Here is a 72,089-nt window from a genome sequence, read left to right as displayed (position 1 = left end):
ATGTTCATATATAAAAACATATCATGGTGACATTAGCTTGATTGAAGCAGACAGTAGAGAGAACATAGTTCTAGTACTTTGACATTTGTCTCACCTACTAAAAGCCCATCATTACATTTCTGGGCTTGAGAAGTACTACTAGAAAATCATACTGTATTATTTGAATTACTATGAACAGATATAGGTTCATATATATATATTTAAATAGTGAAAATGAGGAGAACATTAGGTGTGAACAGGTTAAATTACCTTGCTAGTAGATGATCATTGTATATACCAGGGAGACAACTTCTACTCTTAATTTTCTCAGTCATTTTAATTAAGATAGGATCTTCAATTATGTTGTCACATATCTGTCAACGTGTTTTGTTTCTTCCATCTCCACTTATGTGGCCATCATTCAAATACTGTCATTTCTCACTTTATAATAATTTTCTAACTGATAGCTACATGTTCAACCTAGTATCTTTGAAAATTCTTCTCCATACGAGCAGTTCTGAACTAAAGTGTAAGGATACCCTTGTATCAGTGCAAAGTAAGGAGATAGAAGTATTGTTACTGACTTATTTTAAATCAGAATGGTCCAAATATTATGCTGTAGTTCATGCTACAGGTCTCCTTAACATTCTTTAATGTTCTGTAATCTTTTACATGATAAAATCCAAGCATCTTATCATGGTCCATTAGTCAAAGTAAGCTAAGCTCTCTTGTGTTAACAAATTAACCCCAACTCTCAGGGGATCAACCAAATAAGATATTCATTTTTCACTCATAGAAATTCAACATGGGTCAATACTCTCCTCCATCTGCAACTACACTATATGAAAGTTTGGTATCCTCTAAGATTGCTCTAGAATAGGAATAAAGGGCATGAGAAAAACACTTGTCCTTAACTGCCCAGCCCAAAAGTGACTACTTATGTTGTCTTTTTGTGAAATATATGTCAATGAAAAGATTCAAACTCTATAAAATATTTTATGAGGTTTACTCTGAGCCAAATACGAGTAACCAGTGGCCATGACATAGCTCCAGGAGCTCTTGAGAATATGTTCCTAAGGTTATCTCCCTTTGATTAACTAAAATCAATGGATTTGGTACTTTAATTACATCTGTGATGTCTTTTCCCAGTAGCACCTAAAGTTTGGTTGACTAACTGGGGGAAGATATGTGTATGATATAAAATGGCTGATGGATTCCTTCAGCCATTCAACTCTTCGAAGAATCTCTCATTTGCCACACTAACTGGAAACACCCTAGAAAGGGAATTTCATGGGTTTTAGTTCAGCCTAGACAAGTTGACATGTTACAAAACAATAAAGTAAACAAAATCCATTAATGCTGTGTACACTGGAATAAAACTTCTCAGTATCATCACTGATACCATCCCAGTTAGAATGAAGCACTCATTCTTTCAGCAAAGAGTTTTATGTTTATAAAGTCACTGCAAACACTTAATTAGTAAATACTGAACTTTGCTAAGGAAAACACAGAATTAGGTTTCTGTTAGCCTCTGGTCTCAACATTTTTATCAACCGAAATATAGGTTCATTTGCAATGTTGTTGTAAAGCAATCCAGATTCACTAATGTTGAAAATCTGCTCTTAAACATAACCCTTTTTCTCTATAACATTTAGCAGGTATTTAAGAATACTTCTGCAGTCTCTTGATCTACAGAACCTGTCCATCTGAAAGTTTGGCATTGTTCATGCCATATCACTGTTTAAAATGTGAGAGCTAGCTGATACTAGGCAAAAAATATTTAACATTTCCTTGACTCTGTGTAATGTGACTGTAAATTTCTTTGGCCGTCAGCCTTACAGCAATACTGTCCAGTACACTTTAAAAAAAATTTGTTACCATCTCTTGAACCTACAAATTTTGTGACTTTTCTATCTTTTTCATATATTTAGCACCCTTTGTGGCCATGAAAAAAGGCTATGCACTTCACCTATGCCAAAGATCCACATTATTGAATGAGAGACTTAGAGTGACAGTGGTCTAAATATTGTCTATTGATGATAATGCACAAGAATATCCATGCAGGAAAATTTGTTAAACTCCATTGGAAGCACTCCGTAGAAGTATTTCCAGTGAGTGGGAGGCTCTCACAACCTCCACCTTCAAACTGAGAGGTGGTGTGCATATTCTGCATGGATTTTAGGTGGGAATAGATAATATCGAACCATAAACATTTATGTGAAGGGCAATAGGAGATAAAGTTGTATACTCCTATATGAATTCAAAACCACAGGATTAAAAAATATTAGCCCATGACGTATTTCTTTCTCAATATTTTTAAGAGGTTTTTAAAATACTAAATTTAAACAATGAAGTTCACCATAGTATTTGTGCAATAAGAGGAATTAAGAAATAGATACGAGTAACTCCCACCTACATCAACGTAAACATGAGAGAAAGTAGAAAGTGGTTGAACTTAAAACCCAGGGACCAGGGATATTTTAAAAACTGAATTTACTCAGATCTTTTCACTGACCCAATTGTCTGTAGAGTTTTTGCCCTCTACACACACATACAAATTACTTCCAGAAAAAAATACACAAAACAAAACTGTGGAAGCTGAAGAAAATTGTTTTCTAATCTTTCTTGGCAAAAAAGGAAAAATACATGACTGATATTCTATACAAGCACAGGAAAATCAAGTGCATTTTAAGCTATTAAATAAAAATATGGTTATATTTGCATGTGTAAGTACACATTTCTAAGTTTTTATTTAGAGTGAATATAACACTTTGTAAATAGAGTTGGTACTAACAGAAAACATAAATAAAATTTATGTTATAGTAATTGCTTTTCCAAGTTGTTTCAGAGTAGCACACATCCTTTTTAAGAAATCGCAATTTGGATTTATTTTGAATATATTTTTTTCAATTATGAGGATGTTGCCTGCAAGTGGAATGTAAATGTAGGACTTATTCCTGTAGAAACAGTTCAAGGTGTCCAAGGTAGGTTTTGAGCAGCTGAAAACAATAACAATAGTAGGCTAACAAAAAAAAAAAAAAAAAAAAAAAAGGAAGAGAAGTATGTCTTCTCAAAAATTGTGAGTAGGTACAATTTCAGAAATGCAGTAAGGTCAAAATGTCCTCTAAGTATCTCTGCCACTAATATTTGCCATCATATCTGGAATTACTATTATTAAAGTCATTATTTGTAGCTAAAGTATTGTTTTCAGGTAGTTTAGTTTAAAAATACATAGTTGTAGACATAGTGGTTCTAGTAGTAACAACAACAGCAATAATAATAAGATGGTGGTGATCTACCACGTTTATGCTAGACAACCTGGAAGACATTGCTGCCGTGGCTCATGGTGCTTTTCCAGCACTCTTTCCATCAACAGCATTCTTGGAGGTGATCTACAATGCTTCTTTCTTCCAACCTACCACATCTCTTTTCCACATCATCACTCTTATTAATGACTTTGCTTCTTACTTCAGCAAGAAAATAGGAGCATTTAGAAGAAAACATCAACATGCTTCAACTCATGCATTTTTCCACTTTGTTTTATCTATGCAATTCACTGTCTCAACTGTGCTGTTCCCATAGATAGAATAAGCTTGATCTTATTTAAGGTCAACCTGTCCACCAGAGCACTACTTCCTATGCTAGCCCCTGTAAAGGCCGTCCCTCCCTTCTCTCCTAATCAATTTTTCCTTCTCTACTGAATTGCTCTCCTCAGCTGACACTCATACTGTTATTTGTCCTTTTTAAAAACATTATAATTTTTAATTTCACAATGCCTTCAAGCTACTGCCCTGTTATTCCTGCTCCTTTCCTTTCTATAGCAAGAGTTGATGTTCCACTTTCTGCCTTCTCATGGCCTCTTGAACCCATTTCAATCTGACTTTCATCCCTACTACTACAACAAAACTGCTGAGTTGAGATCACCAATTTACTTTGGAAGCCAGCCCAGTGGCTCACACCTGTAATCCCAGCACTTTGGGAGGCCAAGCTGGGTGGATCATGATGTCAAGAGATTGAGACCATCCTGGCCAACATGGTGAAACCCCATCTCTACTAAAAATACAAAAATTAGAGAAAATTAGCTGCTCATGGTGACACAGGTCTGTAATCCCAGCTATTCAGGAGGCTGAGGCAGGATAATCAATTGAACTCGGGAAGCAGAGGTTTCAGAGAACTGAGGGGATAAGGCCACTGCACTCCAACCTGGCGACAGAGCGAGACTCTATCTCAGGAAAAAAAAAAAAAAGAAAATGTAATGAATACTGATTATGTCCAGTGGGTTAATCCAGTGATCATGTAGTCTTTATTCTGTTTTAACTAGCAATAACATTTGATACAACTGATTACTCTCTCCTCCCTAAAATACGTTATTCATTTTACTTTCAGGACAGCTTATACTCCATTTCAATGCTTCCTCGCTGCCTACTTCTCTGTTTCCTTTGTTGCTTCCTTCTAATGGCAAAAATTGCTAATCATTTAAAATTTCCCATTTAGAAAAAAAAAGTGCAACTCACTGCCAGCACTCATTTAATTTTACATAAACATGCTCTTTGAGGAGGAAGCAAATCTGACTGATTTTCAATGTGAAAATACAAAAAAAAAAAATTGGTATTGGAGTTATTTCTAACCAGAGCTTGTCTCTAATTCTAATGTAATGTAAATGTATATGATGATCAGTATTTAAAATTTTTGTGTGTGTGGTAAACTTTCAAAGCAAGGAAGAACACAAACAGGAACATCACAACATTTTGACAAAAATATCACATTTCTCTCTGGATCTTGTTGCCATCCTTGTTGTTGTGCAAGCAGCAAACTTTGGAATGACCAGTTGGATTCTGTTTCCCTGATGTTGGTGGTATGCTCTTGCGGAAATGTCTTTCAGGCAAGTGAAGAGGTGTGGCATCAGCAGAGCACAGACAACCTGGAAGACATTGCTGCCGTGGCTTATGGTGCTTTTCCAGCACTCTTTCCATCAATAGCAGTCTGAAGTTTACATGACTAATCATGTGCTCAGGATTGTCCTTCTTGAATAGGAGGTAGGAGTTCAGCATTGTAATGTTTAGAAGGTGGTGAAATAATTTCTTCTGCAAAACTTATGCCTTTTGTGCTTAGGTGCATAAGAAGTGAGCATCTGCTTAGCCGAGTCCACTGCTCCCAGATTCTCTTTATCATCCACAATGAGACACGGCTCCTTAGTTTTGTTTCCATTTCTGTTGTCTACTTCAATCACAGTATTATTGTGGAATGATGACAGCATTGTCACCTCCTTCTTGTCACACCATTTCATCTCAGGGTAAATACTGAAACCACCAGCACCACCAGTGAGTATCCTTGCGCCAAATGGGAAATAGGTTAAGTGCTCCAGAATTCAGTCTTCATTATTTATCATTTTTTTCCTCTTCTCTCTCATGCTATCCCATTTAGTCTCATGACTTCACTTCTTAATATGACATTGCCCTATGGGGGTTGAAGCATTACATATCATTAGTTATCTGAATTAAATTATTATTTTCCTCCAGTCTCAAGCCTACTCTTCTGAGTCTTTCATGTCTCAGTAAATATGTGCTCATTTCTTCCAGTTCTAAATCCTTACACCCATCTTTCTCTCCCATGCAACATACCTCAGCAATTCCTCTTAGTTCCACTGTCATCACATATCCAGAATGTGACTACTTCTCATCACAAACTTTTGCTACCCTAATCCAAGCAACAATCATTTTTCATCTGGTTATCGCAGTTGTTTCTTGTTTCTGCTTGTACCCCACATACGTCTACTCCCTATAATATATTGCCCACCTAAGTAGTCAGAATAATCTTTTACAAATAAAATACAGTGTAATTCACTCCTCTCTTGAAAGACTCCAATATCTTTCTATTCCACTTAGATTAAAAGGACAAAGTCCAAGACATCCTAATTTTGTGTAAATGCTTATCAGCTTATCTTTTCCTACTCTCTCCTTACATCATCCACACTGACTTCTTCTTTACTCATTGAACAAATTAGGTCCACAAGTTTCAACTTGGAACAGTTTTATCACTGTGAATGAAAAACTTGCTCTCTAAATACTCAGTTTGTCATATGGTTTGGCTGTGTCCCCATCAAAATCTCACCTTGAATTGTAATAATCCCCATGTGTCAAGGGCAGGTCCAGGTGAAGATAATCGAAACATGGGGACCGTTTCTCCCACACTGTTCTCATAATAGTGAATAAGTCTCATGAGATGTTACGGTTTCACAACTGGGAGATCCCCTGCACAAGCTCTTTTGCCTCCTGCCGTATAAGATGTCACTTTTCTCTTCTTCTTCTGCCATTATTGTGAGGCCTCCCCAGTCATGTGGAACAATGAGTCCATTAAACCTCTTTCCTTTATAAATTACCCAGTCTCAGGTACTCCTTTATTAGCAGCATGAGGACAGACTAATATAGTTAGCTTACATATTATTCCATTTCACACTGCTATAAAGAGTTCCCTGAGATTGGTTAATTTATAAAGAAAAGAGGTTTAATTTACTCACAGTTCTACATGGCTGAGAAGGCCTCAGGAAACTTATAATCATGGCAGTTGGCAAAGTGGAAGCAAGTCATATCTTACATGGTGGCAGTAGAGAGAAAGAATGAAGTGTGAAGCGCCATACATGTTTAAACATCAGCTCTCATGAGAACTTGCTATCATGAGAACGGCAAGGGTGAAAACTGCCTCCATAATACAATCACCTGCCACAGAACTCCTCCCCTGATGTGGGGATTACAATTCAACATGAGATTTGGGTGGGGACACAGAGCCAAGACATAGCATTCTGCCCCTGACCTCTCCCAGAGCCCATGTTCTTTTCACATTTCAAAACCAGTCATGTCTTCCCAGCCATCCCCCAAAGTCTTAATTCATTCCAGCATTAACTCAAAAATCAACAGTCCAAAGTCTCGTCAGAGATAAGGTAAATCCCTTCTGACTAAGAACCTATAAAATTAAAAAAAAAAACAAGTTAGTTACTTCCACGATACAATGAGGTACAGGCATTGGGTAAATCCTCCCATTCCCAAATGAAGAAATTAACCAAAACAGAGGTGCTACAGGCTCCATGCAAGTTCAAAACACACCAGGGCAGTCATTAAATCTTACACCTCCAAAATAAAGCTCCTTTGACTCCATGTCTCACATCCAGAGCCCACTTATGTAAGAGGTAAGCTCCCAAGGCCATGGACAGCTCTGTCGTTGTGGCTCTGCAGGGTACAACCTCTGTGGCTTCTTTCATGGGTCAGTGTTGAGTGCCTGTGCCTTTTCCAGGTGCATGGTGCAAGCTGTTGGTGGATCTACCATTCTGTGGTATAGAAGATAGATGGTGGCCCTCTTCTCACAACTTCACTAGGCAGTGCCACAATGGGGACTCTGTGTGGGAGCTGCAACTCCCCATTTCGCCTTTGAATAGCCCTAGCAGAGATTCTCCACAAGGGCTCCACCTTTGCAGCAGACTTCTGCCTAGACATCAGTTATTTCCATACATCCTCTGAAATCTCAGTTAAGATTCCCAAACCTCAGTTCTTGCCTCTGTGCACCTGCAGTCCTAAGACCATGTGGTAGCTGTCAAGGCTTGGGGCTTGCAACCTCTGAAGCTATGACCTGAGATGTACCTTGGTCCCTTTTAGGCACAGCTGGAACTGGAGTGGCTGGGATGCAGGATGCCATGTCAGGTGGCTGTACAGAACACTGGGGCTCTGGGATTGACCCAGGAAACTATTTTTCTCTCCTAGGATTCCAGGCCTGTAACAGGAGGGGCTGCCATGAAGATCTCTGAAATGCTCTGGAGACATTTTCCCCGTTGTCTTGGCTATTAACATTTGGTTCTTTGTTACTTATGTAAATTTCTGCAGCCAGCTTGAGTTTCTCCCAGGAAAATTTTTTTTTTCTTTCATATCACATGTTCAGCTTCAAATTTCTATCATCTGTTTCCCTTTTAAATATAAGTTCCAATTTCAGATCATCCTTTTCTTCACTCATATGAACATACACTTTTAGAAACAGCCAGGTTACATCTTTAATGTTTTGTTGCCTAGGAATTTTTTTTCTGCCAAATACCCTAAATAATCTCTCTCAAGTTCAAAGATCCACAGATCTCTAGGATGGGGGCAAAATGCCACCAGTCTCTTGCTAAAGCATAGCAAGAGTGATTTTTACTCCAGTTCCAAATAACTTCCTCATCTTCATGTGAGACCACCTCAGCTTGAACTTCTCTGTTCATGTTGCATTTTGGTTAAAAGCATTCAACAAGACCCCAGGAAGTTTCAAAATTTCCCATATCTTTCTGTGTTCTTCTGAGTCCTCCAAACTCTTCCAACATCTGCCCATTTCCCAGTTCCAAAATTGCTTCCACATTTTCAGGTATATTCACAGCAGTGCCCCAAAAAATGTTTGAGTTCATTTTCACACGCTATAAATAACTACCTGATACTGAGTAATTTATAAAGAAAAGAGGCTTAATTGACCTACAGCTCTGCATGTCTGAGGAAGCATCAGGAAATTTATAATCATGGTAAGTCAAAAGGGAAGCAAGGCACATCTTATGTGGTGACAGAAGAGAGAGAGTAAAGGGAGAAATGTCACACACATTTAAACCATCAGATCTTGTGAGAATGTACTATCATGAAAACAGCAAGGGGAAATCCACCTCCATGATCTAATCACTTCACACCAGGCTCCTCCCTTGACACATGGGGATTACAATTCCACATGAGATTTGAGTGGGGACAGAGAGCCGAACAATAATAACTTGTTACCTCATTTGTGTTTTATCTTTTTCTAAATGTTACTTCAGTAACATTAGTTACTTCAGCCACCCTATTTAGAATTGCACCCATACATACGTGCATACACCCCTACCTTTCTTTCCTACTATTTTTTTTCTAGAGTACTTTTAACTTGCTTACATAATATTTATTTTATTATAGCTCTCTTTTTTTTGTCTTTTGCCCCTCCTCAGTAGAGCATAGATTTTATGAAGAAAGTAGTTTTATCTATTTCTGTTTATTGTTTTATCTTCAGGACATTGAATAAGAGGAGTAAGGCATTTGCCAGCACATGATAAATACTTTCTAAATGATGATGATAATTATGATAATGATAGTTACATCTATGTGCATTGCCCTGTTTCCAGAGTATTACAGCGTTGTGCAGTCCTCCCAAATATCTCATGTTAGATATTGTTATTTTTATTGACAATATCAATGAGCTTAAGTAACTTGCCAAATGTTAACAGCCAATATTTATGATGCCAAATTTTGAACTCAAAATGGTGAACCCAAATTTTACATTATAGAGACTATATTAATCTATTAGCATTCATTTTTATAGTGAAATTTGCTAATTTATAAAAGCTGTCACTGTGAAAAGTGGAGTATTTTACTTGATTCATTGGGATCTAAGAAATAAGTTCCTGAATAGGTCAAATAATAGAAATCTCAAGGATAGATATTTTTAATTTTGGCTATAATAACAGGGAGAGCCATGGAAGCCAGGTTGAATTACAGATTTAGTAGATGTGTTCCTCGTGACAGAGAAGCAACAAAGGCTTGCATTATGAAGATGTTATTTGTTAAGAGCCTACCTTGGATCAGGTTATAATGAAAGACATTTAAATTCTCTTTTGTTTATAATGTATCAACATATTAAGTTATACCTTTTATTTTATATGACTTTTTGTGAAAAATTCAGTTAAATAATCCTTTTGATATTTCACAGTGTATTAAATACTTGAGTAAAGTTGGATTGCCTTGCTTTTCACATAAAGTCTAACAAGGCACTCCAATCTAATATTTTATCAACTTGGAATAGTTATAGGGAGTGTTGATCTGCTTACACCAAAAACTGCTTGCACATTTTTCATCATATCTGTAATATTCAAGAGTTTTTTACTGTTGTTTTTCCTCCAGTGTTAGCAGTCCATACTGTGTACATTTTTATTGGTAGCTAACTGCTCAAGAAGTAACTCAAAGTAATAAGAATTTATTCAAGATGAAAATAGCATAGTATTTTATTTAATTACATAGCAAGTTAGGTCCTCATTATGACTGACAATAATATGTTTTTATTTTCCAGAATGCCTCCAACTATTCTTACTCAGGAGGAAGTTTTAAAGTTGAAACTGGAACATAAATAAGATCCATCAGTTTAGAAGACTTTTCTGAAACTGAAAAATAGTTCTTTTACTACAAGATTTTCATGGAACCCCAACGTTCTAATTTTTTTAAGGAGCAACTTAATCTACATGCAGATGCACACACGAATTATTTCTCCTGTGCATGACGCCATTGTTTCTCTGGTCTACCTAAAAAAATTTAGTCTTGTCCTTGGAAGAAATAGAGACATGTTGATAAACCTGATCAGGTCACTTTTCTACTTGTAATTGAAGAAGGCATAAGTAAATGAAATTATATTTCATGATGCAAGTAAATAAAACTATAATATTTAGTGTTAATTTGGAAAAATTCATATTTTAAATGTCCATACTATTCAAAGTGATCTACAAAGTCAACGTAATCTCTGTCATAATTCCTATGATATTTTTCTTAGAAGTTGAGAAAACATGCTTAAAATTAGCATGTAAGCATAAAAGATTCTGAATAGTAGAAGCAATCTTGAGCATAAAGAAAAAAGCCAGAGGCATTAAACCACCTGAGTTTAAAATACATTACAAATTCAAAATAATCAAAACAGCATGCTACTAGAATAAAAAACAGATACATCAACCAATGGAACAGAATAGAGAACACAGAAATAAATTCACACATTTATTATCAATTGATTTTCAACAAGATGCCAATACCACATAATGGAGAAAGGACAGTCTTATAAAATGGTATTGGAAAAACCATATATCTACATACAAGATAATGAAATTAGATGTTTATTTCATACCACATACAAAAATAAACTCAAAATGGATTAAAGACTTAAAAACTTAATACCTACAACTGTAAAACTACTAAAAGAAAACAATACTTCATAACATTGTTTTATGTAATAACGTTTTGGATGAAACCCCCAAGCAGGCAAAAATAGACAAATGAGATTGCATCAGAGTAAAAACATTCTGCAAAGCAAAGGGAACGATCAATAGAGTAAAGAAACAACATATGAAATAGGAAAAAAAATTCACAAACCACCTTTCTGACAAAGAGTTAATATCTAAAATATATAAGGAACTCAAAGAACTCAATAGTAAGAAAATAAACAACCCGATTACAAATGAACAAAGAACCTGACAGATATTTCTCCAAAGAAGACATACAATGGCCAATAGATATATGAACAAGTGTTTAATATCCCTCATTGTCAGGAAAACACAAATTCAAACAACAAAGAGATATCACCACACACATTAGAATGGTTATTATCAAAAAGATGAAAAATAAGTGTTGGTGAGAATGTGGAGACATAAGAACATTTGCACTCTTGTTGGGAATGTAAATTAATATAGGCATTATACAAAACAGTATGATTGATCTCAAAAAAGTTAAAAAATAGAACTACTATATGATTGAGCAATCCCACTGGAAAGTATATATCCAATGGAAGTGAAAATATTATGTAGAAGAGATGTTTTCACTCTTACATTTATTTCAGCATTATTCACAATAGCTGAAATATGGAATTAACCTAAATGTCCATCAGGAGGTAAATTGATAAAGAAAAATGTGGTATAAAAATATCCAACAACTCTATAAATTCAATAATGTCCTCAGCATTTTGTACTGACCCAAAGCTAGTGGCTTTTATCTCCTCTCTTGTTTTATATGTTTACACTTTTCCATGAGCATGAGCTATAACAACTGGATATAATTCCCTCATATTACTTTGTTTCTTGCTGCTTCTAACCCTGTCTTTGTTGTGTGACAACTATCCCTTCTTAAAGATTGAACTCTAACATCCTACCTATTAGCACTGATTCTCTGATATCTCTAGCTCCCCAGTTAAATATACCTCTTCCTCTATTCACCTGGATTCCTGATTAGCCATGCTTCCAGCTTCTGTAAATTTCATAGTGGACATGACTTGCTATGGACAACTTAATAATATGCTTGAGGCATATTACTTGGCTTTCTGCCTCCCTCATCACCAACCCAACTCTTCAAGAAGAACCTTTCTCCTGGAGGAGACTTTTCAACTACACACCAATACATTTACATGTAACATACAAAGATATTCTACTTCCACCTATACTTTCTAAAGGTTACATTTATGATGGAATATATGACTCAAAAAGAAATTATTTTTAAAAATCACTTTATTAAGGTATAATTAACATACAAAACCTTGTATGTCTTGGACTCTTAGCGCTGTTATAACAAAATATCTTAAACAGGGTAGCTTATAATCAACAGAAATTTATTCCTTAGATTTCTAGACTCTGGGAAGCCCAAGATCAAGGCGCTGGTACATTTGCTGTCTGGTGAAGGTTGCTTTCTGGTTCATGTGTGCTACCTGCTCTCTGTGTGCTGATGTGATGGAAGGGGCAGAACAGCTCTCTGAGGCCTCTTTCATAAGGGCACTAATCCCATTGATGGGGATTCCACCCTTATGTCCCAATTACCTCTTAAAGGCCTCACTTCCAAGTGTCATTACATTGAAGATTTGGTTTTAACATATAAATTTGGGGCAGGGGGAGAAACACAAATATTCAGACCACAGCACTGTACATATTTAAGGTATAGAATTTAACATGTTTGAATATATACAACTGTGAATGTATACAACTGTGAAACCATCACTTTGATGTGTGTCATAAATGTATTCATCTCCATAAAATATCTTCTTTCAAAAGATATTAATAGGGTAATTCATACATAAGCAAATCTAGTTTGTTACAAAAGAATGCCTTAGAACATTTCTACAGTGATGCATTGCTTGACAATGAGGATATGTTCTGAGAAATGTGTCATTAGGCAATTTTGTTCTTGTACACACATCATAGAGTGTACTTATACAAACCCAGATGGTATAGCCTGCCACACACCTGGGCTATATGATATAGCCTGCTGCTCCTAAGTTACAAATCTGTGCATCATGTTACTGTACTAAATACTATGGGCAATTGTAACACAATACTATTTGTGTAACTAAACATAGACAAGGTACAGTAAATACACAGTATTATAATCTTATGGGGTATGTGTAGTCTGAACAAAATATTGTTAGATGGTGCATGACTGTATCTGGAATACTCATCCTTCAAGAATTTTTCTATATCATGATAAATCAGTAAGTAGATGTAGTCGAATGTGTCTTCACCACTATCCTGCTTTCTTTTATGTGAGCTTTCTCTGCTTGCGGTATTACTGCCTAGTAAAATGACCTTATGTTTGGTAATACATAAGACTCATGATTGCAAGACTATGTAATATAAGGCACGTTAATTTTTACTTAACATGTTTTTATATCAGTGTGGTAATCTTCACATATATTTATACATTTATCTTTTTCTTTGATTTTTTTTTTTTTTTTTTTTTTTTTTTTTTGGCATAAGGAGAGAACTAAATAAAATGATAGTGTGACACTTTGGTTTGTTTCACTTTAGGAATTTCTAGTAAAGAATGCAGGCAGTTATCATTAGGCTTGAGAGTATAGTTATTTTGGTCTACCTGGCTGCAAGCCAGTATATCTTCTTTGAATGACTATTTAGGGTAGCTGAATACTCACAGCTATCTCTTTCAAATAAATATTATATTACAGAAAATTTTTCTAAGGGGGTTTATAATCCCATATCTTGACTCTATGCCGCGAATGTATATAAAACTCATCAATTTGAACCTATTTTGCCTATATTTATTTAAGAAAAAATACAAGGTAATACTTCTAAGTGAGGAGCAAAATATTTAGAGTTATGGGGAATAAAAAATTGTATAAAACTCAATGCTAAACACCAGAAATTTGAAATACAGTTGAAGATTATCTAAAGAAAAATAAACTAACCATGTAAAAAATGATAGTAATAACCACTAATTTAACATACCTGACCATATAAAATATTAATCAGTTTGCATATATTATCTTATACAGTTATCCTCCAAATGCTTTTGGGACCATACAATTATTTCCATTTCCCAACTGGAAAAACTGAGATGTAGACATTTACTTTAGCTTGCTTAATGTTACAGAATTAGTAAATGGCAAAGCTAGAATTAAAATACAAATGTCTAACCCCAAAGTTACAGTATCTTTACAAAAAAAAAAACTCCACAAGATACTATAAAGAGAAACGGAATCTGGGCCACTTTTCAAACACAAATAATAAAAACACATAGAGGAAAGAAATACTTTTGGTTAGCATGCTCATGGAGTTTCTATAAAAGCTAAACATGACCATGTGTATTCATTTTCTTTTGTGGCTGTAAGACATTACTACAAAGTAAATGGCTTAAAATAACAACTTTTCTTAAAATTCTGGAGCTCAGAAGTCTGGTATGGGTCTCACTGGGTAAAAGTAAACATGCTGGCAGTGTTGCATTCCTTTCTAGAGGCTCTAGAGAAAAATACTTTTCTAGCATCTGGAAGCTGCCCACATTTTTTAGCTCATGGCACCTTTCCCGCATTTTCAAAGCCAGTATTGACGTGTTCAGTCCTTTGCATACCACATAACTCCAACTTTCTCTTCTGACTCCCTCTTCTACATTTAAGCATCTTTGTAATTATGTTGGGTAATTACATACATTGAAAATCCAGGATAATTTCCCTGTCAGCTAATTAGTAATTTTTTTTTTTTTAATTTTCATAACTTTTGGGGGAACAGATGATATTTGGTTACATGAGTAAGTTCTTTAGTGGTGATTTGTGAGATTTTGGTGCACTCATTACCAGAGCAGAACACACTGAACCCAATTTACAGTCTTACCTCTCACCCCTCTCCCACCCTTTCTGCCTGAGTCCCCAGAGTCCGTTACATCATTCTTATGCCTGTACATCCTCATAGTTTAGCTCCCACTTATGAGTAAGAACGGACTATATTTGTTTTTCCATCCCTGAGTCACTTCACTTAGAATAACAGTCTCCAATCCCATCCAGATTGCTATGAATGCCATTAATTCATTCCTTTTTATGGCTGAGTAGTATTCCATTACATATATATATATATATATATATATATATATATATTCTAGTTTCTTCATCCACTCGTTGATTGTTGGGCATTTGAGCATTTTTTCATATGTTTGTTGACAATTTGTGTATCTTCTTTCGACAATTATCTATTAATATCTTTAGCCTACTTTTTGATGGGATTGCTGCTTTTTTCTTGCAAATTTCTTTGAGTTCTTGTAGATTCTGGATATTAGTCCTTTGTTGGATGTATACATTGTGAAGACTTTTTCCCAGTCTGTGGGTTGTCTGTTTACTCTGCTGACTGTTCCTTTTGCTGTGCAAAAGCTCTTTAGTTTAATGAAGTCTCACCTATTTATCTTTGCTTTAGTTGCTTTTGCTTTAGGGTTCTGGGTCATAAAATCTTTGCCTAAGCCAATGTCTAGAAGGGTTTTTTTTCCGATAATATCTTCTAGAATTTTTATGGTTTCAGGTCTTAGATTTAAGTATTTGATCCATCTTGAGTTGATTTTTGTATAAAATGAGATGACAATCAAGTTTCATTATTCTAGATGGGGCTTGCCAATTATCCCAGCAACATTTGTTGAAAAAGGTGTCCTTTTCCCACCTTATATTTTTGTTTGATTTGTCAAAGACCAATCAGCTGTAAATATTTGGGCTTATTTCTGGGTCTGTATTCTGTTTCGTTGGTCTATGTGTCTATTTTTATACCAGCACCATGCGATTATGGTGACTACGGCCTTATAAAACAATTTGAAATCAGGTAATGGGTTGCCTCCAGATTTGTTCTTTTTGCTTAGTCTTGTTTTGGCTATGCAGGATATTTTTGGCTCCATATGAATTTTAGCATTGTTTTTTTTAGTTCTGTAATGAATGATGGAGATATTTTTATGGGAATTGCATTGAATTTGTGGATTGCTTTTGGCAATATTGTCATTTTCACAATATTGATCTACTCATCAGTGAACATGGGATGTGTTTCCATTTGTTTGGGTCATCTATGATATTTCTCAACAGTGTTTTCTTGTTTTTATTGTAGAGGTCTTTTACCTCCTTGATTAGCTATATTCCTAAGGTGTTTTTGTTTGTTTGTTTGTTTGTTTTTGTTTTTTTCAGCTATTGCAAAAGGAATTGAGTTTTTTATTTGATTCTCAGCTTGGCCACTGTTGGTGTATAGAAGAGCTACTGATTTGTGTACATTAATTTTGTATCCTAAAACTTTGTTGAGTGCCTTATATACCAAAATTACTGAGGGTTTTAATCATAAAGTGATGCTGGATTTTGATAAATGCTTTTTTTTTTTTTTTTTTTTTTTTTGCATCTATTGAGATGACTGTGTGATTTTTTTGTTTATAATTTTGTTTATGTGTTGTATCACAATACTGACTTGCATACATTAAACCATCCCTGCATCCCTGGTACAAAACCCACTTGATCATGGTGTATTATTTTTTTGATACGCTATTTGATTCAGTTAGTTAGTATTTTTTTTTTAAAGGATTTTTGCCTCTATCTTCATCAGCAATATTGGTCTGTAGTATTCTTTCTTTGTTATGTCATTTTCCTGGTTTTGATATTAGGGTGATTCTGGCTTCATAGAACAATTTAGGGAGGATTCCTTCTTTATCTTGTGAAATAGTGTCAGTAGGAGTGGTATCAGTTCTTCAAATGTCTGATAGAATTCAGTTGTGAATTCATCTGGTCGTGAGTTTTTTTGTTGTTGGTGGTAATATTTTTATTACCATTTCAATCTCAGTGCTTGTTATTGGTCTGTTCAGAGTTCCTAATTCTTTCTGACTGAAGGTAGGAGGGTTGTATCTTTCCAGGAATTTATCCATCTCCTCTAGGTTTCCTAGTTTAGGTGTGTAAAGGTGTTCCTAGTAGTTGTGAATGATCTTTTTTCTTTCAGTGGTGTCAGTTGTATTATCTCCTGTTTTGTTTCTCAATGAGGTTATTTGGATCTTCTCTCTTCTTTTCTCAGTTAATCTTGCTAATGGTCTATCAATTTTATTTATCTGTTCAAAGGACAAGCTTTTTGTTTCATTTATCTTTTGTATTGTTTTTGTTGTTGTTTCAATTTTATTTAGTTCTGCTCTGATAGTGGTTATTTTCTTTCTTCTGCTGGGTTTGGGTTTGGTTTGTTCTTGCTTCTCTAGTTCCTTGAGGTGTGACCTTAGATTGTTTATTTGTGCTTTTTCAGACTTTTTGATGTAGACATTTAAAGACTATAAACTTTCCTCTTAGCAGCGCCTTTGCTGTATCCCAGAGGTTTTCATAGGTTGTGTCACTATTATCGTTCAGTTCAAATAATTTTTAAATTTCTATCTTGATTATTGACTCAAGAACAGGTTATTTCATTACTGACTCAAGAACAGGTTATTTAATTTCCATCTATTTGCATGGTTTGGAAGGTTCCTTTTGGAGTTGCCAGTTCTATTCCACTGTGGTCTGAGAAAGTACTTGATATAATTTCAATTTTCTTAAATTTATTGAGATTTGTTTTATGGCCTATAAGTACGAATCTGGGCTTTCGTTCTTCCCCTGCCTGTGCAGTCTGCACACCATATTCATGCCCTCCCTTGAGTTCCGGTCAGGAGACTTCGTATATGTTTGGAATTGTTACAAAGTTCATCTGGAGATTTTCTACTTTTTCGGGTCTTTTTAGAGTTCCTCTGGCAGTCCTCCCCAAGGACTCCAGTGTGACAAGTCATAAATCGTTTCCCTGGGGATCCAGCGAGCCCACAGGGCTTTTCCTGCTGCTTCTTTCACTACTGTGTTTTGCTCAGCTCTCTAAATTGACTCAGTTCCAGGTAAGGTCACATCCTTCTCCCATGATCTAGACCTTCAGGTTCCCCAGTGAGGGTGTGTGTTCAGGGGTGGATGATCACCTTTTCCCACTTTGACAACTTGGGCACTCACTCTATTTGCGCTGTGTCTCAGGTTCTGCAGGTGCAATCCACTTCCTTAAGAGTGTCTGTGGATTCTCTCCGCTTTCCTGGCATATTACTGCAGTACTTCTGAAGCAAAAGTTTATGATGTAAGTTTCCTACTTGCTGCTCTGTCCATCTGAGTAGGCAATTAGTAAATTCAGTTATATTTGCAAGCCTAATCATACTCTACCTTGGAACATATTCACAGGTTCCAGGGATTAGAACATTAACATCTTTGGGTATCTGATATTCTGCCTACCACACCATGCTTAATTTTACTCAGAGCTTAGAAAAAATTGATGCTGCAGAATTAATGCAGAATCAATTACCTTTAAAGGACATCTTTTCAGAGACGATAGTACACAAACTTCTATCATCAGTAATAACTGATATCAAAATAATGAAAGTGTCTATAATTAGTAGCATTCAGTAGATGTTTCATGTGCATGGCTGTCATGAAAACGTTTATGTAATTGCCTGATGAACGCCAACAAACACAGTTGATTTACAAATAATAGAGAAAAATAAAGAGGAAATCACTTTGAATTCTTTCATACTTCATAAATCATGATCTCATGGTTCCCTTTGGGAATGTGAACAAATGGAAGATGTCACTAATCTATTAGGCACAGACATTCCTGTCCTATTCTGAAGCTATTTTGTTTCTTCTGCCCCCACTTTAATCTGACTGATCTGGAGACTCTGCTTACATATGTGCCTGACAAAATTGCATAGTAACAAAATGTTCATTAATGTTTTGGTAAAGGATAATTTCCTAAGACTTGAATGTGTGTAAGGGGAGAGAGAGAGAGAGAAAGTGAGAGAGAGAGAGAGAGAAAGAGAGAGACAGAGAGACTGCTTCTCATCTGGATGTCTGGATTTCTTTTCATTGTGAATTAACAATTGTCTTCAATGGTGGGCACGTTAGTTAAAAGAATTTAGGCTATGGGAATAATAGTCTGAATTTGGTAGTTCTGCAATACATTTCCTCACAGTTCTTCCTTCTTACTCATTTCTTCCCCCACATTTTTTTTTTTTTGTTTACACAGAAATGTGAGAAATTGATACTAAAGACCAAGTAAAATGCATGACAATAGTAGTGGAATTTAAGGTAGTGCTTCAAAGAAACTACAAAGTAGTGAGTACTACTGCTAACTCTTCTCTAGCTACCAGGAAAGATGTTGCTGTTGCAATGGGTAAGTAGGTAATAGTATGTATTAATCAATGTAATTTATGGTTAACATGTGTTCAGTGTGAAAATCAAAACAGAAAAATATATACCCAATTTAGAAGTTTTCACTGCTGCTTTCAAAAAAAGGTAATTATAATAATAAGATTTACTAACATTTAACTAAGTATGAGGATTAATACACATTGTCTAGACATATTCCTTTAGCACAGGCTTTATTATTTCAATAATTTTCTACTTGAAAACAAATATAAAAATATGACTTAAGAAATTATGTTTAGTTTTGTTTTCTCATCAGTATTTTAAATAATTCATGGCTTTAGTTTTATAGGTTTTGAAAGTGAAATCCACTGCCCAGTGTAGCCTTTTTGTCATTCTTTATTTCAACAGTTTATATCTTCATTTCACATATAAACAAACATATAAAATTCCACAGCAACTATGCCAATTCAGCAATACTTTTTTGGCACTTATTTTTCTTTCTTTTTACTTTCATGAAGAACTTCATGATTTTAAGACATAATATTTTAAAATCATTTTTAGGCTTTCAGGTCAAGCAGTGAGATGAGGCACTGGAGCTGCAATATAGGGTACAAAAGAAATAAAACCACTATAGTGAAAGGAGCAGAAACAGTGTGGAGTTGGGGAGCAGAGAGAAGATTCATGCATCAGGAAGATGTGTGGCAGCCAGCAGTGAGAGTAAGGTGGCAATAGAAGCAATGGAAAGCGGAGTGAATATTCTTTACTCAAGTCTTATAGGATATTTAGGTTGAAGATAAGTATATAGGTGACAAATAAGGTATAAAACTGAAAAAAAAGGGCGAATGAAAGCTTTCTATACACAATGCCTGCTATATAAAATATCTAATATTTACCTAATTCTTAGAATTCTTACTTTGTGGGAGTGGCACAGTTAAAACAGCTCCCTGCCTGGATACATTCAAATAAAACAGGAAGGCTATCGCATCCTGTTTTTGTCCTCATACAGTTCCTCTCCCAGGGAGATGAAGTTTTGGTGAAACATTTTTTTTTTAATATATAATGCAGAAAAGGATATTCCTTTTAATATTATTGTGAAATTCCACCTAGTCATTCATTCCAGTAAATGAGTCAACATCAGGATTCATCATGTCAGTTTAAACACCAGCAACAGAAAAGACAGTATCTGAATTGAAGAAACTGATTTTGGTATAGTCAAAAACAATTAAAGAGTAGAAAATAACTTTCAAAAAAAGCTATAAAATTAGAATATTCAGAGATATAGTAAAAGATAGTATATTCTTCAAAGCAGAAAGAGGAACAATTAGAGAAATGCAAATAACTCTTTAAAAACTATATATATACACACACACTTATACATGAATATATACATACATATATATGTAAATCTAGACAGTGACATCACCAAAATGGTGGAGTAGGAGATACCAGCCTTTAAGCTCCTACAAAAACACAAATATAGACAGCTATTCACAAACCATATAACCCAGAGAGGGTACAAGGACCTATTAAAAGATCTGCAGCAACACAGTGGATTAAAAAAAAAACAACAAAAAGCAACAACAACAAAAAACAATAAAAACAGAGACAGATAGGAGCAAAGAAGAAAGGAGAAATGCAGGGGCTATCAGTAAGGGCTACAGTGTTGGAACCACTGCGTTCCCCAGTGGCCTGCTCCTCAGATGACACTGACATCTCTAGTCACTGAGGTAACCAACAGCTACTCCTGCTGGGGAACTCCAGAGAAGAAGACGTGGCTGCATACCCCTCCTACACCCAAGAAGTGGCCACTGTTGTGCCACTTTAGGAAAAGAGCTGCCACTTCTCCCACCTCATGTAAGTCCTAACTCTGGGGTCATGGCAGCTCCTTGTATGCCTATACTCCAGATCGGGTCTCTGTGGCTGCGATGAAACTGTTCACATCTCAGATACCAGAGCCATCACCATAGCAAGCTAGTTTGCACCCCAGGCCCTGGAGCCAAGCCCCACCTGTGGGTTTACAATCACACTACTATCACCAGATCAGCTGTCATAGAGAACTGGGTCCTGGCTTAATCCTGGGGCCAGTCTAACTCTTCACATGCCTGTGCTGTCATTTGTGGCTCCCCAGCTACTTCACAAGCATCTGCACCTCCGATAATACAAACATACTGTGGAGGTATTGTAGGTTCAAATCCAGACCACTGCAGTAAAACACATATCACAATGAAGACAGACACATAATTTTTTGGTTTTCCAGTGCATATAAAAGTTATGTTTACACTTCATTATAGTTTATTAAGTGTGCAATAGCATTATGTCAAAAACAATATATATAACTTAATAAAAATATCTTATTGTTAAAAAATGATAACGATTATCTAAGCCTTCTGTGAGATATAATCTATTTACTGGTGGAGGGTCTTGCCTTGATGTTGCTGGTTGCTGACTTATCAGAGTTTTGTTTGTTGAAGGATGGGGTGGCCATGACAACTTCTTAAAGACAATCATGAAGTTTGCCACATTGATTAACTCTTCCTTTTATAAACTATTTCTCTGTAGCATGTGATTCTGTCTGATGACATTTTACCCACAGTAGAACTGCTTTTGAAATTGAAGTCAATCTTCCCAAATTGTGCTTCTGCTTTATCAACTGAGTTTATGCAATATTCTAAGTTATTTATTGTAATTTCAACAATGCTTAAAGTATCTTCACTAGAAACAGATTCAATCTCAAAAAACCACTTTCTTTGCTCATCCATAAGAAGCAACTACTCATCCATTCAAGTTTTATCAAGAAACCATAGCAATTCAGTCTAATCTTCAGATTCCACTTCTAATTTTAGCTCTCTTGCTATCTGTACCACATCTGCAGTTACATCCCACACGCAAGACCTGAACCCCTCAAAATCTTCCATGAGATTTAGAATCAACTTCTTCTAAAGTTCTGTTAATGTTGATATTTTTCCACTCTCCCACAAATTATAAATGTACTTAATAAAATCTAAAATTATGAATTATTTCTGGAAAGTTTTCAATTTACTTTACCCAGCTCCATCAAAGAAATTACTACCTATGGAAGCTAAATACTTATGCATTTACTAAGTAATAAGATTGGAAACTCAAAATTACTCCTTCATTCATGGGCTTCAGAAAGGATGTTGTGTTAATAAGCATGAAAACAACATTCGTCGTCTTGTATATATTCATCAGAGCTCTTGAGTGACCAGGTGTATTGTCAATGAGCAGCAATATTTTGAAAGAAATCCTTTCTCCTAAGCAGTAAGTCTCAACAATGGGCTTAAAATATTTCAGAAACCATGCTGTAAACAGATGTGTTGTCATTGAGGCTTTGTTTTTCCACTAATAGAGCATAAGCAGAGTAGATTTAGCATAATTCTTAATGGTTCTAGGATTTTAAAATGGTAAATGAACTTGGCTTAACTTAAACTCACCAGCTGCATTAGCCCTTATCAGAAGTTAGTCAGTCCTCTGAGGCTTTGAAGCCAGGCATTGGTTTGCTCTCTAGCTATGAAGATCCTAGACGGCACCTTCTTCCACTGCAAAGTTGTTTTGTCTATATTGAAAATCTGTACTTCAGTATTGTTTTGTCACCAAAGGTCTTAGCTAAACCTGGAAAACTTGCTGAAGCTTCTCCACTAACACTTACTGCTTTACCTTGCATTTTTATGTTATGGAAATAAGTTATTTCCTTAAAACTCACGAACCAATTTGCTAGCTTCCAACTATTATTCTGAAGCGTTCTCACTCTCTTAGCCTTCACAGAAGCACAATTTGGGAAGATTGACTTCAATGCGATATCATTAAAATTGCTCGGAAGAAAATGAAAATATACTCCCTTTATCCAGTATTATTATCTTTCAAAAAGGAAAGTAAAATGAAAATATAACCAGGCAAACAAAAACTGAAAGAATTATTCTTAGCAGACCAGTCTAACAAAAAATAATAGGAAAGTTCATCATGCTGAAAGGAATTGATTCTAGATTTGAATACACACACACACACACACACACACACACACACACGCAGAAAACCAGTAAAAGTAATTATGCAATTATAAAGATAGTGCAAATTCACCTTTTGTCTTCTTACTCTTTTAATGCATTAAAATATAGTATAAAATATGTATAATTGCATTTTTGAGCCTATAGTACGTAGAAAGGTAGTATATGTCCTAACAACAGCAAATGAAGGTAAGTGGGAGCAAAGCTGCATTGGATTAAGGAAATGACATCAGGTTGTAACTCAAATCAACAAGGAAAAAAAAACAAACAAAGAATAAACCCTGAAATGGTAAATAAAATGGTTAACATAACAAATTCTATAAATACATGCTTCCTTCCCTTTCCTCTCTAAGCTTTTATAAAAGCCTTAAAATTATATAAACTAACAATTATACCAATATAGTATTGGTTTTATAACATTTATAGATACAATATATTTAACAATATTACCACAAAAATGTGTAAAAGAAAATAAAACTATATAGAAAAAAATGTCTCTGTACCTTGCTGGAATTAAGTCAATGTAAATCTGAAGTGGATCCTGATAAGCTAAGAGATACATTTTAAGCTCTATAGCAACCACTAAGAAAACAACTTCTAAAAATATAGTTGAAAAAGTTATTTAAAAATTAAAGTGCTACTTTGTAAAATATTCAATTAATGCATAAAATAAAAAAATAAGGAATACAGAAACAAAAGAGACATGAGACACAGAGAACATAAAAAAGCAAAATGGCTGACGTAAATACAACTATTAAATATACATATAATAACATTACATGTAAATTGACTAAGTAATCAATGAAAAGGCAGAGATTCTCACACTAGATAACAAAATTAGATCCAACTATGTCATACAAACAATCATAATACATCTTACGTTTCCATACTAATATCAGGCAAAATCAAATTCAAAACAAAAAATGTTACTAGAGATAAAAAGAGGCATTTACCACAATAGAGTCTATCAGTAATGTGTAATAATTATAAACATATATGAACCTAACAATAGAATCTCAAAATACCTAAAGCAAAACTGACAGCAGGAAATGAAGTAGAAATAGACATTTCAGCAGTAATAGAGATTTCAGTACCCCACTTTTGGTAATTAATAGAACTAGGTAGAAGATCCAAAAGGATTTAGGAGCTGAGCAATAATACAAACATAGACTGAGCACTCAAATGTGCTGTTCCTAAATGGCAGAATATCCATGAAACATTTTCCAAGATAAATCATATGCTAAGCCACTAAACAAAGAAAAAAATGAATAAAAATCTATTTTTTAAATTAATACTAGTTTTTTGCAAACTCTTCCAAAGAATGAAGATGAGGAAAAGGAACACTCTCCAATTCATTCTATGTGGCCAGTATTACCCTGATACTAAAACCAGACAAAGATACTATAAGAAAACCACAGGCCAGAATCTCATAAGAATAAATATAAACATAAGAATCCTCAGCAAAGCACTAGCGCAGTGAACATGACAACATATAAAACAGATCAAACGCTATGAAAAACTGTTTTTTATTCCAGATATGCAAGGTTGAATTCTCATCTGAAAATCAAATAGTACAAAACATCATGTCAATAATAAAAAACGGAACAAAATCCACACTATCTTGTTTAGAAACAGAAATGCATTTGACAAAATCCAACATTTATGATAAAGCAGTCAATAAATAAGAAAGAAAAGGGAATATTCTCAATCTGATAAAAGACATCTATGAAAAATCCAAAATTAAAATTACACCTTAATGATAAAAACTAAATGCTTTCCCTCTAAGATCAGAAACAATATAAGAATACCTGCTCTTGATACTTGTGTTTAACTTTGTTTAACTTTGAACTAGAAGTTCTAGCCAGGGAAGTTAAGCAAGAAAATGAAAAAAAAGTCTTCTCTATTGTAAAAGGAGAAGAAAAACTATTTCTATTCATAGATCACATATTTTTATATAAAAACTTTTAATATATCTACTATTAGTATATTACTATTAGAACTATGTTCCAATAAACTTGTTCAATAAGTTAGCAGAATACAAGGTTATATGAAACTAATTGCATTTCTATATACTTGCACTGATAATTGTAAGGTAAAATTAAGAAAACAAGTCCTTTAAAAATAATGACAAAAAGAATGAATAAATAAGTGTAAATGTTTTAAAAGTTTGAAACTTATATTCTAAAAAGTAAAAGGTAATTTTGAAAGAATTAAAGCGGATATAAATAACTGGAGTTGAAGATTTCCATTTGTGTAAATTTTGAAATATTTCTAAAGGCTGTCAACAAATAAAGGTTATTCAAAATTTAAAATATTTTTTAAAGAATATATATCCCCCAAATAGTTTTGTTGAATACATGAGTCTAACAACGTAATCAACTGCCCTGATTAAATTTTGTTATTCACCACTGATTTTTTTGAGGATATGTGCTAAATTCAAATTATCTTCCTTGATTTATTCTAGTAATTTACTAAGATGACAGTAATTCCTCATTACTGTATCACATATATAAATAGTATATTTTAAAAATTTTGTACATAGAAAATACTGTATTATTCTCCTCAAGTTTATTTATTTGAGCTGTGCAATTTAAAGGACAAATTTGCTTTTTAACAACTCATCTTTCTGATATCTTGAGGGGCCTTTGCATTCTTTCTGTGTGACAACATCTCCATATTAAATATCTTTTGAAAGTCTCACTGGTATTTCTCTTACTTTATTTCTGCCATAACTGGAACTATTTCAATAAAATTAAATGTAACCCAAGTTCCCATGGAATTCTTTTGTATACAAGAAAAATTACATTTTTATTCATAACTTATTGTTACAGAGCTCAGTCAGCAGCTTTTAATAATGATTCATCTTCTCATTGAATGGACTAAGGCATTTAGAACAGCTATCTCTTACCTCCTCTTCCCTAGGCCCTAGTAACAATTTAGTTACTGTGATAATTTTTAAGCATAACATAATGAATGCCATTAAAGAGAAGACAGGTATAGATGGGTGTGTTTCTAATTAAAAAATGTCTTCTCATTCTTCAATCTACTAATATAATAATAATAATCTGGTGATATCATGTTTGAAAAGTTACCATTGATTCAATATTTCAATTAATAATGCATTGAGGGGACAATAGTAGATAAAATTGCTGTAACATAGTATAGTGGTTATTACAGCAAGAGATGACTAAAGAAGTAGATGGGTGCAAGTCCCAGATGGCCTTAAACGCCAAATAAATGTCAGATAAATGTTAATAATCATTAAATAGCTGCTGACTCTTCAAGGCTTACCATGTATTTAATACCAAGCACTGCATAAGACATGCTATCATTCTGATAATAAATATCTGTATTTTGTCAATAAAGTAATCACATTTTACAGAAAAGAAAAATGGAGAATAGAGAAGTTATAAAAATTAGTCAAAGATAACACAGCAATAGAAAATCTGAGATGAAATCTAATGATTTTAAAATGTGTTGTATGGACTAAGATATTGAGGTATTTTAAATTGGAGGATTTTATGTCATAATCTAGTAGCAGAAAGTGGTAGGCTGGAGGGACAGTGCCTCAGATGGCATAGTGTTAACAAAAGTTGACAACTGGCATCTCCTTCCTTGTTACACGTCCATCCTTTTTATACTTCTATATTCTGCTGGTTTCTATGATACAATATCCTGATTTTCCTCCTCTTTGTCTTTTTTTTCCTTCTAATCTACTGCCTATTTTTGTCTTCAGTCTTTTTGGTTACCCCTAGGAAATCTTGTCCACCCCGATATACTTCTGTATCCATGTGTATCATTCACAAATCTCCAACTTCTGGGACTCTCTCCTCAGCACTAGCTCTAAGTATTCCATTTCTATATCAGTACTCAAATCTGTATCATTTCTATATTAACCCAAATTTTTTCATCCCTACTGCTATTGCCTTAGCTCAGGTTTATTCCATTCTTTTCCTATGTTATTCTAGAAGCCTACTGACTAGTTATCTGGAATTTGTTTTCCTCTTTTAAATTGACTATCAGAGTGCTTTTATAAAATGTAAAATTGATTTTGTCATAGCTCAAGGCATAAGGTTTACAGTTCACAGTGTTTCATAATAGATATATAATGCATATAGACACCATTATCTGTTGATGATTTTTTTTATGGTAACTGGTATTATTACTTGTTAATAGAATTTGTAACAAATAAATTGTGTTCCATTAGTTGCTGGTCTAACCTGATTAGAGCCTAGTGAATTCAGAGAATCTCACATTCTTTTTTCAAAATGTGCTTTAATTCTGAAGTGACTCAGCTTTTTGAGTCATGTAACCATAAAATTTTCCCTAGCTTATCAAGTGAAGAAGAATAAAAAAATCATGTTTCCTCAATGTTATCAGTTTCTATAATTGTCTAAAACTACCAATTTAAAGGATAAGATACTTTTATATTATAATGTCTCAAATAAGAAATTATAAACTAGATCCTACTTAATCTAAAGGAAAAATATCAAAAATATTTACACTAAAAGATTATCACTAGGACTCCAAGTCTACCGCCAAATAGCTGTATAAATAGCTCAGGAAAAACACCAAAATCACAATCTCATTATCTATAAAATGAATTGTCAAAAATATGTGTACCCAAATCTCCCCTTTGATTCTACAATCTATTGACTTATTTTTCATATGTATCTATTCTGCCGTGACAGTTAATAACTTTGGATGCTTTTCTTTTTTCTGCAATGTATTCTTTCAATGTATGCATTCTTTTCTCTTTTACAAATATTGTGGTTTTTTTATTGGCTTGTTTTTTTTCTTTGTTTAGTAAACATACATATGTCGGGGGGAGTGTATTTTGTTATGCCACTGACTATGTAGGTCTAAGAAAAAAAGTATTCACATATTATATTTGAAATAAGTGATAAATCGGTGGGGGGTGTGTGTGTATTTTGTTTTTCTGCTGACTGTAGGTCTAAGAAAAAAGAGAATTTATGTATTGTATTTGAAATAGGTGATGTTAACAATAAAGAGGTAGACTGAAATAAAGTCTAAGGACCAAGATTCAGATAAGTTATAAAACACATGTAGACCAGGATTTGTGGCTAAAACCAGAAATTATCTTCCATGAAAGTTGTAAAGGATTTTCTCAAACTAAAACATATATATGTACTTAGTATTTTTAATTCTATTTATATGTATGAGGATTAGCAAATATATAATTGTATTATTTATATCTTACCCTTACACATGCAGAATATATAACACCTATTAAGAACACAAAAGGAAATATCATCTCTCCATATCCAATGATCATAATAGGATTTTAAAAAAATAATGTTAGACTTTCAATATTTCAGTTTCTTTTTCTGTCATTTTCCTACAGAATGCTTCTTTTGGATTCATTCACTCCTTTTTATCAAGAAACAATCATAGTGCCTGACATGAGATAGATTTTTGAAAACTAAATACATGGAAAATACATGTATGCGTACAGAGTACAGACCCCTCTCTGGCTCTGAAATTCTTCTGCTAATGCATGATTAAATTGGAGACGAGAAGCCTATCCAGTAATTAGCGTTAGCCTGTAGTTTCAATAAGTGCGGCAGGTAGATTGTTCACCGTTTCTCTGTAGTGTATACTGGATCATGGCCCTGCCTGGGCTCTACAATGATTGTACAACAAAATAGGTGACACTAGATGCCTGTTTGCACTTCATTCACATTTCTAAATCACCGTTTTATTATAGCATCTTGAAATATCTCATAGATTCAGAAGCTATTAGAGTTAAACATTTTTAATTAATTATATCATTTTCTAAACTTTTAGAAGTTTTCATTAAGCTGAGATATTAAAATCAATATCACATTAAATCATTTTGGTTTATTTAGTAGTTTCTATTGCAAATACATCCTAATTGCATATAAGTCAAGAGAATTATATTAATATGTGCTGTCTTGCCATTAAACACAGATTATTTTAATGTTAAAATACATTAAGATAAGCATTTTCAGACATTTAGGCTTAAGACACTCTAATATGTTGATGACTACTGGTAAAACCCACAGAAGCCAAAGTAATGAATCTAGGTAATTTATTCAAATTATATGGAATTCCTATATTGCACAGACTCTAGAAACATTAAAAACATTTGTTATAAAAATATAATAAACATATGGCCATACATGAAACTCCATGGCTTCATATATATGAAGTAAACCATCTCTAACATCCATTTTATCATTAGAGTGTATATGTTTTATTTATACTGTAAAATATCAATGCCTATAATATATAGACAGAGATCAGCCTCTAGGCAGTATTTCTAAGATACTTGCTGATCAACATATTCTAAGTGCTAATTATTTAATAATTAAGCCCCTACTTTTATATAATGATTACATACTAGTAATAAAATACTTTTCTGACTTTCTGCCTTTGAAAAATTTTCAACAATTATATTTCAAATTTAATAATTGTTTGAATTTATCATATTTACTTCCTCTCTTATTTTGTTGAACTATTTTGTAAAATATTAAAAACATGTTTCATCTTTATATGCTGTTATGCATTTCTGAACAATAAATATATCTTCATAGTTTATCATAATGCTAGTAATAATAAGCTTTTCAGACATTACAAAATGCCCCCCAAACTTTCTGACTTGGATATAGCAGATTCAGCTTGCAATGAGCAGTTCTGGAGTCATGGTTACGTGGCGCCACAGAGTTAAGTGTTGCCTGTCCACAAAATTCCACTTACACACCAGGAGCTGTCTCTCAAAAGGCATAAAATAACTGCTGTAAATGGCATGGTCTTGCTTGCAGGTGGGGGGCATCTTTTCTCATTGTATATGAGAAAGCTTGACAGTGTCTTTTATTATATGAAAGAAATAGGCCACTCCTGTAACTGCTGAGTATTCATGGAGCCTAGGGAGCCAAATTTTTAAAGAATATCTATCTTGATATTCCTATCTCATAGTTTAGGGTGCCAGTTTTCCTCCTCAGGGCTCTGAACTTAGTTAGCATAATATAACCACGTTAACTCAGAATGTAACATATCTGGAGCTCTTCAATTCTATTAACTCCTGTATCTGCTAATAAGCTCTGAAATCCATTGCAGGATATCAGTCTCTTTGCAATCTATCAACAATTTCTTCTGCCTCTCCTAGCCTTAACTATTTAACTGCCCTCAGTTAGTCATTATCCTTCTTTAGTGTCAATCCCACTTAGTAATAATCAGCCAACTTTGATGTCTTTGTAAGGACTATTTCCTGCATATATTTTACACATCTGGCTCATTATATCAGCAAGAACACTTTCCTTCTTGGATGTTTTCCCAGGCCAACATTGGTGAAATCTTCAACATTGTGGTTGCCATCTTATGCCAGGGACTAACTATGCCTCATATTCCAAGACAGTTCTTTCAGCTGAACGATGAGTGAGTTAGTTCCAAAATTCCAACTTACTGCTGTTTTTTCAGAACCCCGACTCAGTACCGGTTATGCATTCGGGGTCCTCAAAGAAGCAGATGTTAACTTGCAAGAGATTTATTAGAGGAAATTCTGGGGAAACACATATTGGAAGGGAGCAAGAAGAATTAGGAAAAGCATTTAGATGATAACACAATTCTCAGAACTGTGAGGAAGCATAAGAATGGTGGTTTGTCAATTTTGGCTTTTGCTGCTGTTGCTTTTGGTGTTTTAGACATGAAGTCTTTGCCCATGCCTATGTCCTGAATGGTACTACCTAGGTTTTCCTCTAGGATTTTTATGGTATTAGGTCTAACATTTAAGTCTCTAATCCATCTTGAATTAATTTTCGTATAAGGAGTAAGGAAAGGATCCAGTTTCAGCTTTCTACTTATGGCTAGCCAATTTTCCCAGCACCATTTATTAAATAGGGAATCCTTTCCCCATTTCTTGTTTCTCTCAGGTTTGTCAAAGATCAGATGGCTGTAGATGTGTGGTATTATTTCTGAGGACTCTGTTCTGTTCCATTGGTCTATATCTCTGTTTTGGTACCAGTACCATGCTGTTTTGGTTACTGTAGCCTTGTAGTATAGTTTGAAGTCAGGTAGTGTGATGCCTCCTTAAACTAAAGAGCTTCTGCACAGCAAAAGAAACTACCATCAGAGTGAACAGGCAACCTACAGAATGGGAGAAAATTTTTGCAATCTACTCATCTGACAAAGGACTAATATCTAGAACCTACAAAGAACTCAAACAAATTTACAAGAAAAAAACAAACAACCCCATCAAAAAGTGGGCAAAGGATATGAACAGACATTTCTCAAAAGAAGACATTCATACAGCCAACAGACACATGAAAAAATGCTCATCATCACTGGCCATCAGAGAAATGCAAATCAAAACCACAATGAGATACCATCTCACACCAGTTAGAATGGCGATCATTCAAAAGTCAGGAAACAACAGGTGCTGGAGAGGATGTGGAGAAATAGGAACACTTTTACACTGTTGGTGGGATTGTAAACTAGTTCAACCATTATGGAAAACAGTATGGCGATTCCTCAAGGATCTAGAACTAGATGTACCATATGACCCAGCCATCCCATTACTTGGTTTATACCCAAAGGATTATAAATTATGCTGCTATAAAGACACATGCACACGTATGTTTATTGCAGCACTATTCACAATAGCAAAGACTTGGAATCAACCCAAATGTCCATCAGTGACAGATTGGATTAAGAAAATGTGGCACATATACATCATGGAATACTATGCAGCCATAAAAAAGGATGAGTTTGTGTCCTTTGTAGGGACATGGATGCAGCTGGAAACCATCATTCTTAGCAAACTATCGCAAGAACAGAAAACCAAACACCGCATGTTCTCACTGATATGTGGGAACTGAACGATGAGATCACTTGGACTCGGGAAGGGGAACATCACACACCGGGGCCTATCATGGGGAGGGGGGAGGGGGGAGGGATTGCACTGGGAGTTATACCTGATGTAAATGACGAGTTGATGGGTGCAGCACACCAACATGGCACAAGTATACATATGTAACAAACCTGCACGTTATGCACATGTACCCTACAACTTAAAGTATAATAATAATAAATAAATTTAAAAAAAAAAAAAAAGAATGGTGGCTTGGGTAGGAGCAGTTTTAGATTGCAGGGCTTTTCTTGGTTGCTGTTTTGTTTTTATTTTTTGTTTTTGTTTTTGTTGAGGAAGTTTTTAACAGTCTGATGATAAGTCCACTAGCAAAGGCTGCCAATTGGAATAATTGTGAGATTGGTAGAAATAGACCAGCAAGGGTGTCCCTTCATGTCCATTCATGACCCAGAAGCAGCCTGAGAAAGTTGTTACCATGGTGCAGTTGCAATGATGAATGGAGCTGCAATCATGAGTCCAAAGGGTCAAGACCCAGAGCTGTAGTCATCTCTTGATGGAGATCTGAGTGACACACATTTATGGCCACTGCACTGAGACTTGAATGGATTCATGAGAAATGTTTCTTCCAGGAATATATTATGCTCACCCTATTTGTGGTGGGCATAATAATGGTCCCCCATAGATGTCACGTCTTAACCCCTGGAGTCTATGAATGTATTATATTACTTGTCAAAGGAATATTACTTACTGTTGTAGATCAAATTAAATTTGTTAATCAACCAATTTTAAAGTTGGCAGATTTTCTTAGGTTATCCAAGTGGACCCAATTAATCATAAGGGTCTATATTAGTCCATTCTCAAACTACTATATAGAAATACTCAAGACTGGGTAATTTATAAAGAAAATAGGTTTAACATGTTACATAAACTTATATATGATAACTTTCATTCATTCATAAAACACATACTTACCAAACTCCTATTGTATTTCTGGCACTTTCTGTATTCTAGGAATAAAGCAGAGGAAAAATAAAACTTCTGTCCTGATATGATTTATACCTTAGTGATATAGAAAGACTATAAGCAAATATACATAAAAATACATATTATATAAAGGGTGAACAACTATGTAAAAAGTATTGAGAAGTGTTAAAATGATAGATATCCAGGGGAAATGGGTTTCTATTTTATAGTGTGACCAGGCAAGTCATTTCTCACATAGAGACTTTTCAACAGAAAACAAGTTATATAAGTTTATTGGATTCTTTATCTGCTATCATTTCTCTTATCTTCATAATTGAAAATATTGTGAGAACCTACAATTGCTGGGACTGGACAATAAGCAAAGTCTAGTCTGTGTTCATTTTAAGAGTCTTACGATTTTTCTTTTATTTATGAGTTGTTCTTGGATAGTGCTCATCTCTCTGTGACTAACCATAGACTTCTTTTTGGATTTTCTCCATTATTTTCACAGTAATTTTAATCTCATGAAATTGCTTAAAGTTTGCCTTAATTGTCACATCCTTATATATTTCTGTGTAGTTTTCTTGTTTTTAGTAAATTTAACAAAGTAGTGAATACCCTACGTGTGCTGGGTATAAGAATGATCTTCCACAGATGTCATGTCCTAACCCTTGGGGTCTGTGAATGTATTATGCTACATGTCAAAGGGACATTACTCTTGTAGATCAAATTTAATTTGTCAATCAACCAATTTTAAAATGGGGAGATTTTCTTGGATTGTCCAGCGGGATCCAATTAATCATAAGGGTCTGTATTAGTTCATTCTCACAGTGCTATAAAGAAATACCTAAGACTGGGTAATTTATGAAGATAATAGGTTTAATGGCCTCATGGTTCCACCGGCTTTTGAAAATGCATGTCATCATCTGCTTCTGGACCTCAGGGAGCTTTTATTTATTGTAGAAGGCAAAGCAGGAGTAGGCATCTTACATGGCAGGATCTGGACCAAAAGAAAGGTGGAGAAGGTTCCACATACATTTAAACAACCAGATCTCATAAGAACTCACTCATTACACAGTACCAAGGGTATTACTACATCATTCATGGGAATTCCACGTCCATAATCCAATCACTTCCCACCACATCTTACCTCCAACACTGGGAATTACAATTCGACATAAGATTTAGGTGGAGACATAGATCCAAACCATATCTAGGTTATTAAGAGTGAAAGACAAATTTAGGCCAGGCGTGGTGGCTCACACCTGTAATCCCAGCACTTTGGGAGGCTGAGGCAGGCAGATCACAAGGTCAGGAGATTGAGACCATCCTGGCTAACACGGTGAAACCCCGTCTCTACTAAAAATACACACACAAAAAAAGAGAAAAAAAAAAAAAATTAGGTGGGCGTGGGACAATGGCGTGAACCTGGGAGGTGGAGCTTGCAGTGAGCCGAGGTCGTGCCACTGCACTCCAGCCTGGGCAACAGAGCAAGACTATGTCTCAAAAAAAAAAAAAAAAAAAGAAAGAAAAAGAAAAGAAAATATGTAATTGTTGGAAAATTACTCCCAACCTCAAGTGTTATAGGGGCAGTTTTCCTAACCTCCTACTCTTGGGAAAATATATTGCAATCTTATCTTTCCATACCATAAACTCAGGGGCCAACCTATTTAGCCAAATGTATTCATTACTGTATAAATAAAAACTTACATTTTTTGGGCTATTCATTCTGATTATCTCTGAGCACTCTAGGCCCTTTGTTACGTTTTGATGTTATATTTTGGGTCCATTTTCTAGGTAAACAATCTCAAGATTTCCATAACCCCTGCAACTCAGTGTTGAAATCTGCATACTTTTTCAGTAGGTCATCTTTCTTCAACAGAACTTCCAGAGAGGTAAAGAAACATGACTTCCCTACAAATGTCAAATGATTTGAAAACACATGTTACATCCTAATATTTATTTTTTCTTAACCTTTATCCATACAGGGACAATGCCATCCCCTCAAGGAACTTAGACAAGAACAAATTCTTCTCATAGAAAATGCAACATTACTATTTACGCTCATACTTTGGGAAGAGAAAAAAGAATCAACCACCTACACATACACTATTCTCCTAATGTTCAGAAGATATCTATGTCCTATAAAGGATTTTATCATCAGTAAAAATGAGATTATTTCATTTATATATGTTATATAAAAATAGATAAATAATTATACAACTCAATAAATTAATATATTTGGATAGCAATAACTCTGTCATTAAATGTACATTCAGCTTTATTTTATAATGCCGGTTTTCCTCATTTTAATTTCTTCAGCAGCATGTTAAGTACTCATCATTAGTGAATCAGAGTTCCAGTTTATCCACATCCTTGTGTGCACTTGATATTTAACAAAATGATTCCTTTACTTAATGAAATGACTTTATTTATTAGTAGTTTATATGTTGCTGTCAGTTCTACTTTGTCAGAAATTAACATAGACATACCTGTTTGCTTTGTATTAGTGTTAGCATGGTATATTTTTCTACCTTTTACTGTTAAACTGTCTGTGTCCTTATATTGAAAATGTGTGTTTTATAGACAGCATACAGCTGTATCTTTGTTATCCAAACTGTTACTTGTTAATTGTGGTGTTTAGAAAACTTACATTTAACATGTTTATGTTTGAATTTTGAATTTAAATCTATCACCTTGTTATTTGTTCTATTTGTCCTATTTAGTTTTCTTCTCTCAACTTTTATTTTAGGTTAAGAAGGTACATGTACAGGTTTGTAACATGAGTAAATTGCATGTTACTAGAGTTTTGTCTACAAATAATTTCATCACCCGTAGTAGTGAGAATAGTGCCTGATAGGTAGTTTTGTGATCCACACCCTCCTTCCACCCTCTCCCCTAAGGTAACTCCCTGTGTCTATTGTTTCCATCTTTGTGTCCACGTGTACTAAATAGTTAGCTCTCACGTTTTTGGTAGATAAGTTTTCTATTCGCCATTCTATATATATATATATAGAATATATATATATATATCCCTGAGGACTTCTTTGTACACTTCACATTCTACTCATCTGAGGAATAAATTTTTTTCTGTTTTTATAAACCTAAAAAAAATTTACTTTTGTTTTAGGAGGATATGTTTGCTGGATTATAATTGTAGCTTGACATTTTGTTTTTCCTTACATGAAAATGTTATTACACTATATTCTGACTTGCAACTTTTCTGATGGGAAGTCTGCTCTCATTCTTAACCCTTTTATGTTGTTTGTAGACTATCTTTTCTCCCTCTGTGTGTTTTCAAGTACTTTTACATTTATTCTAAGTTTAAGTACTTTATTTTCTGGTTGAGTTTCATTAAGCTTCAATCTGTGGGTTTATGGTTTTCATTGAATTAAAATTTTTTGCACTTATTTTTCTCAATTCTTTTCTTTGCTCTTCTCCTTCCTACTGAAACTTCAGTTAGATTTATAGTAGGACATTTAAAGTTGTCTCATGCTTCACTGGTAGTAAAGTTTTAAACATTTTCCTTATTTTGTTTCATTTTGGGTAGTTTCTATTACTAAGCATTCATAATCACAATTTTTTTATGCAACATAGTGTTAATTCTATCAAGTGCATTTTTTAAATCTAAGACTTGCTGTTTTTCACATCTAAATTTTCAACATGGGCCTAGTTATACCTTCCAAATCTCATATCATACACTTGCTTTCCTTTTCCTTTTAAAACACATAGAGCATATTTATAATAACTGTATTAATGCTCATTAATCTTAATTCAATTATATGTTCATATCTGTTTTTTTTTGTTTTTTCCTCGATACGTCTGCTTACGTGGATACTTGCCATTTTTTATTGATTCTAGGCATTATAAATCAAACATTGTAAGGCACTGGACCTTTTTTTTTTTTTGGTATTCTTTTGATACTTTCTAGCTTTCCTCTTGGATGCAGTGTAAATGTCAGATGGGTATAAATTGTTAAATTCATTTGAGCCTTGCCTTTCAGCTTTGTTAGGTGAGTTCTAACAGATTAACCTTAATGTGTAGCTAATCTGACGATACCACTCAGGCAATACCAATATAAAGACCCCGTTTGATACCTTGCTTGTTTGCATGTTTTTCTGCTCTGGATAGTGAAAGTAAGGACATTTCCCAATCTCCTGTGATCTCTGGGGATTATTTTATCTGCTCGTTTTCAGATGCTTTTCCCGGAATCCTTATCAGTATTAAGTTGAAGACATGAACTCTGAATACATTTGTGAATCTCTCTGTACGGTTCTCTGAGACTCTGCCCTTCTTCGATGTCTACTCCCTCTACCTCCCCAAGCACTTAAATCAGTTTCTTCATCTCAGGAAGAGCTTTGGAACCTATACTGGCTTCCTTCTTTGTGTTGTTGCCTGGAAACTGTCTTAGGCAATTAGATGGTACACTTGTGAAGCTCATCTTGGTTGTTTCCTTTCCCTCAGTGAACTCTGCTGTTTCTAATCTATTTTCCAGTGAAAGCCATTGATTTCATAGATTTTGTCTAGTTTGTTGTTGGTGTGGTAAAATTGGTAAACTTTAGATGGTAAAATTAATCCCTTATATTATCTTACCTGAAGTGGAAGTCATCATTTTGTTTTATTTTTTTCTTAATATTAAATCAACTTTTTAGATGTTAGGGGTTTCTTTGTCCATATAAACTTTCATATTCTTTTAGAAATTTGGTAAAATTTATTTCTGCCTTCTGCTGTAGAAATGATCAACATGGTAATGGTAGAGAAGTTGCCTGAAATAAATTGAATTTCATATATTCTAAGTTGTCTAGCAGTGGTCTAAAAAGAGGAAGAAGAAAGAAAGTAAAGAAAGTTGTATAAATGCTGTCAATTTTTTATTTAACTCAAGTGTCTTGGTGGGGAAAAACAAGTATCTGTTGCTTAGCATATGCAAAGTTGCAGTCTATATTTATGTGACAATTGCTTAAAGATTGTAAATTATGTAAATACATTGATAAATTATAAGTTTCACTTGTAAAAAGAAAGGAAATATTTTAAAATGTATTTCATTTTATTTCAGCTGATGTCTGTACTAATATTTTCTTTTGGTCTATTATTCTATGTACTGAATATATATCCTACTTTATACCTAGCTTTTGCCTTCTAGATTCCACTAAGTTTCAGATATAAAGACTGCACCAATGTTTGATTCACCTTCAGCCACACCTAAAATAAATCTTTTCGCCATCCATCCCTTCTGATACCAGTAACTTTTCTCTCAGAGTCTTCAACTATTCTAAAGTTCCATTTCAAAATTCTTCACTTCTGCTTTTTTATAATTTTTCTTCACTTATTCATCTACATTCACTAATTCCCTCTTTTAAAATTAATTCTCAATTGGAGAATCATTCATCTACTAGTAGCTATAAAGGAATGTAGAAATGAGTATGCTTAGACCGGAAATCACTCTGCCAGCTAGCATGAGTTACTAAGTCCCAGTGTTAACACTTCACATGGTAACATACTTCATATTCAAACCAGTCAACCTAACTGACTGCTTTGAATACTTAGTATCTGGATGTATACATCAGTTAGATACTATAAAGAGTCATTTGGCATTATATTTATTTTACTATATAAATATCATTTAAATCAAAATATATGAGGTAATTAAAGCTTTTGAGAGAACAACAAAAATATGGGATGATAATGTTCTAATAAGTTAATATTTATTTTAATTTGCACATGGTTGTCTATGTAACTTTTAGCCATTTTGGGGAACAGTTTCTGTTTAATATAATTACAGTTGTTATATTACACAATGTATAGGTGTATTTAAAAAATGTTTGTTCAGGCCGGGTGTGGTGGCTCACCCCTGTAATCCCAGTACTTTGAGAGGTTGAGGCTGGTGGATGACTTGAGGTCAGGAGTTCGAGACCTGTCTGGCCAACATGGTGAAAACTTGTCTCTACTAAAAATACAAAAATTAGCTGGACATGATGGTATATGCCTGTAATCACAGCTACTCAGGAGGCTGAAGCATGAGATTCACTTGAACTCGGGAGGCAAAAGTTTCAGGGAGAAGAGATCACACTACTGCACTTCAGTCTGTGTGACAGAATGAGACTCCATCTCAGAAAAAAAAAAAAAAGAAGTTTGGTCGGTGTTTATTGATTTTAGAAACAGACCCTTGAATGCTGTAAAATTCCAAAAAAGGATATAGCTTCTATTGAACGAATTTCTAATATGAAAATTGAAATAAACATGTCAGATTTTCATAAGCTTTAGTATTGATACCAAATAATAGGTGCAGTTTCTAAGTAATGTACTCCTACGACGCTTTCGAGCTCTTCAATTTATTTGAAGCATAATATTTCTCATAGCAAATAACAGTCCTGTCTAGATACACAGTTTACTCTCAGAAATGCTACAGGTTGAAATATCTTCTGTTAAATATATCTGTAGGTGTTGAACCTTTTTACTTTCCTTAGTACTACGTTCTCAGCTGTGAGCTAATGCCATTTTTGTTACATCGAATCTCTTTAAGTCATTTGTCATTTTAATGGACAGATATTAAAACTCTTTTAAATTCCAGATTGGATTCATCTGCAGTTCATAAAGATTTATCATCAGTGTTCACATTCAGGACTAACAGCAGCAAATAATATCTAACATAATGGTCTTCAGTATGTTCCCTTTCTGCTTATGAGTAGTAATGCCATTAATAAATATGAAGGAATTTTTTGCATATGACTTACTGTGGTTGTTGTTTCATGCAAGTATGAAATTCTAAAATAAATAGTAAATTTCAGTATTATATGAGTTGATTAAAACATAATTCAAACAAAGAGGAATTTAGAACTTTCCTCCATTGTTGTTCATTGTTTTCTGGTGTCCTATCTTTATTCGTTCTCAACCTTTTTTTATAAAGTTCCAAAACTGAATTTGCCATCATTTACATGAATATTTGACTTCAGACATTATTATTATTCACTAACAAATCTGGGTTTTCTCCTCATTAAGAGACATGGGTTCTTATACTCTTGTGCCACTTTGAAGATAAGCAAATTTTTTATGCATAATTTTCAGAAATATCTATTTAAGTAGAAGTGGTTCATTATTTATGCTCTTTTATTTAAAAGTAGTTATCATAACTGTGTTTCTTAATTTTGAGGTTGCACCTGAATGACACTAAATGTGGAGTTACTACATGGAAGACAGCTACATTGGACAGTCACCTGATCATGCAAAGAATGTTGTTGTGAGTGAGAAATAAGTTTTGCTGTGAAAAACTATTGAACTTGATAACTTATCTTGACAACAAGTTTTCTTTACTGAGACCATTCTTTTGCATGTTGTTAACTCATATCTGTGGCACTTATTACTAAATATTCTTCAGATATTTCTCACTAATTTTAAGTTATACCAATCTATTTGTGTTCAGTTTTGTCACCTTGTTCTTTGCAATGATTTTCCCAATTATGCCAGAATTTATCTTTTTTTCTGTATTTTTAATTTATTTGTAGTCTATGCCATTTTATCTACCTTTTCTCTATTTATTTCTATTTTATCTGTAGTCTATGTCATTAGTCACCAAAATGGGTACTCTATGCCACAGTGGTTACAAAAGTAACTTAGTAGAGTACATCAAAAAATAAAATTTAATTTGTATGTATGTTTTCTATTAAATGATTTAAAAGTAATAAGTTTTTGCATATTTTCTTCTTTTGTCAAAGTTTCTGCCTATCAAACATTCAATTACTGTGCATCTTAAGTGGTACACAATCCATCTTAAGAAATGAATAGGAATTCTATCATATGCAAAAGTTGGAAACGGACCCTTCGAATTCTTATTTTATTTCAGTACATTGAAATGCATTGCTATAAATATGTAGTTTATTGAAGATAAACTACGTGATATTGAAGATAATAAGAAGAAGAAATGCAAAAACAAACCACAAGGAGATGTGCTTCACGTACTCTTCTTTAGTCACACTTATTAAATGAGATCTGAAAAGACCAACAAAAAATCATCAAGCCTAGATAAAATACAGTCTGAAAATTCAAAATAATCAGAAGGATTATATTCAATAAAGATCTACCTCATAAAATGAATTAATAAAGCTAAACATAAATATTGTATAATTAATTTGTTATATTTTATCTTATAATTTATAAGTTGAACATCTTTTATGAAATACATATGTTAATAGTTGTACATATATAGATTTTATAAATGAATACATAAATGTGTATGCTAAATGGGTTTTGATAAAGATGCATACATATTGAAAAACTCACATAAACAAATAACAATATCTTCATTGTATTTTTCTTCATTATTTTAACATCTATTGGTATTGTAAGGAATCAATATTTTAAGCATCCTGAGAACAAGGGGAAAATGTTATGTTAATTTTTCCTGTTTTCTCTATAGAACCTACGGCATTATTCTGCATATAGAAGGCAGTCAAAGCATATTATGTATGATCATGGTGATTAGAATGCAAAATGTGAAAGTGTTTTTGTGAAAATTGACTTTTAGTTTACATTTTTGATAACATAGCACTATCATAATATATTAACAATCAATGTTTGAATTCCTTAGGCAAATTAGAAATAATTTTTTTAATGATGTTTAAGACAATGATGATTATACATTTATTTTGAAATCCACTTCATTGATGATGCTCTTTTTTTTTTTTTTTTTTTTTTTTTTCCTTTTTTGAGACAGAGTCTCATTCAGTTGCCAGGCTGGAGTGTAGTGGCACAATCTCGGCTCACTGCAGCCTCCGCTTCCCAGGTTCAAGTGATTCTCCTGCCTCAGAATCTGGAGTAGCTGGAAATACAGGCATGCACCACCAAGCCCAGCTAATTTTAGTATTTTTAGTAGAGACAGGAATTCACCATTTTGTCCAGGATCGTCTTGATCTTTTGACCTCATGATCCACCCACTTTGGCCTCCCAAAGTGCTGGTATTACAGGCATGAACCACCGCGCCCAGCTGATGCTAACTCTTTACATAACTCCTGATCTATACTTCTTTGAAAAAAATTTGCATTCCCTGAGAAAATTCATTCTAAGATTTTCTTACAGTATGATATTAAAATAATAATTCCAGACATCTAAAACTTATAAATGCCTGTTTTATTTTTCTTCAGAAATGACTTACTCTCTATTTTTTAAAACAACCTAGAACATATGGTACTACAATAACTATAGCTCCAGGTAAACAGTAAATGTTATTGGATAAGAGTTAATATAATGAAAAGTACTGGTGTTCCTAGAGCGTAGAACCATAAGTACTTGTTTGTTTTATTTCAAAGAGATCATGTTTGTAACTAGGAAAAGGGAAGTATGGACAGCACACATATACTGCATAATCTTATATCTTACTCTCTGGGTTGAGAAATAATGGATGCTTGCAACACATGTATCGGCAATAAAAGTTAAGAAATCAAAACTGGTAACATCTGATTAGTACTTACAGTTTCTGAAGTAAAAGTCAGGGATTATGTTGAAAGTATTTATTTTTTCCAATTATGTCTTTGTCTTAGAGTTCTGAATCTTTTTTGCTGTAATACAGTAAAAAGAACATTAATTAACATTTTTTGTCGGAGGATGGAGTCTCGCTCTGTCACTCAGGCTACAGTGCAGTGGCATGATCTCAGCTCACTGCAACCTCTGCCTCCAGGCTCAAGCAATTCTTCTGCCTCAGCCTCTAGAGTAACTGGGATGAAAAGTTACCACGCCTGGCTAATTTTTGTATTTTTAGTAGAGGCAGGGTTTCACCATGTTGGCCAGGATGGTCTCAAACTCCTGACCTCAAGTTATCCACTAGGCTTCCCAAAGTGCTGGGATTATGGGCATGAGCCACTGCACCTAGGCAGCTAACTTTTAAGCCATGAAAATGGAAAGAGAACCACATGTTTTATGTAACAATTGTATATATATATATAAATCAATTTTTCTTTCCAAACAAACATATTAACAAGTTATAAATAAGCCAAACAATGGAATATAGACTATGTAATGAGTAATTTTAAAACAACAAAGCAGTAACAAAAGGAAATATAAAATATGCTGACAGAATTAAAATCAAATCTATCTGCCATATCATTAACTACAAATGGGGTAATAAAAATACTTTTAGAGTGAGTTACAAATAAAATATCTAAACATGTGCTATAAATGAGAGTGTGACACTGTGTTTAAAAATTCAGATCCTAGAGATTTAAATCTTATTTTGGAAAATCATGGCTTTTGTATCATGAGCAAGTAATATAGCCAATTTCTAACTCAGTTGTATTTTCCAAAATGTGAGTAATGATAGAATCTACCAAGGAGTGTTGTGAGAAAAGTAACTAAATTAATACATGTAAGGCATTTACAAAATTGCTCAACTACAGCATCTCATACCTGAGATTTTAGCCTGCCCACCTGTCCTACAGATTTAATACATCTAGATATCACCAATGGTGACCTCTTGAAAATCTATAGTACAATATCACAACCAGGATATTGACAGAATGAAATCAAGATACATAATATTTTCATCACAGGAATCCCTTATGTTACCCTGTTATATCTACACTCAATTATCTCTTGCCTCCACCCCTCCCTTAACTCTTGGCAATCAGTAATGTGTTCTCCATTTTATAATTGTACAATTCCAAGAATGCTATTTACAGGGAATCATTATGTAATATTTTCAGAATGACTTTTTTGACTCAGCATAATTTGCTGGAGATTAATGCAGGTTGTTTGCATAAATCAATTATTCATTCCACTTTATTGTTTAGTAATATAACATGGTATGATGTACCAGAGTTTATTTAACCATTCACCCTTTGAATTAATCTGAGTTGTTTCCAGTTTGGGCTATTGGAAATATAGCTGCTATAAACACTCATGTACAGATATTTGTGTGAATGTAAATTTTATTTGAATTAAATACTCAGAAGTGAAGTTTCTGAGCTCTATGGTAGTTACAAGATTAGTATTAAAAATATATTTATTAAAAGAAACTACCATGACATCTTCCAAAGTGGTTGTATCATTTCCTATTCCCACCATGAATGAATGAATGACCCAGTTTCTCTGCATCCTTGATAATGTTTGGTGTTGTCACTATTTTTTTCTTTTAGCCATTGTAATAAATGTGTAGTGATTTTTATCAAATCTCATTGTGATTTTTATTTGTATTTCCCAAATGGCTAATAATGTTTAATAGCTTTCATATATTTATTTTCTGTGTACCCTCTTCAGTGAAATGTCCTTTCATGTCTTTTGACAGGTCCTAAATGGAGTGTTTACTTTTTACTAATATTTTGAGGGTTTGTATACTCTACATCCTAGTGGTTTGTTAGACAGGTAGCTGCAAATACTTTTATCCAGTCTTTAACTTGTCTTTTCATCCTTTTATCCTTTTAATATGGTCTTTTGTAGGAAATGGTTTTTAATTTTAATGAAGTCCAAATTATCAATTTTTCCTTTACATATAGTAACTCTTGTGTCAAGTCTAAGAATTCTTGCCTAGTCATTCATCCCAAAGATTTTTTCCTATATTTTCTAAAATATATACTTTTTATATTATATTCTTATGTTTTACATTTAAGATAATGATCCGTTTTGAGGCAATTTTTGTGTAATGTATTAAGAATGTCTGAGGTTCATTTTATTATTTTTCTTATGTAGGTCCACTTTCTCTTCCATCATGTGTTGAAAAATCTATGCCTTTCCTTCAAGGAATTATTTCTACCCTTCGCAAAAATCAGTTTGGCTTATATGTGTGAATCCATTTCTGAGTCCTCTATTTTATTCTGTCAATCTAGGAACATACACTTTTCCCAATACCACACAATCTGCATTAACTGTAGTCAAATAATAATGTCGCAAAATTTGGTATATTGATATCTTGCAATTTATTATTCTTTTCAAAATGTTTTACCTGTTACAGATCTTGAGTGGTCTTGCCAAAAAATAATCTTGCCTATATCTACAAAATAACTTGCTTGGATTTTGATATGAATTAAGTTAAATCTGGAGGTCAATTTGGGGAGAAAAGATATTTTTCTACATTTAATTATACAGTGCATGAATATGGTATATTTCTCTATTGAGATCTGGTTTTAGCTCTCTTTTATCAACATGTTGTCGCTTTCAACATACAAATGCTGTACATATTTTATTAGATTTATACATTAGTATATTTTGAGTTATTATGGATTGTATTACATTTCTAATTTTAGTATCCACATGTTCATTGCTAATATATAGACACAATTGATTTTTGTATGTTTGCCCTGCATCATTGAGTGCCCTTTGGGGCTTCTTCCTTCCAGAGGAAGGAACAGGCAGCAATCTTTGCAGTTCTGCAGCCTCCGCTAGTGATACTCAGGCAAACAGGGTCTGGAGTGGACCTCTAGCAAACTCCAGGAGAACTGCAGCAGAGGTCTTGACTGTCAGAAGGAAAAGTAACAGACAGAAAGGAATAGTATCAACATCAACAAAAAAACCCACAAAAAAAACCCGCATCCAAAGGACACCAGCATCAAAGACCAAAGGCAGATAAATCCATGAAGTTGAGGAAAAACACATGCAAAAAGGTTGAAAATTACAAAAACCGAAATGCCTCTTCTCCTCCAAAGGATCACAACTCCTCGCCAGCAAGGGAACAAAGCTGGATGGAGAATGAGTTTGATGAATTGACAGAAGAAGGCTTCAGAAGGTGGGTAATAACAAACTCCTCCGAGCTAAAGGAGCATGTTCTAACCCAATGCAAGGAAGCTAAGAACCTTGATCAAAGGTTAGAGGAATTGCTAACTAGAATAACCCGTTTAGAGAAGAACATAAATGACCTGATGGAGCTGAAAAACACAGCATGAGAACTTTATGAAGCCAAATTGTTCAAGCAGAAAAAAGGATATCAGAGATTGAAGATCAACTTAATGAAATAAGGTGAGAGGACAAGAATAGAGGAAAAGAAGAAAACAAATCCTCCAAAAACTATGGGACTACATGAAAAGACCAAACCTACCTTTGATTGGTGTACCTGAAAGTGACCGGGAGAATGAAACCAAGTTGGAACACACTCTTCAGGATATTATCCAGGAGAACATGCCCAACCTAGCAAGACAAGCCAACATTAAAATTCAGGAAATACAGAGAACACCACAAAGATACTCCTAGAGAAGAACAACCCCAAGACACATAATCATCAGATTCACCAAAGTTGAAATGAAGGAAAAAATGTTAAGGGCAGTAAGAGAGAAAGGTCGGGTAACCCACAAAGGGAAACCCATCAGACTAACAGCAGGTGTCTCTGCAGAAACCCTACAAGCTAGAAAAGAGGAAAGAGTGGGGGCCATTATTCAATATTCTTAAAGAAAAGAATTTTCAATCTGGAATTTCATATCCAGCCAAACTGAGCTTCATAAGCAAAAGAGAAATAAAATCCTTTATGGACAAGCAGATGCTGAGAGATTTTGTCACTACCAGGCCTGCCTTACAAGAGCTCCTGAAGGAAGCACTAAATATGGAAAGGAAAAACCAGTGTCAGCCACTGCAAAAACACACCAAATTGTAAAGACCATTGATACTATGAAGAAACTGCACCAACTAACGGGCAAAATAACCAGCTAGCATCATAAGGACAGGAACAAATTCACACATAACAATATTAACCTTAAATGTAATCAGGTTAGATGTCCCAATTAAAAGACACAGATTGGCAAATTGGATAAAGGGTCAAGACCCATCGGTGTGCTGTATTCAGGAGAGCCATCTCACTTGCAAAGACAAATACAGGCTCAAAATTAAAGGATGGAGGAATATTCACCAAGCAAATGGAAAGAAGAAAAAAGCAGGGGTTGCAATCCTAGTCTCTGATAAAACAGACTTTAAACCAATAAAGATCAAAAAAGACAAGGGCATTACATAATGGTAAAGAGATCAGTGCAACAAGAAGAGCTAACTGTCCTAAATATATATGCACCCAATACAGGAGCACCCAGATTCGTAAAGCAAGTTCTTAGAGATCTACAAAGAAACTTAGACTCCCACCCAATAATAGTAGTGGGAGATTTTAACACCCTACTGTCAATATTAGACAGATCAATGAGACAGATTTTTTTTGTTGTTATTATACTTTAAGTTCTAGGGTACATGTGCACAATGTGCAGATTTGTTACATAGGTATACATGTGCCATGTTGGTTTGCTGCACCCATCAACTCATCATTTACATTAGGCATTTCTCCTAATGTATCCCTCCCCCAGGCCCCCATCCACAACAGGCCCCAGTGTGTGACATTATCTACAGAACTCTGCACCCCAAATCAACAGAATATACATTTTCTCAGCACCACATTACACTTATTCTAAAATTGACCACATAATTGGAAGTAAAACATTCCTCAGCAAATGCAAAAGGCTGAAAATCGTAACAAACAGTCTCTCAGAGCACAGTGTGATCAAATTAGATGAACTCATGATTAAGAAACTCAGTCAAAACTGCACAACTACGTGGAAACTGAACAACCTGCTCCTGAATTACCACTGGGTAAATCACGAAACTAAGGCAGAAATAAGTAAGTTCTTTGAAACCAATGAGAACAAAGACACAATGTACCAGAATCTCTGGGACACAGCTAAAGTAGTGTTTAGAGGGAAATTTATGGCACTAAATGCCCACAGGAGAAAGCAGGAAAGATCTAAAATTGACACCCTAACACCACAATCAAAAGAACTAGAGAAGCAAGAACAAACACACTCAAAAGCTAGCAGAAAATAAGAAATAAGTAAGATCAGAGCAGAACTGAAGAGGATGGACACATGAAAAATCCTTCAAAAACCAATGAATCCAGAAACTTTTTTTTTTTTGAGAAGATTAACAAAATAGATAGACTCCTAGCCAGACTAATATAGAAGAAAAGAGAGAAGAATCAAATAAATACAATAAAAATTTTAAAGAGGATATCACCACTGATGCCACAGAAGTACAAACTACCATCAGAGAATACTTTAAACACCTCTATGCAAATAAACTGGAAAATCTAAAAGAAATGGAAAAATTCCTGGACACATACACCCTCCCAAGACTAAACCAGGAAGAAGTCAGATCCCAGAATAGAACAAGTTCTGAAATTGAGAGAGTAATTAATAGCCTACCAACAACAACAACAACAAAAACTTAGGACCAGACAGATTCACAGCTGAATTCTCACAGAGGTACAAAGAGGAGATGATATCATTCCTTCTGAAACTATTTCAATCAATAGGAAAAGAGTGACTCCTCCCTAACTCATTTTATGAGACCTCCATCATCCTGATACCAAAACCTGGCAGATACACAACAAAAAAAGAAAATTTTAGGGCAATATCCCTAATGAACATCGACACAAAAATCCTCAAAATCGTCACAGCCAGAAATCTCCTTAAGCTGATAAGCAACTTCAGCAAAGTCTCAGGATACAAAATTAATGTGCAAAAATCACAAGCATTACTACACACCAACAACAGACAGAGAGGCAAATAATAAGTGAACTCACATTCACAATTGCTGCAAAGAGAATAGCACACCTAGGAATACAACTTACAAGGGATGTGAAGGACCTCTTCAAGGAGAACTACAAACCACTGCTAAAATAAATAAGAGAGGACATAAACAAATGGAAAAACACTCCATGCTCACAGATATGAAGAATCAATATTGTGAAAATGGCCATACTGCCCAAAGTAATTTATGGATACAATGCTATCCCCATCAAGCTACCACTGACTTTCTTCTCAGAATTAGAAAAATCTATTTTAAATTTCATATGGAACCAATAAAGGGCCAATATATATAGCCAAGACATTCCTAAGCAAAAAGGACAAAGCTGGAGACTTCACTCTCCCTGACTTCAAACTATATTACAAGGCTACAGTAACTGAAACAGCGTGGTACTTGTACTAAAGCAGATATACAGGCCAATGGAATAGAATAGAGGCCTCAGAAATACTACCACCTGATCTTTGACAAACCTGACAAAAATAAGCAAAACCTATTTAATAAATGGTGTTGGGAAAACTAGCTAGTAATATGCAGAAAACTGAAACTGGATCCCTTTCTTCCACCTTATACAAAAATTTACTCAAGTTGGAATAAGGACTTAAACATAAAACTTAAAACCATAAAAACTCTAGAAGAAAACCTAGGCAATACTATTCAGGACATAGGCATGGGCAAAGACTTCATAAATAAAACACCAAAAGCAATAACAACAAAAGCCAAAATTGATAAATGGGATCTAATTACACTAAAGAGCTTCTGCACAGCAAAAGAAACTATCATCAGAGTGAACAGACAGCCTACAGAATGAGAGAAAGTTTTTGCAATCTGTCCATCTGATAAAGGGCTAATATCCAAAATCCACATGGAACTTAAACAAATTTACAAGAAAAAAACAATCAGTCCCATCAAAAAGTGGGTGAAGGATGTGAACACACGCTTCTTAAAAGAAGGCATTCATGTGGCCAACAAACATATGAAATAAAGCTCATCACTGATCATTAGAGAAATGCAAGTGAAAACCACAATGAGATACCATCTCATGACAGTTAGAATAGTGATCATTAAAAAGTCAGGAAACAACAGATGCTGGAGAGGATGTGGAGAAATAGGAACGCTTTTACACTGTTGGTGGGAGTGTAAATTAGTTCTACCATTGTGGAAGACAGTATGGTGATTCCTCAAGGATCTAGAACCAGAAATACCATTTGACCCAGCAATCCCATTATTGGGTATATACCCAAAGAATTATAAATCATGCTACTATAAAGACACATGAACATGTATGTTTATTGCAGCATTATTCACAATAGCAAAAAAATAGAACCAACCCAAATGCCCATCAATGATAGACTGGATTGAGAAAACGTGGCACATGTACACCATGGAATACTAGGCAGCCATAAAAAAGAATGAATTCATGTCCTTTGCAGGGACATGGATGAAGCTGGAAACCATCATTCTCAGCAAACTAACACAAGAATAGAAAACCAAACACCACATGTTCTCACTCATAAGTGGGAGTTGAACAATGAGAACCACGGACACAGGGAGGGGAACATCATACATCGGGGCCTGTTGCTGGGTGGGGGACTAGAGGAGGGATAGCATTAGGAGAAATAACTAATGTAGATGACGGGTCGATGGGTGCAGCAAACCACCATGGCATGTGTATACATATGTAACAAACCTACATGCTCTGCACATGTATCCCAGAACTTAAAGTATAATAAAAAGTAAATTTTTAAAAAATGTCATAATACTTCATATAACATACATCCTCCTATATACTTCAAATAATCTCTTTAAAAAATGTTCTTTTTATTCTTAGTTTTCTGAGTTTTTAAATTGTGAATGGTGAATTAGATATATTAATTTAGAATATCAATAAAGCCGTGTTTCCCTTGAATAAACCTCACTTGATCACAGTGTATAATTATTTTTATATGTTGCATAATTCCATTTGCTTATATTTCATTAAAGATTTGTGTCTACATTCATGATAGATATTGGTCTTCGGTTATTTATTTTTGTTGTTGTTGTTCTACCTTTGTTTGGTTTTGGTATCAGGGTAACAATAGCTTCATAAAATAAACTAGTAATATTCCCTCATATTTATTCTATAAAAGATTAGGCAAGATTGGTCTTAGTTCTCTTTTAAACATTTGATAGACCGGGCACGGTGGTGCACACCTGTAATCCCAGCACTTTGGGATGCCGAGGTGGGCAGATCACGAGGTCGGGGGATCGAGAACATCCTGGCTAACACGGTGAAACCCTGTCTCTACTAAAAATACAAAAAATTAGCCGGGCGTGGTGGTGGGCACCTGTAGTCCCAGCCACTTGGAGACGGAAGCAGGAGAAGGGCGTGAACCTGGGAGGTGGAGCTTGCAGTGAGCCGAGATCATGCCACTGCACTCCAGCCTGGGCGACAGAGCAAGACTCCATCTCAAAAATTAAATAAATAAATAAATAAATAAATAAATAAATAAATAAATGATAATATTCTTTAGAGAAGTTAGCTATGAATATGTATTTTGTGGAAGTTTTAAAGTTATACATTCAATTCCCTTACTATTATGCTGCTATTCTGTTATTGATTTCATATTAGGTGTGTTGCATTTTCTGCCTTTTCAGAAATTGCTTAATTTTTTTTAAGTTGTCAAATATATGTGTATAGAGTTATTCATAGTATTTCTTTATTATAGTTTTGATATCTGCGTGGTCTGTAGTGACATCCCATGTGTCATTCCTGATACTAAAATCTGTGTCTTCTTTTTTATTCTTTGCCAGTGTTGTTATAGAGTTTAAATTATATTGAGTTTTTTCAATTACCCATGTCCTCAATTTTTTCTCTATTTCTTAGTTTTCAATTTCTTTGATTTCTACTATTATCTAGATTTTTTTTTTCTTTGTTTCTTTCTGGTTTACGTTGTCTTTCTTATTCTAATTTTTTGAGATTAGAGCTTATATTATTGGTCTGAAACTTTTTCTCTTTTCTTATATAAGTATTAGTACTATGGGTTCTCTTCTCAACCTTGTTTTTGCTGTCTCAAATATTTAAATATATTATATCGTATTTAACTAGTTTAATGCACATTTGGATTTTGCTTGAGACTTCTTTGACTCAGATAATTTAGAAATCTGTGTTTTAGTTTCCCAGTATTGAGAGATTCTCCTGTTATCTTTGTTTTTAATTCCTAATTTGGTTTCTTTTTATCAGAGAATGCATCCTGTATTATTTCAACTCTTTTAACTTTGTTAAGGCTTCTTTCTGATACAGAATGTTGTTAATCTTGGTATATGTTCTACAAGCACATGTAAATTTGTATTTTGTTGGGTGAAGAGTTGTATAAATGTCAACTAAAACTTGTTTGTTGATGATGTTGAGTTCTTCTCTTTCTTTGCTGTCTTCTGTCTACTTGTTTTATCAATTGTTGACAGAGGGCTGAGGAAGAGTAACTAAAGTACAATTTGAGATTTGTCTATTTTTTTCTTTCAGTTCTGTAAGTTTTTGCTTCTCATATTTGTGAATGTGTTGCTTACTGCATACACATTAGGATTGCTATTCTTGATGGATTGACCTTTTTATCATTTTAAAGTCTCTTTCTCTCTTTAAATTTTTTCTTTGTTCTGATTTCAATTTTTTAAATATTAGTATTGCTCCTCTTTCTTTTGATTCTTGTTTACATGGAATACATATTGTGTTCTTTTACTTTCAACATAATTGCATCAATTTATTTGAATTTTTTTCTCTGTGGGCAGCTTATAGTTGGGTCATGTTTTCAATCAGTTCTTCTAATTTTTGACATTAGTGTTTCTAGGACACTTAACATTTAATACAAAAATTGATATGTATGCCTTAAATTTGCCATTTAATTTTGTATGTTTTTTAATCTATGTTTTGTGTATTTTTTCCTGTATTCTTGTGTCTGTCCTGAATTTTTTCAGCATTTCATTTTGATTTACTCTTAATTTTTTTTAGTATATATATTTGCATTCCTATTTTAGTTGTTCTAGGTAATATATACACAAAACTCATTACAGTCTCTTGGTGTCATAATTTCAGCAGTTTCATTTAAATGTAAAAACTTACCTTACTCTATGTTTTTTTATCCACTTCCATTTACACTACATTTATCTAGAATAATTCTTAGGCCTATTTGAAACAAATTAGCTAGTGGTATAATTGTGTTTTAATTCTCAACCTTAATTTAAAAAGCTCAAGAGAAGATGGGAACCTAACGTATTTACCCATATCACTACTCTTTCCATTGTTTATTCTTTCTTGCTAATATTACAGATGTTTTATCTATCATTTCCCTTCTATGTGGAATTCTTTTAGGTATTCTCTTATCATTGGTCTTCTGGTGATAATGCTTCATTTAAAACTGTTCTAAATACTTAATGCACACGAGGCTTAAAACCTAGATGATGGGTTGATAGGTGTAGCAAACCACCATGGCACATATGTGTACCTATGTAACAAACCCACATGTTCTGCACACGTATCCCAGAAATTAAAATTAAAAAGAAGAATATTCAACTTGCCCTTTGTTTCTAAAGACTATTTTCACTGGATATAGAATATTGTGTTAATTCTTTTCTTGATTACTTTAAAAATATTGTTCTACTTTACTGTTGTAATCATGAATTTTCAGAAGAAATATTTTGTCATTAGAATTGTTTTTCCCCATAAGCTAGTTTGTTTCTTTTTGTCTGAAAATATTTTTTCTTATCTTTACTTTTCAGCATTTTGACTATAATGTGCTTTAGTATAGGTTTCTTTGAGTATTTTGTGGATAGAAGATTCTGTCAGCTTCTTCAATCTGTCATTTCATCTTTTTTGGCAAATTTAGGAAAATTTCTGCCACAATTTATTTGTTGTTTATTTAATCTCTTCCCTCTGTCTACTCTCTTCTAGGAATCCAATGAATTAATGCTGTATCTTTTGTTATAATTCGACAGATCCCTGAGATATAAATTTATTGTTTAGAGTTATCAGGAACAAACTAGAATAGATGAATAAAAATAAGGTCCAATTTGTTTAGATTCGGATAACATTTGGTACTTTTCCATCATAATTTGTTTTTATAAACTTGTGGATAGATTGCTTTAAAGACATTCTAAAAAGTCATTGATCCAATAACCCAACTTGAACAATTAATTCCCATTATACACTTTCCAAACAGCCTTCTTTAAACTTTTGCTTTAACATGTTTACTCTTTCCATTATTCATATGAGTAATATTCCCTAGAGGTAACCACTTGAGCCTTGTTTCTATTTACTATTCTAGTCTGTTCTTTATAACTTAAACCATACATTCATACCTGAGATCATATTTAATATTTTTAACATTCAATGTACCAAAAGCACATCCACATCTACATAACTGCTCACTGGTATTGAAGTTATGCCAAGATTTGTCTCTTGAGTATTGGCTCTATTTATATCTATACTGGTTAGTTTATAAAATGAAAGTATTATCTGGAAACCCACATCAATAAATGTACGTAATTTAGCTCATAAATAGTCTTTCTCCCTTAACATATTCCCTTTCCATTTTATTTACGACCTTTTGGTCAGTTAACTTTAAATCCTATTAGGCTTCTCTCTATAGCCTAATATATGGGTAACTGTCTTAAGGATGCCAGGAAATAAAATAAGTAGATTCTCTGATACTCTGATCTCTTCTCTTTCTCTCATACACACACACACATTCACACACACACGCACACACACACACACATACCTTCTTTATGAATTAACTCTAAGGTTTCTTAAGTCATCTTTTTTATGAGGAAATAAGGTGATTCTCTGATATTCTGATCTCTCTCACACACACATGCACACACAAATATACATATACTTTCTTTATGAATTAACTTTATATAAAGTTTCTTAAGTTATACTTTTTATTCACCTGATCTGTCATAGCAGAAATCACCTACCAATTATGTGTTTCTAATTTCTTTTGTTTTCTGAGGGTTTTATTTTATGAGTGTAGCCAATTTATAATCCTGTATCTTCTCAAATAATGTTCTTTACTGTAATATTTAACATTTAGTATTTTTATTTGTTCTTAACAGTATTCATGATCTTTTTAAAATTTTCACATCTATAAGTCTAATTTTACATACACTACATACAATTTTTAAAACAATATACTTTTTTACAAATATTTCTAAACACTAATATATAAAATTATTCTAATTTACATTCAAAGTTCGGCTGGAAGAAACCTTAAAGGCTTTGACCTAAAGAAGACCTGAGTTCTGGTCCTGGATCTTGCACACAGAAAATAATCTCCATTATGTTGCTTTAATTCTGCTTCTTCTGCTTCTTGTTTTGTGTAATAATAACAACTATTGCATGGTGTTATTATATAGGTCAAATGTAATTTATTCCATGAAACCACTTGTAATACAAATCAATAGTTGTCCTTACAACAAAATGTATGTTATTTGCTTGGGACACATGGGTTAACACAATACAACACATCCTTACAGCAATGTACTTATGTACTAAATCAGACATTTCAGGAAGTCTCTCCATGCCCTGCACCTGCATTTTCTCACTTTTCCAGTTTTGTTGGTAGCCAGTTTCTTTAATTTCAGCAAGTTGTGCTTCTGAAAGCAGTCATATCAAATTACAGAATCTTCCAGATAGAAAATGATAAAAATCTCATTTTCTACCAAAAAATATGACTGTTTCTTTTATCTTGCAATTCATAATTAACTGAAAATAAGCAACCTGCTGTTGGTGCTAGCAAAGGAATTAAAGACAGAATAATACTCATTTCTATGCATGTGCCTGAACACTCTTCAGAGACATCTGATGAAATTGCCAGTAATAATCTTACATTGATGCTCTTTTACACGTCCATGGCTTAAGGTTTACATTTTTAAAAATTCTTTCTGAAAGAATCAGCTTATTCATGCATATATTAAAACTGCATGGTCCTTTATTCTGTTCAACATTGATAATGCAAATTATTTCATAATTTTTAGGCCAACTGTTTTAGGTGGAGTAAGATAATATCACTCTTTAATTAAGCGGGCATATATGTGTATCTGCTTTAAAAAAATGTAACTGATAAGTTAGAAATTATACATTCTTTTCAAGATCAAGATGGACTTTTCATTACTGAAACTTAGAAAATCATCACCAAAGAAATCATGTCTTCTAGAACTGCTCCAGTAACATAAGAGTTGCTTGAATTCTACCAGGTAATCTATTTTTCTCACTAAAGTGTTACCAAGTTGGGGAATAAAAGATTGTATTTTCAATCAAGAATTATAAAAGACACTCATATAGTAAGTATGTGTTATGGAGCACTACTGTCTCACTCTATTACAATATGCAGATTTTAAGTGGACCCTCATATTTCTCTTATGCAGTCTGATCACCCTAATTTTAGACTTCTCATAAAAGATTCTTGGCCAGGTGTGGTAGCTCATGCCTATAATCCCAGAACTTTGGGAGGGCAAAGTAGGAGGATCATGTGAGCTCAGGAGATTGAGACCATCTTGGGCAACATGATAAAACCTCGTCTCTACTAAAATACAAAAAGTTAGCTGGACATGGTGGCACACACCTGCAATCCCAGCTACTCAGGAGGCTGAGGCACGAGAATCACTTGAGCCCCAGAGGCAGAGGTTGCAGAGAGCCAAGATTATACCCCTGTACTACAACTTGGGTTACAGAGTGAGACTCCATCTCAAAGAAAAAAAAAAGATTCTAAAATAACTCTACATTTTTCAATTAGCTAATTTTATTACAATGTTCAATGCAATCATTGTGATTTTAACATTTTTTCACATTAATCTATATCTGCGCTCTTCAAAAAAAATTTGATTTTGTGACTATTGTTGAGGATACACTTGTGTATTCTCCTTATTTCACAGGGTATGTTGTAGCTCTTTATATTTTTTCAGTTGACCTTATATTCTTTTTTTTCTTGACATTTTTAATGCTTTGTTGGAGTGGATGAAATGGTAGCCAACATTGATTAGGAATTAAAATTAAGAATATTGCATTTTCTGTAGCATTTTGAAGATTTAAAATTTATACCTGAAAAGTCACAGAAGGATGAATTATTGAATCTATAAAGTTTTGCAAGATGCTTCTCTCTCTAATATCTCTTAAGCACTGTTACTAGAACAAAGTGATTTATTTGAGACACATATCCCTCAGGCCATGAGAGAGGAGAAACTGGTGTTTATATTATAGGTACATTTTACAATAATGAATCTGATGCATATATTGCAAGAAGTTAATTTGTGCCAACAGAAGATCAACGTCCCTTGACCAAAGGTTAAGAATATAGACCACATTAAGAACATTAACCAAGAGGCATCTCACATAGCCATCAAGTTAGTTTTTTTGGTTTTTTTTTTCCAGAATATTTTTAGATCAGTTTTTCTCTTGCAAAATGACTAATATAATAAATTATATAAAAGTAGGAAGGGGCAGAACAAAATGATGAAATAATTCACTCTAGTAATCATGCCCCTAAAGTAATATCCATTTGAACAACTATCCACGAACAAAAAAGCCTTCACAAGAACTATAAAAAGTACAGATTTCAGATCAGGATACCTGATAGCATGATAATATGAAAAGATGCATCGAAGACGGTAGAAAGAACTTTATTACATTACTTATGTCCCTAACACCAAGGCTGCACAACGCAGAGAGTTATTGTTTGCTTGAGGTCAAGAGCAGGAAATAACCATAGGACTGTGTTAGACCCCCAACACCAGACCTGACACAATAAAATCCAGAACTGGAAAAACGTCATGGCCCCAGATTTTGGGCCGGTACCTATACATAGAGCTTCTAGATCTGCTGCAGTGCCAGGTAGGACCACACAACCCCAAGCTTCTGGCTTGCATGGCAGATTTGATCTCTCATCCACACCACCACTGAGCTAGTATCAGAAGCCCCAAGTTCCAGACAGTCCTCGGTGTCAGGCAGGCCATAGCAACCCTGAGCAGCAAGGACATGTAGTGCCACACCAGCCACAATGGGCCCCAAGCTAAGAAATATGCCAAGGAGCCTGCTAAGATTCTTTTGGTGAGCTGACTGCTAAGGGATTTGCCCAGGCTGAGTCAGTGTGTGAGGACTGAAAAAAGCACATTTGTCTTCAAATATACAGACACTGATGCATATTCACAAGGATTAAGGACAATCTGGGAGAAATAGCATCACTAAATGGACAAAATAAAGTGCCAGTGAATTACCCTAATAAACGGAGATGTATGAATTGTGTGACAAAGTATCTAAAATAAAAGTTTTAAGGAAGCTCCGCAAACTTTAAGAAAATACAGAGAAAAATTCCAAAAAAAAAAAAGAAAAAACAATGTGAGCAGAATTAAAATTTAGTAAATTGAAATGTTCTATATATATATACACACACACACACACATATATATATATATATATAGAGAGAGAGAGAGAGAGAGAGAGAGAATGAGAGAGAGATTGAGTCTCACTCTATTGCCCAGGCTAGAGTGCAGTGGTGCGATCTCGGCTCACTGCAACCTCCCTCTGCCTCCAGGGTTCAAGCAATTCTCCTGCCTCAGCCTCCCAAGTAGTTGGGATTACAGGCACCCACCACCACAACCGGCTAACTTTTTTTGTATTTTTTTGGTAGAGATGAGATTTCATCATATTGGCCAGACTGGTCTCTAACTCCTGACCTTGTGATCCGCCCACCTCAGCCTCCAAAAGTGCTGGGATTACAGGTTTGAGCCAACACAACTAGTGTGAAATAATAATTTTTAAAAATTAAGCATAAATCTTAGAGCTTAAAAATACAGTGAAGTAAATAAAAGTGCAAAACCAAAATTGTCATGGAGAGCATCCATAGCAGAATTAAAGAGGAAGAAACAATTTGTAAAGTCAAAGACAAATTATTTTAAAATATAAAGCCAGAGTAGAAAAAAAATAATGAAAATGAGTAATGAAAGCATATGATATTCATGAGGTGGTATCAAAAGAGCAAATTTTGAAGTCGTAAGAATTTAAAAATAAGAAAAAACATAAAGGAGTAGAAATATTATTTTAAAAATAGTAGCAGAATACTTTTTGAACTTAGAAAAAATGTAAATACCTGATATAGAAAAGGAAATGTCTCCTATCAGATTCAATAAAAACAAGACTACACTGAGACACATTACAATCAAACTGTCAACAACCAAAGAAAAAGAGAAGATTGTGAAAGCAGCAAGAGAAAAGAAACAAATAACATATAAAAGAGTTTTAAAAAAAGACTACCAGCAGACTTCTCAGCAGAATCCTAACAGGCCAGGAGAGATTTAGGTAATATATTCAAAGTGCTAATGGAGAGAAAAGAAAAAGCTGCCAACTGAGAATACTACACACAACAAAATTATCCTTTAGAAATGAAAGACAAAGTCTTTTAAGGAGTTAATCACCACCTTACCAGCAGAAACGTTAAAAGATTCACAAATACATGGAAATAAAACAACATGCTCTGAATACCCGATACGTCAGTTAAGAAATTGAAACAATAATGTAAAAATGTATTCAAACAAATAAAATGAAAATACAATATAACAAAACCTATGACATAAAGCAAAAGCAGTTCTAAGAGAGAAGTGAATATCAATAAACACATCAAATTACAAAGAAAGGTCTCAAATAAACAATTTAATGTTGCACCTCAAGGAACTGGAAGAATAAGGACAAAATGACCCCAAAGTTCGGAGGAGAAAGGAAATAGCAAATATCAGTGGAGAAATTAACAAAATTAAAACTACAAAAAAAAAAAAAATAGAAAAAAAATACAACTGATTTGTTTTTTTTTTAAAAATAAACAAAATCAACCAAGCTTTACCTATGTAAGAAATGAGAGAAAACCCAATAAATAAGATGAAAAATGAGTCGTTATAACTGATACCACAGAAATACAAAGGATCATGAAGATTATAAATAATAATAGGCCCCCAAACTGGATAATCTAGAAGAAAAGAATAAATCCCTTGGCAAATATAACCTGCCAAGATTAAATTATGAAGAATAAAAAATCTGAACAGACCAAAAATGAAAAAGGAGATTCAATCAGCAATAAAAAGTTTCCCATTAAGAGAAAGTTTAGACCTAATGAATTCAGTGCTGAATCCTATCATTTAAAGAATTATTAATGATTCTTCTCAAAATCATTCAAAACATTGAAGAAGAGAAAATATTTTCAGACTCATTTTACAAGACCAGCACTACTCTTATACCAAAGACAGAGATCACAAACAACAACAACAACAACAACAACAACAAAACACTGAAGGCTAGTATTGCTAATGAATATAGATTCAAAAATCTTCAACAAAACCAAATTTGTGGCTTGGCACGGTGGCTCGCGTCTGTAATCCCAGCACTTTAGGAGCCTGAGGCGGGTGAATCATGAGGTCAGGAGATCGAGACCATCCTGGCTAACACGGTGAAATCCGATCTCTACAAAAAAATACAAAAAAAATTAACCAGGCATTGGTGATGGGCACCTGTAGTTTCAGCTACTTGGGAGGCTGAGGCAGGAAAATAGCATGAACCTGGGAGGCGGAGCCTTCAGTGAGCTGAGATCTGAGATCGTGCCATTGCACTCCAGCCTGAGTTACAGAGTGAGACTTCGTCTCAAAACAAACAAACAAACAAACAAACTTACTAGCACATTAAAAAGATCATTCACCATAATCAAGTAGAATGTATCCCTGGAGGCAATGATGGTATAGCAGACACAAATCAATAAATGTGAAATACCACATTAACCAAATGAAGAATAAATATAATACAATATTCTTAGTAGATGCAAAAAAATGAAAAAAGTCAACATTTTTTCACAATAAAAAATCAACAATTTGGGATAGAATGAACATACTACAACACAATAAAAGCCATATATGATCCTTGTCAAATTATATAAAATTTCACTTATGAGGAATAAATGAAAGACATCTATTGTATAACAATATGTGACCATAGTTAACAATATGTTGTATTCTTTAAAAATACTGAGACAGTAGATGTAAATTCTCTCACCACAAAAATATATTAATATATGAGACAATACACATATTAGTTAGCTGAATTTAGTCCTTCCATAATGCATATATGCTTCAAAACATAATGCTTTATAAACTAAATTCATAAAATTTTATCTGTCCATTAAGCAGTATAAAATTATATCATTAATTTACATTCTTTGAATTCTTAAAGGAAATAATATTTTAAAACCCTAAAGTACTTTTTTATCTCCAGTACATTTATTTCATTTTAATCATGTAGCCTAAGCTAAAATTTCACATGGTTTTCTTCCCTTTTGGAGACAGAATCTTGCTCTGTCACCTAGCCTGGGATGCAGTGGCACAATCACAGCTCACTGAAACATCTGCCTACCGGGTTCAAGCAATTCTCCTGCCTCAGCCTCCAGAGTAGCTGGGATTACAGGCACTTGCCACCGCACCTGGCTAATTTTTGTATTTGTAATAGATTCGGGGTTTTGCCATGTTGACCTCAAGTGATCCACCCTCTTCGGCCTCCCAAAACACTGGGATTACAGGTGTGAGCCATCACCCGAGCCACATGGTTTTCTTTAAGTAGAAAAGGATAATATTGATAAGGGTCACTTCCAAGATGGCCGAATAGGAACAGCTCTGGTTTGCAGCTCCCAGCGAGATCAACGCACAAGACAGGTGATTTCTGCATTTCCAACTGAGGTACCTGGTTCTTCTCATTGAGACTGGTTGGACAGTGGGTGCAGCCCACAGAGGGCGAGCTGAAGCAGGGTGGGGCATCGCCTCACCTGGGAAGCGCAAGGCATCAGGAGATTTTTCTTTCCTAGCTAAAGGAAGACATGACACACTGTACGTGGAGAAACAGTACACTCCAGATCAAATACTGCACTTTTCCCACAGTCTTAGCAGCCGGCAGACCAGGAGGTACCCTCCTGTGCCTGGCTGGGCAGGTCGGACACCCTTGGAGCCTTGTTCACTGCTAGGGCAGCAGCCTGAGATCAAACGGCGAAGTTGCAGCCTGGCAGTGGGAGGTGTGTCCACCATTGCTGGAGCTTCAGTAGTTCACAGAGTAAACAAAGAGGCCAGGAAGCATGAACTGGGTGGAGCCCACCACAGCTCAGCAAAGCCTACTGCTTCTATAGATTCCACCTCTGGGGGCAGGGCATAGTAGAACAAAAGGCAGCAGACAGTTTCTGCAGTCTTAAACATCGCTGTATGACAGCACTGAAGAGAACAGTGGTTCTTTCAGGACGGTGTTCAAGCTCTGAGAATGGACAGACTCCTTCTTCAAGCAGGTCCCTGACCACCGTGTAGCCTGACCGGGAAACACTACCCATAGTGGCCAACAGACATCTCAAACAGGTGGGTGCCCCTCTGGGATGAAGCTTCCAGAGGAAGCATCAGGCAGCAATATTTGCTGATCTGCAGCCCCTGCTGGTGATACACAGGCAAACAGGGTCTGGAGTGGACCTCCAGCAAACTCCAACAGATCTGCAGCTGAGGAGTCTGACAGTTAGAAGGAAGACTAACAAACAACATCCACAAAAAGGACATCCATACCAAAACCCCATCTACAGGTCACCAACATCAAAGACCAAAGGTAGATAAAACCACAAAGATGGAGAGAACCCAGAGAAGAAAAGCTGAAAATTCCAAAAAAACAGAGCACCTCTTCTCCTCCAAAGGATCACAGCTCCTCGCCAGCAAGGGAACAAAACTGGATGGATAATGAGTTTGACGAGTTGACTGAAGTAGGTTTCAGAAGGTTGGTAATAACAAACTTCTCTGAGTTAAAGGAGTTCTAAACCATTGCAAGGAAACTAAAAACTTTGAAAAAAGGTTAGATGAATGGTTAACATTGTAGAGAAGACCTTAAATGAGCTGATGAAGCTGAAAACCATGGCACAAGAACTTCATGACACATGCACAAGCTCCAATAGCCAATTTGATCAAGTGGAAGAAAGGATACCAGTGATTGAAGATCAAATGAATGAAATAAAGCAAAAATACAAGTTTGCAGAAAAAAACCATGGAATACTATGCAGCCATAAAAAAGGATGAGTTCTTGCCCTTTGTAAGGACGTGGATGAAGCTGGAAACCATCATTCTCAGCAAACTATTGCAAGGATGGGAAACCAAACACCACAATTTCTCACTCATAGGTGGGAATTGAACAGTGAGAACACTCGGACAAAGGAAGGGGAGCATCACACACCAGAACCTGTCGTGGGGTGAGAATGGGAGGAGGGATAGCATTAGGAGATATACCTAATGTAAATGACGAGTTAATGGGTGCAGCACACCAACGTGACACATGTATACATTTGTAACAAACTTGTGCATTGTGCACATGTACCTTAAAATTTAAAGTATAATAATAATAATAAAAGAAATGAACAAAGCCTCCAAGATATATGGGACTATGTGGAAAGACCAAATTTACGTCTGATTGGTGTACGTGAAAGTGATGAGGAGAATGGAAAAACAAGTTAGAAAACGTTCTTCAGGATATTATCCAGGAGAACTTCCCCAACCTAATAAGTCAAGTCAACATTCAAATTCAAGAAATACAAAGAACACCACAAAGATACTCCTCAAGAAGAACAACCCAAAGACACATAGTTGTCAGTGTCACCAAGGTTGAAATGAAGGAAAAAATGTTAAGGGCAGCCAGATAGAAAGATTGGGTTACCCACAAAGGGAAGTTCATCAGAATAACAGAGGATTTCTTGGCAGAAACACTACAAGCCAGAAGAGAGTGGGGGCCAATATTCAACATTCTTAAAGAAAAGAAGTTTCAATCCAGAATCTCATATCCAGCCAAACTAATCTTCATAAGTGAAGGATAAATAAAATCCTTTACAGACAAGCAAATGCTGAGAGATTTTGTCACCACCAGGCCTGCCTTACAAGAGCTCCTGAAGGAATCACTAAATATGGAAAGGAAAAACCAGTACCAGCCGCTGCAAAAACATACCAAATTGTAAAGACCATCAACACTATGAAGAAACTGCATCAACTAACGGGTAAAATAACCAGCGAACATCATAAGGACAGGATCAAATTCACACATAACAATATTAACCTTAAATGCTAATGGGCTAAATGCCCCAATTAAAAGACACAGACTGGCAAATTGGATAAGCAGTCAAGACCCATCAGTGTGCTGTATTCAGGAGACCCATCTCACATGCAAAGGTGCGTGTGAAAAAAAAGAGAAAGCACATAGGATCAAAATAAAGGGATTGAGGAAGATCTACCAAGCAAATGGAAAGCATAAAAAAAGCAGAGGTTGCAATCCTAGTCTCTGATAAAACAGACTTTAAACCAACAAAGATCAAAAGTGACAAAGAAGGCCAATACACAATGGTAAAGGGATTAAATCACCAAGAAGAGTTAACTTCCCTAAATATAGATACACCCAATACAGGAGCACCCAGATTTATAAAGCAAGTCCTTGGAGACCTACATAGAGACTTAGAATCCCACACAATAATAGTGGGAGATTTAACACTCCACTGTCAATATTAGACAAATCAACAAGACAGAAGGTTAATAAGGATATCCAGGACTTAAACTCAGCTCTGGACCAAGCAGACATAATAGACATTTACAGAACTCTCCACCCCAAATCAACAGAATATACAATCTTCTCAGCACCACATCACACTTATTCTAAAATTGACCACATAATTGGTAGTAAAACACTCCTCAGCAAATGTAAAAGAACAGAAATCACAACAAACTGTCTCTCAAACCACAGTGCAATCAAATTAGAACTCAGGATTAAGAAACTAACTCAAAACTGCACAACTACATGGAAATTGAACAACCTGCTTCTGAGAGACTACTGGGAAAATAACAATATTAAGGCAGAAATAAAGATGTTATTTGAAACAAATAAGAACAAAGACACAGCATACCAGAATCTATGGGACATATTTAAAGCAGTGTGAAGAGGAAATTTATAGCACTAAATGCCCAGAAGAGAAAGCGGGAAAGATCTAAAATCGACACCCTAACACCACAATTAAAAGAACTAAAGAAGTAAGGGCAAACAAATTTAAAAGCTAGCAGAAGGCAAGAAATAACTAAGATCAGAGCAGAACTGAAGGAGATAGAGACACAAAAAATCTTTCAAAGAATCAATGAATACAAGAGCTGTTTTTATTTTTTTTTTAAAAGATCAACAAAATAGATAGACCTCTAGCAAAATGAATAAAGAAGGAAAGAGAGAAGAATCAATTAGATGCAATGAAAAATGATAAAGGGCATAGCACCAACGATCCCACAGAAATACAAACTACCATTAGAGAATTCTATAAACACCTCCATGCAAATAAACTAGAAAAGCTAGCAGAAGTGAATAAACTCCTGGACACACCCTCCCAAGACTAAACCAGGAAGAAGTTGAATCTCTGAATAGATTTATAACAGGTTATGAAATTGAGGCAATAATTAATAGTCTTCCAACCAAAGAAATTCCAGGACCAGACAAATTCAGAGCTGAATTCTACCAGAGGTACAAAGAGGAGCTTTTAACATTTCTTCTGAAAGTATTTCAATCAATAGAAAAAGAGGATATCCTCCCTAACTCATTTTATGAGGTTAGCATCATGCTGTTATCAAAACCTGGTAGAGACACGACAAAAAAAGAGAAAGAGAGAATTTTAGGCCAATATCTCTGATAAACATTGATTCAAAATCCTCAATAAAATACTGGCAAACCAAATTCAGCAGCACATCGAAAAACTTATCCATCATGAACACGTCGGCTCCATCCCTAGGATGCAAGGCTAGTTCACCATATGCAAATCAATAAACATAATCCATCACATAAACAGAACCAACAAACAAACCACATGATTATCTCAATAGATGCAGAAAAGGCCTTTGACACAATTCAACAACACTTCATGCTAAAAACTCTCAATAAACTAGGTATTGATGGAATGTATCTCAAAATAATAAGAGCTATTTATGACAAACCCACAGCCAATATCATACTGAATGGTGAAAAACTGGAAGCATTCCCTTTGAAAAACAGCACGAGACAAGAATGCCCTCTCTCACCACTTCTCTTCAACATAGTGTTGGATGTTCTGGTCAGGGCAATCAAGCAAGAGAAAGAAACAAAGAGAAAGAAACAAATGTTTAGTTTCTTAAACATGCTAAATGTTTTCCAATATCAGAGAATTTCTCGTCATGTGCCTTCAATATTCATCTTGTTTTACTCAACTCCCATTTCATGATGCTCCAATTTTCATGAATGATCTGTCTCCACCCAGATATTATCTTTCCATGTAGCTTATTCTTCTCTACAGTGTTTTCCATTATTTTAAAATATGTACTTAAATATACAGTAAAATACATAAACACATTATTTACTTAAATAGCCTGTCCTTCCTTTTCCTTTTCTTTTTTTTTTTAAATTTGTTTCTCTTTATTTTCTCTAGGTCTTGTGTTATCTAGGTTTTCTAAGGCAAAAACAAATAAGACAGTTTCTTGTTCCGAAACTTTACAGTTAGTTCTGATCATGTTTTCCGCCTTCCACTGTGGACAGAGAAAAAATACCGTTGTGTTACAAGTGTGAGAAGGGGAAAAACAAACACAGTATTTTGTTAATATTTAGTAATATAACCTAGGCATATATATTCATGTTTTCAATTTTGCTTCAAGTTTGTTGCACTGATATAATGTAAGCTCGGTGATGGAAAGTACCATACCTATTCTGTTTTCCACAGTATCCTCAAATGTAACACACTATCGAACATAGAGAAGATCATGTTATATATACCTTGAATGAATTATTGCAGAGCAGCCTAAATGGTTTCTCTGCCACTAGTCTGGTACATTGTAAACACTTCATATACAACAATCTTTGTGAATAAAAATATATTCCTATTAGACACCTATTGAAAATTTTTTCAAGATTTCACACTGCTATGAGAAGTTTCAGCCTATTTTCCATAGTTTTAATAATTATGCTTCACCATTATGCTTCAACTTCTCCCTTCATATTCATTGGAGAGAATCCTCCTCTAATGTTACGTGCCCTCCTGTAGCACTTAAATGTATCCGATCACTGTTCTTTTTCAGTTGATTTTAGTTTTGCATTTTATCTATTCGATTGTAACCTCTAAAAACACATATATTTTCATGTCATTGTATCCACAGTTTCTACCTCAGCCTGTGCATAAGGAAGACAGTATATATTTGTGGAATGAATTAATAAAACAATCCAGTAATTCTATTGTATTGCCTTCTTAAGTCAAGTTTAGCCTAAAGCTGCCTCCTTACATATTTAAGGTCCAGTCTAAAAGTTTCTCTGTATATAATGACCTATAACTAAATGGAGATGTAAACAGACTCTAACCTGCTCTTGTGCCAATCACCAAGTGTTGGCCAATCAAGGGGTGCCAACTATCCAAACTGTGTTAAAATAAGGCAAATGCCAGGCTGTAACCAATCCAACTGTTTATATACCTGACTTCTCATTTCTCTATGTCACTTTCCTTTTTCTGTCCATGAATCTTCCACCACCTGGCTGCTCAGAGTCCCTTCGGGAATTGAGAGTGCTCCCAATTCACAAATCGTTCTTTGCTTAACGAAGCTCTTTTAAATTTAACTTGTCTAAGGTTTTACTTGTAACACCTTTCATAAAACAGCATTTCATTTTTCAAGGTAAAATGCATTTGTCCTATCATTTATTTATTATATATAATGGTATGTAAATTAGGTTTTATTTTTTAAAGTAATATTGCACCAATGACAATCATCCACTTGTTACTGCTTTTATCTAAACTTTCTTCCCTAAAAGATAAATAGCGGCTTCTATTAATCAACTCGTCATTAAAAAAATCTAAAATACTTTTATCTCTTATATTGTAACAACAAAAATATTTATATTGTTGTATTATGATGATAAGTTACAAACATACTACAAAGTACTTTATATGGCAAAAATATGGAAGTGGGTATTTTATAGCCACTTTGGTTTAAATGTATTAATGTTTGTTTTACTACATTATGAAAATGTGACTTATTTTAATTAAATGACTAACTAAACGACTAACCTAATATTGTATCTAAAATTCCCAGATTACAAACACTTCATGAATTAATAAATAAGGCAATAAAAGAGCTAATCTTTTAACATGTACTATGAAAAATGCAGAAAATATCTTCTGATAATTATGCATTATTTAAAGAATTCTACATTACACATTGCATATTATTTAATATAATTACACGTTGTTCACATAATTCAGATCTTCAGTTATATACTTCATTTTCTGCCTAATTGGAGTTTATAAGAAAGTACCATATGCATATACAATAAGAGATATGCAACATAGTATGATCATAAGGTTACATACTGAAGTTTAATAATTGAGAGTCCCCTTATAATATGATAGGCTATCATAACATATTTGATTTTACTATCTCAACATATTCGAAGAGTAAATGAGAAACAGTGTTTGCTATCATTAACTTACAATGCAAAAAATATTGCACACATTCAGTCAACATTTTCTCCCTATTAAATTGGATGCTTACAGAATATCATTGGGTTACCTGGAAATACACCATTAAAAAATTCAATTGAAACTTTTTGCCTCAAAGAAAAACTTTTTGGAGTGCTGACGTTGGGTCAACGATTCTTGTCTTCTTAGTAAAAACAAAACAAAACAAAAAAACTCTTGTTTACAGAGAAAACAATTCTTTACTTAAGAGAATATCCATGGCATATAGACGGATGTCTGTGGAAATAACTTTCTAGCAAACAATAAAATATACAAATATTTTGCATACTACTTGAAAGTAATTTTTCATATCTCCACGTTAGTCACTTTTCCAATTTTATGTTTCTAAAGTATTGGAAAGAAAATGAAAGTGGTGATTTATATGTACATTTCTGGAATAAACAGAGAAAATCTCTCACAAGATATGTATTTGTTTTAATTTGGTTTTATAGGGTTTCACTAGGTTGTATTTCTATGCCTACCTTAAAGCCAATCTAATACATGTTATAGTTCAGTAACAGAGTTGCCTTGCTCCTCTAATTTAAATTAGGTTCCAAGCTTTACTCCTAATGATTTCTCCCTAGTAATCATTGGTAAATATATAAAGAGAGAACACTAAGAATTTATGTACTATATAAATAAAAACATAAGCCTAACTTTCATGAAAATCGCATAGTCACTAGGGAATCTTTGTTTTAAAATAGCACTTATGATTGTATGTTGAAAAACTTCATCAAAGTATTGATAATATAATCTTCCAGAAGTGGTTTATTGTTAGTGCTGCTTGAAGTGATTAAATTAATGAATATAACCTCAAGAATAGTGAACCAAAGAAGATATAATGCTTCATTCACTTAAAAAATCAGTTTCAGTGTTTCTTAAAATGTACATGACAACATTACATCAAATTCAACTTGGAGTTCTGATAAAAAATTTAGAATCTTAGATCTCACATCCAAATCAACTAAATCAGAAATTTAGGGGGAAAAAGACAAGTGAATATGCATTTCAAAGAAGTCTCTCATATGATTCCAATGAATTAGTTTAAGATTAACTGAAATATGTATATACTATATATACTATATATAGAACATATATACACATATAGTACATATAGAGTATATAGTATATATAGTACATATAGTGCATATATAGTATATATAGTATATATGTCATATATAGTATATATAGTATATATGATATATAGTATATATAGTGTATATGACATATATAGTATATATAGTGTGTATGATATATAGTATATAGTATGTATGGTATATATAGTGTATATGGTATATATGGTGTATATATGGTGTATATACGGTATATATATAGTACACATAGTACCGATAGTACAGATAGTATATACACACACACACACATCATATATACTCCAAACTTAAACCAATCAAACTTGGCCGGGTGCGGTGGTTCACATCTGTAATCCCAGCACTTTGGGAGGCCAAGGTGGTGGATCACTTGAGGTCAGGAGTTTGAGACTAGTCTGGCCAACATGGTGAAACCCTGTCTCTACTAAAAATACAAAAATTAATCAGGTGTGGTGGCATATGCCTGTAGTCCCAGCTACTTGGGAGGCTGAGGCAGGAGAATCTCTTGAACCCAGAAGGTTTCAGTGAGCATGGATTGCACCACTTCACTCCAGCCTGGGTGACAGAATGAGATTCCGTCTCAGAAGGAAGGAAGGAAGGAAGGAAGGAAGGAAGGAAGGAAGGAAGGAAGGAAGGAAGGAAGGAAGGAAGGAAGGAAGGAAGGAAGGAAGGAAGGAAGGAAGGAAGGAAAAAAAGAAACAATCAACCAAATAACAAAAACTACAAAAGTATAAATAAAAATTTCATATTCATCATTATTCTAACACCACCCTGTGCTGCCTTTCATTTTGACAGGTGATCAGCAAAACTTGTCAGCATAAAACATATATTGTGTGTGTTTGGGATTTTTTTCTTGTTTTGTTTTGAGACGGAGTCTCACTTTGTCACCCAGGCTGGAGTGGAGTGGCGCAATCTCGGCTCCGCCTCTCCGGTTCGCACCATTCTCCTGCCTCAGCCTCCCGAGTAGCTGGGACTACAGGTGCCCGCCACCATGCCAGGCTAATTGTTTGTACTTTAATAGACACGGGGTTTCACCGTGTTAGCCAGGATGGTCTCGATCTCCTGACCTGGTGATCTGCCCCCCTTGGCCTCCAAAAGTGCTAGGATTACAGGAGTGAACCACCGCGCCTGGTCAAAACATATAGCAGTACTCTGTAAGACTTTTTCTAACAAATATAATGTCTTTGGATAAAGCAGAAACATCATTAAACCGGAATATAAAGCTATGCCAAAAAAAAAAGCCATGGCTTAAAATTTACCTTCTACTCACCTTGTTGGCTGAGCGGTATACTTGCACAATCATATTTATGACCTTGAAGATAAGGTCATCAATAAGTTAACTAATGGAAACTGACTTTACAGCACTCTACTATGCTGAGCTAAACTATACCATATTGTACTGCACCTTGCTGTATGATAAAACCCTATTCTATACTGCAATATAGTATAGAACATACTCTTTATGTACTCTAGATAACTAACAAAAGTTGTTACTATTACTATTAAAGTATTAAGTTTTTATATCCTACCATCAGAAATAAATATAAGGATCACAGATAAATTATCATTACTTGTCTCAAATATATGAATAAGTTAAATTTTGCAATGCGACTTTTCATGTAATAGATTACCTTGTATTTTTCATATCATGTGTGCAAACAAAAACAGATGATTATAGCTCAATATGGAGAAGCAGATGCACCTGACAAGGGAACTAACAGGTCAGCACATTGGACAGGTAACAGAAAGCTTTTCTGTGAAAAATGAAGTTTCAGATAGTACGTACATCTGTATATGGTAGGGTGTGTGAATATCTATACATATATGCATATTGAGTTATATTTATCTATCAACTACCTACCTGTCTATCCATTTATCATCTCCAGATCAGCATATAGTCTTTAGGACCTGCTCCACAGTGGAACTCAAAATTCTAGCTCATGGAGAATATTCCAAATTGAATTCCTAGTAGCCTGGCCTGACCTAAGCAGGAGTAGTTCAGAGAGCTTAGCTGCAGAGAAATCTAAATCATGTTCAAAGATGGTAAACATTTTATCAAAGAAGTAATGATCAATTTCAATTCAAAAAGAGAATATAAGATAGACAGTTCATGAGAGCAGAGTTTAAAAAGTCTGTCATAATAAAAGGCATTCTTATTATAATGAAATTGATCAATTTAAACAGTTTCAGTGTCAGGCCATGGAAAAGACTAGATGGTTACAAAGTCTATGTAGAGCAAGCACAAGTGTTGCCAACCAAGCTGCTATGATTATTCTGAAGATAAATGAACCAACCAAATTTTAAACATTTTTAACTTGGGATATAACAGATAATAAACATAAATTTTAATATATCTCATTGTCTAAGCCCTAGCAAGCTGCTATAACAAAATATCACAATATGAGTAGCTTAGAAATGATAGAAACTTATTTCTCTTAGTTTTTTAAGCTGAGAAGTCCAAGACTGAGGAATGGCAGATTCAATGTCTCATGAGGGTCCACTTTCTCATTTATAGGTAGTACCTTTTAGCTGTTCTTCACATAGTGGAAGGAGCAAGGCAGTCTCTGAGACGTCTTTTATAAGGAATACTAATGGCATTCATGAAAGCTCCACTTTCATAAACTAATCACCTCCTAAAGGCTCCATCTCCAAATATCATCACAAATATTTTAACATATGAATTTCGGTGGGACCCAAATATTCAGACTATAGCACTTGCCCTTGTCAATTCATAAATATTAACCATGAACTCAAATATTTATGATAGATAGATAGATGACAGAAAACATGATTTTTTTAAATCTTTGCATTTTAGCTATGAAGAAATAAAATAATCTAGGCTATTATAAAAATATTAAGTCCTTATCTTGGAAAGAACAAATCTAGTGATGAT

Source organism: Chlorocebus sabaeus, chromosome 7 (genome assembly GCF_047675955.1).
Source record: "Chlorocebus sabaeus isolate Y175 chromosome 7, mChlSab1.0.hap1, whole genome shotgun sequence".
Lineage (NCBI taxonomy): Eukaryota > Metazoa > Chordata > Mammalia > Primates > Cercopithecidae > Chlorocebus > Chlorocebus sabaeus.
The sequence above is the reverse complement of the archived record's forward strand: the minus strand, read 5'-3'. Positions refer to the sequence as shown.